This window comes from Alligator mississippiensis, chromosome 1, assembly GCF_030867095.1.
Source record: "Alligator mississippiensis isolate rAllMis1 chromosome 1, rAllMis1, whole genome shotgun sequence".
NCBI classification, from domain to species: Eukaryota; Metazoa; Chordata; order Crocodylia; family Alligatoridae; genus Alligator; species Alligator mississippiensis.
This window is the reverse complement of record NC_081824.1, coordinates 27,539,324-27,611,412: the sequence shown is the minus strand read 5'-3', so window position 1 is coordinate 27,611,412 and position 72,089 is coordinate 27,539,324. Positions and strand designations below refer to the sequence as shown.

General features: G+C 43.6%; 1 long non-coding RNA gene across 1 annotated transcript; it reads left to right on the top strand.

Annotated features, from left to right (window-relative positions):
- The first annotated feature begins 26,960 nt into the window (after window positions 1-26,960).
- LOC109284369 (uncharacterized) lies at window positions 26,961-65,464 on the top strand. The gene is made up of 3 exons (XR_002091807.2): window positions 26,961-27,151; window positions 49,865-50,383; window positions 63,016-65,464. It is a non-coding gene; the product is annotated as an uncharacterized LOC109284369 (long non-coding RNA).
- Window positions 65,465-72,089: the final 6,625 nt, after the last annotated feature.

Here is a 72,089-nt window from a genome sequence, read left to right as displayed (position 1 = left end):
AGGATGAGGGCACCCCACAGCTCAGGGGCCACTCAGCCCACTAGTAGCTTGTCCCCCAGCCATGGAAGAGGCGGGCAGGCCCAATAAAATAATTTTAAAAAATGGTCAGGCCTCTTGCCATAATGTGACAGAAAAATTGAAATGGTGCATTTCAATTAAAAACCTCCTTTTTTAATTTAGGGGGCATAAACCCTGAGGACTAAATCCCCATCACAGGTACAAGTGCCCCTTTATTCTGTATTCTATTCTCATTGTAGTTTTAATGCTTTCCTACACATTAACTGCATTGTGTAATTCCTGGGCATAAATATACTAATTTAGGCCCAAATCTTGCATTTGGATATGCTAGGGTCCTTGGCTTTGTGTACAATATACAAGCTTTTGCCTTCAATGCAACTGCACTAGCTGAGGGGGTCAACAATAACAAATGCAGTTGCAGACTTGAGGTCACAATCAGAAACATCTTAAAACTTTAGATGATTGTAGTCTCTAGGCACCGAGGTTAAATATTAAAATGTCAAAAACATCTTTTTATAGGTACGAGATAAGTGGGAATGTATAAAGTATGTATGAGCAATATTTGTGTAAGTTCTGGATGTATAAAATATTTGGCTTTAATACTGCTAACACATTTTGGAAAATGTGTTCCCAGCTCAACTATTTAACTTGATTTCATGAGTAATAAATGTTATTTTCTCCTATTAGTTTGCATTGCCTTTCTTTGCTTTTAAACTCTTACATGTTATTTAACACTGAAAAAGTCAATGAAATACTTTGCCTTATAGGCTTACAAAGAAATGTGAGGTTCTGTATTAAAAAATGCAGGTAGCTTTAAGGCCCTTCTTTAGATTCTTGTGGAAGAAATATCTGAGTATGGAGAAAGGTTGTTGCAGGATGTAATGTAGATGTATGGATGCCATTTATACATATTTTATACCATATTCCTTCATATTCCTGATATTGAGGAAAATGAGACCCAAAGTACATAAGCACAAGGCTAAATGAAATGGTTGCACACATAACATAGGCACTACAGTCTCAGATTTCAGAGGCAACAGATAGTAGATTTGCATTGGAAGACCCATTACTTCTGCAATGCTGCCGTCCCCTACTTTTTTCCTATTCCTAGCAGTACAAATCTTAGGTCTGCCAGTCTGTGGTTGGATGTAAAATTCTTCTTATGGTGTGTGTGTATTGGAGATGTGCAGTGTCAAAGAAGCAGCTCCATTTTTTATTTCCTTGTAGTCTGATAACCTTCAGTTATGTACAGAACATAAGAGAACAAGCCATCGAAATGCAAGCTCCTTTGCCAGTGTACTTCTACCATAACCTGAAGGGACCATCTAGAGGTAAGATAATATTTCAGTCTTTATGCCAGTTCTATCACTGGTCCATCTGCTGAGAATGCTAACTAGGGCCACAATCCTACCGACAATTATGCATTGACTGCGCCCATACACAGCTTTATTTAGGACTCAGGGATCTAGTTAGTCTCAAACATGGTGATTTCTGTGGTGTGAACAACTGTCAACTAGAAAATGTCCTCAGTTTAAAAAACACAACAAAAGGATCCACACCTGCACTGCAGACAGGTCACAAAAGACTTCTGCTTAATCTATAGTTGTGATTAAAAAATCAAAGATGTTTGATTATATAAGGAATGGGATGGTGAATTGTATGGAAAATAGTTAAAGTGATGCAGCCACATCTGGTATAGTAATGAAGGGTCTGAGAAACATCATAAAAATAGCAATTGAAAATATTGGGTTGTTTACCTTAAAAAGGAGTGAAATATGACTGCTTTCTTGTATGGAAAAGCAGATCAAATAATGAATGGCTTAGAAAAAATAGATCAGGAGCTTCTGTTCTTATGTTGCATAGCACAATAGCAAGAGGACTCAATGATATTGAAGGGTGGAATATTCCAAATGGATGAAAGAAATGACAAATTCACACAATGTGTAATTAAAATGTAGAATGTATCACTGCATGAAATAAAGGCCAAAGATTTAATTATATACAAGAAAAGGATTAGAATACTTATATTAGCATCATGTATATCCAGAGATATCATAAGTCTAACAGTTCAGAAGAGCTGGCTGTACTTTAAAGAAACTTTTCTGGAGATGCAGGAACAGACCATCCCGATGCGCAGGAAGACTAGCAAGTATGGCAGAAGACCAGCTTGGCTTAGCAGGGAACTCTTCAGTAAGCTAAAACACAAAAAGGAAGCTTATAAGAAGTGGAAACTTGTGCAAACAACTAGGGAGGAGTATAAGAGCATTGCTCGGGCATGCAGAGATGAAATCAGGAAGGTAAAAATGCAACTGGAGTTGCAGCTAGCAAGGGATGTGAAGGATAACAAAAAGGGTTTCTATAAGTATGTCAGCAGCAAGAGCAGGATCAGGTAAAGTGTGGGTCCTTTACTAGATGGGAGAGGCAACCTAATGACAAAGGATGCAGAAAAGGCTGAGGTACTCAATGTCTTCTTCACCTCAGTCTTCACAGGCAAGGTCAGCTCCCAAACTGTTGCACCTGGCAGCACAGTTTGGGGAGGAGGTGAATAGCTAACATACATGAAAAAACAGGGAGATCCAAGTTCAAGTCCCAGCTTTGGTGACTTGGGGTGAGTGAGCTCACAAGGAGAAAATCCTCTTTCAGTGGAAAGGGGCCATTGTGTTTTTACAAGAGAAGGCTGAAGGGGGGACCTGGTGACTGTCTATAAACTCACTAGGGGGGACCAGAAGGGCTTGGGGGAGACCTTGTTTCCCCTGGGATAACAAGGAATAATGGCCACAAGTTGTTGGAGAGTAGGTTTAGATTAGACCTCCGTAAGAACTACTTCACAGTTAGGGTGGCTAGGATCTGGAACCAAGGGAAGTGATGCTGGCTCCTACCCTGGGGGTCTTTAAGAAGCAGCTTGATGCCTACCTCACTGGGGTCAATTGAGCCCAGTTTTCCTCCTGCCCAGGAGGACTTGAAGATCTACAAGGTCCCTTCCGACCCTACTTCTATGATTCTATGAGGTTAGTGACTATTTAGAAAAGCTGGATGTGTCCAAGTTCATGGGGCCAGATAGGATGCACCTGAGGGTGCCAAGGGAGTTGGCCAATGTGATTGAAGAGCCACTGGCCATCATCTTTGAAAACTCATGGCAATTTGGAGATGTCCCAGAAGATTGGAAAAGAACAAATATAGTTCCCACCTTGAAGAAAGGGAAAACTGAGGATCCAGAATTCAGCCTCTGGAAAAATCATGAAGCAAGTCCTCAAGGAATCCATTTCTAAGTACTTGGAGAAGAAGTTGATTAAGAACAGTCAGCATGGATTCACCAAGGGTAAGTTAAGTCATGCCTGAACAATCTGATTGCCTTCTATGATGAGATGACTAGCTCTGTGGGGGCAGGGACAGCAGTGGACATGATTAGCTTTATTTCAGCAAGGCTTTTGATATGGTCTCTCACAACATTCTCGCAAGCAAGCTATGGAAATACAGGTTGGATGAGTAGACTGTAAGGTGGATAGAAAACTGTCTGGATCATGGGGTCAGAGGGTAGCAGTCATTGGCTTGATGTTTAGTTGGCAGCCAGTATGAAGTGGAGTGCCCCAGGGGTTGGTCCTGGGACCAATTTTTTTTTCAGTCTCTTAATCAATGACCTGGAAGATGTGATAGAGTGCACCTTCAGAAAGTTTGCAGATGTCACCAAGCTGGGGAAGGAGCGGGGTAGTAGGTACGCAGGAGGGTTAGGCTGAGACTCAGAGAGACCTTGGCAAATTGAAAGAATGGACCAAAATAAATTAGGTTCAATAAGGACAAGTGCAAAGTCCTGCCCTTAGGACAGAACAATCCCAAAATGTGCAGGCTTTGAACTGACTGGCTAAGCAGCAGCTGTGCAGAAAATGATCTGGGGGTTACAGTGGACAAGGAGCAATGGTCTCAAGTTACAACAAGGTAAGTTTAGGTAAGATATTAGGAAAACCTTCTCACTAGGAGGGTAGTAAAACACTGGAACGGGTTACCCAGAGAGGTTGTGGAATTTCTATCCTTGGAGTTTTTTAAGACCTGGGTAGACAAATCCTTGGCTGGGATGATCTAGTTGGGGGTAATTCTGCTTTGACTAGGGGGTTGGACTAGATGACCTCCTGAGGTCTCTTCCAACCCTAATTTTCTATGATTCTGTGATTTGGTGGAAGAGATATTGAACTTTAGGACTCAAGCCTATCTCTAATTATGCAGTACCAGGATGAAATGTAATGCATATAGGGAAGATTACCCCCAATTTAGCCACTGCAGTATTTTTACTGCTTCCTTAAAGCAGATATGCTCATATTCTATTTCTATCTGTAGCAAGGGCTAACTCCATTCATCTTCTTCACCAAAGCAGTCAAATACTCATCAGAAGGCAATAATCTCTGTTACTCACTATGCTGCATTAAAATTTGGCATAAATATTTATTATTGCTGCTCCTTTAATTAATATTTTTTATGGAGGATTAAATTTTTTCCAGAAGACATGAACACTTGACAGGAAATAGCCCTGAGGTAGACTTTAGTGTATAAATGATGATCCTAAGAGAATAACAAAGGTGCTGTTATGATATCAAGAAGTTGAGCAAACAAGGTGCTGGGTGGTCTGTATGTATGGAAGACTGGTACAATAAGGACTTGCACAAATACTCAAACATACAGTCATGAACACCAGATGGTCACCAGCTGGGAGACAAATCTCTCTATTTCTGAGAATATTCATCTCTTGTAAAATATCTTAATCACTATCAGCCTCTGTAAACTTTATTCTAAAGGTCTGATGTGCTGACTGAGTTTAGCACTGTACTTGTACTATGGCAATTATTAAGAATGTTATAGAGGCTGAGGTAAATTCAGTTTAAGCACAATTGGAAAGTTTTTCAAGGGTGATCAGTATACATATATTTATGTCTGTAACTATGAATGCAAAACAAACACAGAGAGATAAAATTCATCCCTGCTCCACACTCTGTATGCAGTGATATGATATGATACAAGTCTCTGAAACATTTGAATTTGATAATATTTTATCAGGGGTTATTCTATCCTTTCTTACCATGGAAAATTACTTAATACTTCCTTTACTTCTTAAATAACTCAGTGGCTAACAAGTTAGGAAAAACAAAGTAATCAAAAATTGGGTGGTGCAATCCCTAAAGTAAAATAAAGCCCACAATGGTGTATTAATAAGTCATGTGATGGAAACACTAAAGGTTAGTAATGTTTTTTAGAAATAGAGGGAAATTAGCTTGGTGAGACTTGTCTTGATGGCCAAAGAGATTTGAAACTGTATTCATTGTGGAAGTTTAGGAACAGCCAGATGGTATAAATTAACTAGATGACTTCATACAAGAAAGCAGATTTGGTGCCATTTCAGGTGAGGTCTAGCTTCATTAACTTCGTTGGGATTTGATCTGGTTTATACCAATGATAGTTTTGATTAAAACCAACCAAATATGAAAACGTGGAAGGATCTTATCTGATAATGAGGATGTGATCATGGGGCTGAAGTAGTAGCTGCAAGCTCCCAACCTTTCCCTATGCCATCCCAGCTAATATATACCATGAGCTTGATAATAGCCATGGAGGGATCAGGTTGCCTCTATTTAATTAAAATACCTTGAGCAATTGCAAACCACACAAGATGGAAAACAAAAGAGTGGAGTATATAAAATTATGGGCTCCATTACTTTCTCCAGGTCTGCTTATGGAGAGATTCTTGGTGGTACTTTTTATAGTGGTGTGAACAGGAGAGTACAGCCACCTCTCTGACCAAATCTCTTCATCCTTTAGACTCCAGAGAGGCTTCTGCACAGGCACTACTAACCATAGTCTGCCGGAGGTATGTGCTTTGTCTTTCCTTTATCCCTAACGGGAACATGCCTTGAGTGTGCCCTTCCTTGAGTGTGCCAAGAGTGTGCACTTTATGAGGCTTCTACCTTCAGGAGAACTCCTGTGAACAGATGATATCTATTCTGGCTTGTGCTGACAAGAAGGTGGGCCCCTTAAAAGCATAGGGCATCTTTACCCATGCTTGGGGGTGGGGGTGGGGGGGCGAAGCAGGGGAGCTTTAATTAGAGCAGCTCTCAGGAGCTGCTATAATTAATGTGCCTGCAGCGTTTCTTATATTCAGCATTCTGCACTTCAAAATGGTGGTGGGGGCACTTTAACGAGCTAAAGTGCTCCCGCTGCCATTTTGAAATGTGGGGATGCTAGATACATGACATGCTGAGGCTGCTGGAGCTGCTAATTAACATGCTACATCAGACTTGATTAATCGAGTCTACTCTGATGTGCTGTAATTATAGCACTTCAGAGCAGGAACCCGTAGATCCGCCACATTAATGACCACTTAATGCAGGCCTCAGTGCATCCACTGAGATCTAGGGGAGCATTAGGATGTTTAGAAGATTTTTATGAGTGGACTTCCAGTTTGGTTTTTTGCCTTGATGGAAGAATTAAGAGGAAAGACTATGAGGAAATCTCAGGACATGTCTCCCCCTTTGGACCTATTTTTTGAGATAGAGCAATTTGGACCCATAGAAGTGATATATGAGAAGCAAGATTCATTTCACTGTTTCAATACACTCTTGTTTAGGTCATGAGTGAACAGAGCTTGGGTGTTCTGCCATGGTTGGCAATATATATTTCATCATATCTTAGGGACCCCAGCTTAGAATATCTCTTTAAAGAGAGAGAAAAGATATTGCAGGTCAGGATGCAGATTTCTGGATAAAACTCTAAAAAAGGGAGTATTCACCACCACCAACTTTGTAGCTTTGAGTCATTCTTGTTTGCAAGAGTCCTTAGCTTGAAAACTATCTCAGTGGCTCAAAGGTAAAAAGTGTTTACTAACAAAGCATGGTCAGGCAGATAAAGCACTGTCTCAGTCTGGTTATGTCCTTGGACTAATTGCTTTTTAGTTATGACCATTACAAATGAATGCTAGACTCGAATTTGTCTACTCATAATGGATTTGAGCCATAGCCCTGTTGCAAATGGGAGTTGTACCTGAGTATGGACTTGTCCCTCAATGTAAAATGTTCCCAAACTGTTTTTTGTGGCCTCATACTAATGTTCTGCTTCTCATTTACATTTGCAAGCTTCAAAATATTTCCTTTACAAGTGTAAGTTGTAAAGGAAAATATAGTGCACTTTAGAAGTGGTTGTTTCCTGAGCCTCCACTCCCACTCCTTTCTGGCACCTCTAGGATTTTGTGTGTGTGTTTGTATGTTCCCCTTTGGAACAATCCATTGGGTAACACAAATTTCAGTGGTCAGCAGCAAGAGTGTGACATAAGTGAGTCAGGGGTGGTGTTTGTCTGCAAAAATTGTACTGATCATCCCTTGAGCAATGCAATCAGCACAATTTCAAAAGCTCTGCTGTCTCAGAGTTTGCACTCTTGTGTTACTAACTCTATTAAAATCATTAGGCAATTGGAGTTGAGGATGCCCAGCATCCCCATGGATTGGATCCTCATGGGGCCAACCTTGGTAAAATAGGGTCATTTTTAATCTTTAAAGTGTTTCAGGCCTCATGTTCTAACTCAGTCCATACTGTTCTAAGTTAAATTTAACTAAACAGAAAAAATCTACAAACCAGTATAACAACATATCATTCTTCTCTCTCTTTTCCTCCCTAGTCTTTTAGGGATAAATAAACATGAAGAAAGATAAAGTACCTGAAAAAATTGGTCCTTAATCTTATCCATGTAAATGGAAAATCCCATTTATTTAATTGGCAAAGAACTGGGCCTCAAATTTTAACCTGTGCAGTTATACTGAAGTATACCTACAGTTGAAATCCTTGCCAACCAATCAGATTGTTTCCTCAGGACAGGCTGCTTTGTAAAAGACTAGAATAACTAATGTGCTTTGCTTAGCACTGAGCTGCGGAGTTGACAATAAAATTCATTGCTCTCCTAGGCATCTAATCTCATACTTGAACAGCATTAAAAGAAGTCATTTAATTCTATCGTAATGTTCTAGCCCAAACCACATGGGATCTAGACACCACCGCTGTGAACAACACCTTGGTAATAACATCATAGTGAAGATTCCATGTTCGCAAAAAGCCATTAACTACTTAACAAACCAATAACGCTGAAAGGAATCCCTTAATCTTGCTGGCTCAAAGTTAACTCAAGATACAAAAAAAAAAAAAAGCTAAATAATTCTGTAATTTGTGCTTGCAAATTGCCTCTCTCTTTACAGACCATATACAACACCATGTGTTAGACAGATGTTGTACTGAATCTGATAAATTTGCAGATGGTACCAATGGTCTGTAGATCATCAGAAAATTCTTGGATTTATTTAACCAGATAGGTCCAAGTAATGTCTCTGAATATTCAGTAAGTGTAATTTAGAACTGATGCAACATATGTGATTTGAACAATAATATTCTGTCTTTGGGCCCAATATGTAGAATGTCAACAAGTAATAATTAGTTCATGTGTTTCATTTCAGATGTCTCATTAAGTTGTACTGATTAAATCCTATTTTCAACAACTTTTTTAATGGCACAGTTGACAAAGCAGTTTAAAAATATTGTAGCAAATCTTTGTTTTTGAAAGGCTAGTCTAATATCAGAGCTGTTTCTACTTTTGGGTATTTTATTTATTTTATAGTTGATGCGTCATTATACTTATATTTTAGAAATATGTGAACCCTAACACAAAAAAGATCCCTTTCCAGTTACCTTCTGGAAGATGACAGAGCAACACTTAAAGCTGCAATTGTCTAGGAACAAACTTTTATAAGAAATTTCTTACTATATTAATCAGTGGAGTGTCACTTTAAAATGCCTTTCAGCCTGAACTGTAGAAGGCAGTATAAGAAAGGCCAGCCTGATGGATTATGTCATGTATGGATTTGATTCATCTCCACATGGAGCAATTCTAACAAATTTTCCAGAATGTCTCAGTTTTGATTTAACACAAAACATGTGATAATAGTTAGCACATTTTAACATTGTTTTGAAGATTTTTTTCCCTTTGGTTATGCGAAGGTCAGCAAAAATACCTCGCTTTTATCAAATACCATATTTTACCATATTATTTCACATGCTTGGTGCAGCACAATGTGAAGAGTAATATAGGAGTATAAAGGCAGTTTTCCTGTTGTGTTATGCTTCTCATTTGGAAAGGGCAGTATACAACTGAATTCCTTGATCACACAAAGCTATTCTGGAAGAGCACTGATACAAAGTGGGATAAACACTGTGCATCTATCTATTGATAGTACTAAGATTGGAGCTCATCACAATCTTAAACATCTCACCACTATTACCCCTACTTCCGAGCTAGGAAGGTGAGGCACAGGATGACTAACACCAGATTCTCAAAGGTATTTAGGTGGCTTGTTCCCACTGGCATCCTATTAAGAAGATTTTGACATAGGCATAACTAGGGATATTAGAGCAGGGGAAGGTGCTGGGTACTGGGTGAGAAGAGGGGATGACTACCACTGGACTGTCTTACCTTCCTTCATGCTCTGCTTCTGCTAGTAATACTGCTGCTGTGGCAGTAACCCACTAGTAGCCCACTAATGAATTTTGAAATATCTTTTGAAGTTCTGGGCCTAAATGACTCACCCAAGCTAGAACAAGAGGTATATACCTGAATAGGGGACTGAATCCCAGTCTGACTTTCAAGCAGGTCCCATAGCCTCAGGACAGCCTTTCGGTGTTTGCATGTGCACATGTGCATGTGGCCAGCAATACAGTCAGGCACTGGGGGGAGAACAGTTACCCTAGCTGCCTGCAGGTAGGTCTATGGGGGGAAGGGAGCATACTGGAGGCAGTGGGAGCAGATTGAGGCCCCTGTGGTGAGGAAGAGAAAGAGGCAGGGTTGGCACCTAGCGCTGGAGGTGCTGCCCAGTTAGGGCAGTGCATGGGCCCTGGAGCCCAGGCCAGGGGTGGGAATGCATGGCCGCAGAGCCTGGCTAGGGGAGCTGGGGTGGCTCATCTGGAGGCCAGTGTGGGGGCTGGTTCTCTGCTGCTGTGTGCACTTCCAGGGTATGGGCATGGTGGGGGATGTGCCCCCCCCCGATATATGTGTAGAGTGGGGGTGGATGCAGGCTGCCTGCTACAGGGCCCAGGGCTCCCCATACTGCTGCCTTCCTGCTGAGGCCTCTGAGGCCCAGTGGGCAGGACCCAGCATGGGAGGTCAGAGTGGGGCTGGGAGGCTTCATGCTGCTGCCAGCACCGGGAACCCTGTATAAGCTGTGCCGCCATGGCAAGGTGCCCCTTGCCTACCTGCCAGCAGTGGGGGCCACAACTTTGCTCAGTTGCCACCATCTCACCCCCTACCCTACTGCTTTTGGGCAGACAGGGAGCATCTTACTATGGCAGCGTGGCTGGCATGGGGCTTCTGGTGGTGGTGGCAGCAAAACAGTCTCTACCCTCACATGCTGGGTCCCACCCACAGGTGCCCCTGAGGGGGAGGGCAGCAGGACAGGAACCCCTGAGGTCCACAGTGGGCATCCCTGTAACCTGCCCCATCCTCCACAGGTTCCACTTGGCTCTGCTTCAGCTGTGCCATCCATTGGGGGTAGTGTGGGGGACAGGGGATGGCATGTATCTTGCCTTTGATTTTTCAAAAAGGTGGTCCACCCTAGTGTGTGTGTGTGTTCATGTGCGTGTGCATGTGTGTCGAGGTAAAAGCTACCACAGCTCATACCACACTGCACCAGTGGTCCTCAATCTTTTGGCTCAAGACACCCCTCCATATGCTCAGGACTCCTCCCCTAGAAAATGCCAGTGCTTAGTTTTTGCTCATTTCTTTTACTGCAGAAAAATAGTACAGCAATTCTTCTATTGCAATGAATAAATGATGAATTCCTATATTAAATCTCTGAGTTTATTTTGTGAGTGATGTTTGCACACCTAACAGTGGTAACATTGCGTAGTGTTCCATGACACCCTTAATAGGATCCCAAAGCACCCCAGGGTGCCACCATACCCTTGTTCAGAATCACTGCTCCCTGAGGCATTATGACTTTTTCTAGTTCATCAGGCTTACTGAAACAACCAATCAGAGTGCTCTGCACAGACAGACACACAAGGTGGAGTGCTGCCATGACAGTGGGAACTGAGGGGCTGGAGCAGGGGGCAAGGCCAGCAGTTTCTTGGAGGCAGAGGGGACAGCAGGGTTGGATAGGGATGGTGGAGGGCTGCGACGACGGTGGGGACAGAGGGAATGGAGTGGCGGGGTTAGGCCAGAGGTTCTGGTCTCCCACCTCCCCCCTCGCCACCCTGCTCCTTGGAGGCAGATAGCAGGAGCGGAGCAGGGGGGCCCAGTGCCCCTGCTTTGGTGCATGGGGCCAGATGTGGGGGCTGAAGGGGGGGCACATGGGACTGGAGGCAGAGAGGTGGCACTGTGGGATGCTGGTGGCATTGTTCCATCCCCCCCCCCATCAATCCTGATGGGCAACAGTGGGGACGGACTGGGACATTGGAGTACCGCTATGATGGCAGAGACAGAGGGGATGGAGAGGAGAGGCAAGGTCAGTGGCCCTGACCTCGCCCCCCTCCCCGCTCCTTGGAGGTGGCAATGTGGGGTGCTGGCAGCACAGCACTGGCCTTGCCCCACTGCTCCGGCCTCACTGCTGCCTCTACCGGGCCCTGACAAACACTGGCAGGGAGGGGGAAGTGGCAGAGAGGAGCGGGGGAGGGAAGCGGAAGGGGACTAGGGGAACAGTGGCTGCACCTTGCCACCGCTACTGGGCCCTGAGAACAGCCAGGAGGGAGGGAGGGGAGCCAAGGTGGGGAAGGGGGAAGGGCACAGCTGGATGCGCAGCGTTGGCAGTGCGGGGTGCTGGGTGGCAACTTCAGCTGCTGCATGCAAATTCCCCCCTTCCCCTCAGCCTGGCTGGTGGTGGCACTGTGGGGTGGAGTGGCAAAGTGTAAGGGGAGGCGCATAGGGCTAGAGGCAGAGTGGCAGCAGCATGGGGCGGTGGGTGGTAGCGCTCCATCCCCATTTGCCGCCCACCCCCCAGTCATTCTTGACGGGCAATTAGTAGTATGTTATAGATTTGAGAAGAAATTCATGGTTCAAATAATTTTGAAGTTTGTGTTCAAAAATCTGAACTGTGTTAATTAATTGTGGCTGGTTACATATAGTGATGTGCAATTTCAGGACTTAGAAACAAACAAAGAAACAGTAGAAGGAAATCAGTGGGCAATAAATCTCTCAGGGATGGTAGCTGAAAAGAAGAAATATGGGCTCTTAAAATTTTTCAGTTATGTTTTTCTGGATGACATGGACTTTTCCTGAAACACAATTCCTAAAATACTTAGACTGCTGAAAATTTCTACTAGCAGGTACTAACTTTAATTTTCTCTAGTTACCCTCCTGTAAAGCAATTCTATTTACATGTAAGACCCTAACTGCATAGGGTGCAGTCAGATCCTCTACTAACTTTAATTGCTTTTGTGCTTGGACTCTGGCAGGGAATTGGAGAAGCACTGTCCTGGTATAAAAAACCCACCATGTTCCATGTAAAATATTAATTTATCTCCAAATGTATAAGCTTCAAATTTATGTTTCCATGAGCTTTTGTGTAGGTAAGAATCAAATGCTCATGTAAAATGAAATGCACTGTGGGTGTAAATACATCTGAGACAAATTCATTTTTATATTTGTGCAAATACTTATGGAACTTTGCTTGTAGTATTTTCTCATTTCTATATTTTCCTTACTGGATGAACAATTGGCTTGCATGTTGCTGCCTTTAACTTACCATTTGAGGCCAAATTATTTTTAGCAAGCATAAATCTTTTATGTAACTAAATTTTTTATTAGTCTAAATACAAAATATTTATGTTCCATTACATATTTACAACCCATTCATGAAAAAATAATGGTCATCTTAAAGCAGTAATTCCCTCAGAATTATTAAAAAAGAATGTTTCACAGTAGTTCGCTCTTTCCCACAGTGAATGAAGGCTCTTTCTTGTGTTGACTAGTCCTTCCAGTGCAGTTGGTGAGGAGGGCACACTTACTTGTCACCTCTGGAGACCTGCTTTCAAATCCTGGCTCAATCCAAAATGGATGCAGTGACGAATAAATCCAATCTGTTATTCTGAATACAAAATTACTTTTTTTCTGTCCTTCATCATAACTCAGGGAATAAAAAACAGTTATTAGCAAAACTTGCCATACTGTTGCTGTGAAACGTGTTTGTATTCTATGCAGTATTGAATTGGATCCCAGAGCCAAACTCATCTATGGAGTAATACTCATGAAATCATAGTCCTCGAGCCAGCAAAGCACATAAGCAAGAGTTTAGGTTTAAGCAGGGCAAGTAAGTAGTCCTATGACTTCAGTGGGACTATTTGCAAGTGTCAACTTAAATCTGTACTTCAGTGTTTTGCTGGATAAGGGATATAGTGGACAGTGAGCCACAGTGTCTAAATGTCTGATCTAAGCCAAATGAAGTCAATGGAAAGACTCTCAATAAATTCATCAGGCTTTGAATAAGGCCCAAATAATTAAGCATCCAGTGGAGCATAGCAGAGATGTCAAATGCATCACCTAGAAACAAAAATGGTACCAAAACTATATAAGCTGCCTTTATCTCATTTGCCCACAGGACAATTCTTCTTGACTGTTGCTATCCTGCCTTGTTACTTCTCCCATCCAGCCTACCAGATAATGAGATATTAAGTTAATTAATCTTAGTGGTCTCACTTTAGTTTTTTATTTACTGCATGAAAGGTACTCTTAGACTTTTCCCTTTTTTCCCTATTTTTGGGGATGTAGCTGGAAATGGGGGAGGCATGCCATACCTCCCCCCTCACTGCCACAATGTTTCTGCTTTTTTACTGTATACACCTATGCCTCTAATGAGCACTTTTATGGTTACATTTTCTAATAATCTTTTTGTAATTAATCTGAGAAATGTACTTCACCAAACAAATTGTTTTCTATTTAAAATTAGAGCCTCAGGACTGAAAACTAAAGAGATGTTTGTTGTTGGCTAGGATTGAGAAAGAAAGGTTGGCTTGAGTATATTCTGTGGCAAACTTCCCAAAATGTTTTTACATTTACAGAAAGGTTTTTCCCTATACTGATATTTCTGGTCTTCTTTGCATGCCATTGTAATAAAATATAAAATATTGTGCTGATACAATATATCAAGAGCATGCACATAAGGAAGTATTCAAAGTTTCACAGCAATATAATACTAGATGTTCTGTTAACTGAAGCGTTGGCAAAAAGCCCCTGAGAATTCACTTAATCAGACTGGAACTGGAACCACATAAACCATTCACCTGAGAGATTTGTAATAAAGGTATAATCCTTTCTCTCTGAATTCAGGAAAAAAAAGCTTCCAAGCTGCACTTATTTGGAGCCTGCTGCAAACACAGGAAGTTGAGTCACTATTGTTTCAAACTGGAAAACTAGAGGTCATGCCTTTGTGCTCTCAGTGGTATCCATATGATTTTGATTTTTGATAGTATACTAATGAGACTGGAAAAAAGGTCAGTGTTGTTTCTTTTGTGATAGGACAGTTTTTGCAAACTAAACATAATACCAAGAGGCCAAACTTATCCTGTTATGTTTCCAAGCAGATAAAAAAATCCCAAACCCTTTAGATTTCCTAATTTCCCTTAGACTGTTTGTATTTGCCAGTGCTCTAATAGAGTGGTATGGTTCATTAAAGGAGTATCAGGAATCAGGGCTACCCTATTTTCCTGTTACCTGGCCCCTTCAAGTAAAATGGCCAGGAAAGATATTGTCGACTTGGGCTTTGGGTGGTAAATCAGATCAAAACTTCCCGAGTAGGTTTCCACAAGAAGAAAAAAAAAAAGGAAAGGAAAGGAAAAACTGCTGTTTTCTAGCTATAGGAAACTTTGGGTTAGAAGCTGTGATTTCAAGGAACGGAGCATCAGGTCTGTCTGAAGTGTTCTACTCAAAATACTCTCCCTAGCTTACACCGACTGCATCCTGACGAGTGTGGCCTTGTGGTACGTGGTGTCGCAGACACATCTGCAGCACCATATACTGGATGTTTAGCTGTTCTCTGTGCTGCAAGGGAGCAGTGCGGGCTTTTGGTTTTTTTTTGACCTGTGCTACCTGTGCTAAGGATTATGAGCCAGCAGAAAAAACTTAGTAGGTGTGACCTTTAATAAACTCAGACTCAGGAAGGTAATGCTGCCATAAATATTCTGGGCTTTATGTTTTTGGAAGGCCATAGAGGGAAATGAGAGTAGGATGTGGTGTTCAGTAAACACTTAGAGAGAAAAGGAGCCTGACAGAAGACTGCTTCATTCAGTGTCCAAGTTTAAACCAATAAGACCTGTGTATCAGGAGCCTCTGCACAACACAATACAATAGTGCTGTAAACTCACCGTAGACTTTCAAAGCAATAAGAGCATAAATGTACACAGAAGATATCAGCTTTTACTGTGAGTACACAACAAGGATAGATTTGTTGTGACATAAGGTGATCTTCTATGTCATTTTTCAGATTAAATTTCTACTTCAAAAGAATAGAGAGAAACTTGAGGAGCTGGTTCAGACTGACATTTGGGCCTTAAGTAACTTTGAAATAAAGCCTATGCTGAGAAGTCAAGAGAAGCCCAAATTCAAAAAAATCCAACCAATGTAATATAATTACCTAATCTTAAAGCCTCCTATAGACCCACCCATCACCATTGCATTTCTTTGAAATTTCATTTTGAGAATCTCAGTTCCTTTCTTTGCTAGCATACCCCACAGAAGCCCCAGACTTCTAATGAGAGAAAGACATACATTATATTGGTGATACAGGTGCTAGCTGGGAAGAGAGGATTAACTAGGAGGAACCCACCTGGATTTCTTAACAATAAAAATGGAATGGATGCATATCTGGCAAAATACAAGTGCTTAGAGGCTATGCCAAAACTCAGAGATGCAAAACTCATGGCTGAGTAGCAAGGAAGATGAAATTCAGTCCTATGCAGACAGGAACAATATAAAGAACTTCTATGATGCTCTAAGGACAATCTACAGGCTGCAGCCATCAGGAACATCTCCAATACTGAGTGCTGATGGCACCACACTGCTCATTGATAAAGGAAAGTCATTATAGAGATGAGAAGAACATTTCAGCAATATCCTCAATCAACAATCATCTATTAGTGAAAAGGCAATTGATTGACTGCCCCAGGTAGACATGAACATATCACTTGCTGATCCTTTACCACTGACTGAGACTGAGAAAGCAATTAATTTGATGTCAAATGATAAAGCACCTGCCTGATGTCAAATGGTAAACCACCTGGAGCAGATGCTATACCAACAGAGGTCTACAAAGCCAGAGGTTTGCACATGTCACTGAACTCTTCCAGTCAATGTGGACTCGAGGTCCTATACTCCAGGAGTACAAAGATGCATCCATCATCCACTTGTACAAGCAGAAAGGCAATAGACAATCCTGCAACAAAAATTGTGGCATCTCCTTGCTGTCAATAGTAAGTAAAATCCCCACTTGAATTCTGTTGAATTGCCTTGTGCAACATATTGAACAAAGACTCTTGCTTGAGAGTCAGTATGGCTTCAAGAAAGGACACAGGACCATACACATGATGTTTGCAGCTCATCAACTTCAGGAGAAATGCTGGGAACAGAACTCCAACACATACATGACTTTTATTGATCTTACAAAAGCATTTGATACAGTCAGTTGGAAGGGTCTTTGGAAGATCATAGCAGAATTTGGTTGCCTGAAGAAATTTATCACAATGGTTCAGCAATTCCATGATGGCATGCTTGCTCATGTTGTGGATGATGGGGCCATGTTTTTCCTGACTTGCTGCTCACAAACAGGGATGAACTGGTGGAAAATGTAGTAGTGGATGGCACCTTGGGCAGCAGTGATCACAAGATGATTGAGTTGAGGATCCTGAGGAAAGGAAGGATGGAAAGTAGTAGAGTAAGGACCCTGGGACTTCAGAAAGGTAGATTTTGATTTATTCAGGGAACTCATAGGCAGGATCCCCTGGAAAGCCAGACTGAGGGGGAGAGGAGTCCAAGAGAGCTGGCTGTACTTTAAAGAAGCCTTACTGAAAGTGCAGGAACAAACCATCCTGATGAGAAGGAAGACTAACAAGTATAGCAGAAGAATAGTTTGGTTTAGCAAGGATCTCTTCAGTAAACTAAATCAGAAAAAGGAAGCTTATAAGTGGAAACTTGGACAAATAACTAGGGAAGAATATAAGAGCTTTGCTTGGGTATGAAGTCAGGAAGACTAATACACAATTGGAGTTGCAGCTAGCAAGGGTTATGAAGGATAACAAGAAGGGTTCCTACAAGTATGTCAGTAGCAAGAGAGGAATCAGGGAAAGTGTGGGTCCCTTACTGAATTGGGGAGGCAACCTTGTGATAGAGGATGCAGAAAAGGCTGAAGTGCTCAATGCCTTTTTTGTCTCAGTCTTCACAGGTAAGGTCAGCTCCAAAACTACTGTACCTGGCAGCACAATTTGGGGAGGAGATGAGCAGTCAACAGTAGCAAAGAACAGGTTAGGGACTAGTTAGAAAAGCTGCATATATACAAGTCCATAGGGTAGGATAGGATGCACCTAAGAGTGCTGAGGGAGTTGGCTGATGTGCAGAGCCACTGGCCATCATCTTTGAAATTGAAACATCTTTGAATTTGAAACATATTTAAGAAAGGGAAAAAAGACAATTCAGGGAACTACAGACTAGTCAGCCTCACCTCAGTCTCTGGAAAATCATGGAGAAGATCCTGAAGGAATACATTTCTAAGCACTTGGAGGAGAAAAAGGTGTTTAGGAACAGTCAGCATGGATTCACCAGGGGAAAGTCATGTCTGACTAACCTGATTGCCTTCAATGATTAGGTGACTGGCTCTGTGGATGGGAAGAGACTGGTACATGTGGTGTACCTTGATTTTAGAAAGGCTTTTGATATGATTTCCCACAATATTCTCGCAGGCAAGCTAAGGAAGTTTGGGCTGAATGAATGGACTGTAAGGTGGATAGAAAACTGCCTGGAGGATCAGGCTCAGAGTAGTAATCAATGGCTCAATGTGTAGTTGCCAACTTGTATCAAGTGAAGTGCAGCAGGGGTCGGTCCTGGGGCAGATTTTGTTCAATGTCTTCATCAATTACCTGGAAAATGGCATAGTGCACCCTCAGCAAATTTTCAGATGACACCAAGCTGAGGGGAGTAGTAGTTATGCTGCAGGGAAGGGCGAGGATTCAGAGTGACTTAGACAAATTGGAGGATTGGGCCAAAAGGAATCTCACGAGATCCAGCAAGGACAAGTGCAAAATCCTGCACTTAGGACAGGACAATCCCATGCACCGCTACAGGCTGGGGGTTGACTGGCTGGGCAGCAGCTCTGCAGAAAAGGACCTGGGACTTACTGTGGACAATAAGCTGAATATGAGCCATCAATGTGCCCTTGTTGCCAAGAAGGCTAATGGCTTGCTGGGCTGCATTGGTAGGTGTGTTGCCAGTAGGTCAAGAGAAGTGATTATTCCAGTCTATTAACCACTGGTGAGGTGACATCTGGAGTACTGTGTTCAGTATTGGGCCCACCCACTACAAAAATGATGTGGACAAACTGGAAAGAGTCCAGTAGAGGGCAACAAAAATGGTGAGGGGACTGGGGCACATGGCTTATGAGGAGAGGCTGAGGGACCTGGGTTTACTTAGTCTATTCAAGAGAAGACTGAGGGGGGATTTAATAGCAACCTTCAACTATCTGAAGAGGGGTTTGAAAGAGGATGGATCTGGACTGTTCTTAGTGGTGACAGATGACAGAACAAAGAGAAATGGTCTAAAGTTGCAGCAAGGGAAGTTTAGGTTAGATATTAGGAAGAATTTGTGCACTAGGAAGGTGGTGGAAACTCTACCCTTGGAGGTTTTCAAGACCTAGATAGACAAAGCTTTGGCTGGGATGATCTAGTTGGGAATGGTTGTGCTTTGAGCAGGGGTTGGACTAGAGGACCTCCTGAGGTCCCTTCCAACCCTAATTTTCTATGGTTTCTATCTGAACCATTCCCAGTCACCAATTAAGTCAAATAAGGCTGTGTGTTGGCCTCAGCTCTCTTTAGGATGATCTTCTGTGCCATATTTACAGATGTCTTTCATAACTGAGACACTGGGATTGATATCAGATACTGGATCGATGGAAAGCTCTTAATTTGGAGGAGACTACAGGTGAAGATGAAGTTACAGGAAGTGACTGTTCGTGATCTTCTGTTTGCTGATGACTGTCCCAGATCTGAGTCTGAGTCTGACACACAGCGATGTATGGACCATGTCTCTTCAGCTTGTGACAACTTTGGTCGCACAATCAGTGATGCACCATCCTGCACCAGGATAGCCTTACACAGAGCCTACCAGCACAGTGAATGGCCAGGCTCACCTACCTCGGCAGTACGCTGTCACATGCAGTTCACATCTATGATGAAACTGGTGCCAGAATTGCTAAAGCAAGTGTGGCCTTCAGCAGACTATGTGTAAATGTGTGGGGCACCAAGGCATCACTCAACAAATAAAACTGAAGGTCTACAAAGCCGCTGTGTTGCCAATCCTGATGTATGCATGCAAAACCTGGGTAGTGTACAGACGCCATGCTTTGAAGCTGACCCACTTTTGCATGGGCTGTCTATGGAAACTGATGAGAATAAGATGGCAAGACAAGGTCTCAGTCACTGCAGTTCTTACTTGAGCAGGCATTCCAAGCATTCACACTCTGTTAATGAAATCACAGATGAGATGGGCAGGCCATGTCACCAGGATGTTAGATGAGTGACTTCCAAAGAGGATCTTTTACTGTGAGTTAAAGGAGGGAAAGCACTTTCAGGGAAGCCAAAAGAAATCCTTCAAGGATTCCATCATGTTATCCTTGAAACATTTCAACGTTGACACAAAATCTTGAGAAGAAAGAAATGCTTCAAGGACTCCTTCAAGCTATCCTTGAAACTTTTCAATGTTGATCTGAAGTCTTGAGAAGATGTTGCTCATGATTGTTACACCTGGTGAGGCCCCATTCCTACTGGAGCTACCATCTATGAGTGGAGAAGAACTGTGGAGGCAGAGCAGAAGCACAAACAGCATAAATATTGCAACAGCAGCACATCTGCTGTGGATCAAACAGCCCAAAGTGGCACTCTTGCTCAGTGTGCCATAGAAAGTTCAAAGCATAAATTGGCCTGATCAGCCATTCGCATGTTCACAGGAACCAAAGCAACCAGTGATGTCATGGTCATCTTCGAGTATGAAGGATGAACAACAACAACAACAACAGGTTCTACATGATGAGTCGTAGTATTAAAGGATACCTTTTCTGGGAGCGCCTTCTTTCAAACTTTAATCCTGTATCCTGCTCTAAAATCAGCACTAAATTATTAATTATAACAGTTGAGATTTTCATTAAAGTAGTAAAAAGGTCTTATTGGTACAGAATTCATAAGGCTCTTTTCTTTAGAGACTATTATATGTTAGGTGAAAAGTCAGAGGAAGCTGTAAGAGCCTTCAGGGTAAATTTCTTTGGCATAACCCATTCATACCTGCTACTTCTAACTTCCCTTTTCAGATCAACTATGTGTATACAAACCTGATCATTATATTCTAATGGAAAGAGAGAGAGGGAGAGCTTAAAATTGCATTTTAAAAATTGTTTATTGAATTGTCTTCAAAAAACCATGCACTTAAGGAAATGAACATTGCCCTGTTTAAAACAGCTTGTGAAGATAAATAATCAAGCTATTTTCTAAAGGGCAGCACTGTTGCAGTCACAGTATCATTATGGTGGCTCTTTTTTTTTTTACAATACAGGTGTTTAAAGGCTTATAGTGTACATCTAAAAAGAATATTGACTTAACATAATGCACAATATTGTTATACCAAAAGGATTTTAATCCATTTAGAGGTAGTTATGTCTAATTATATATATATATGTTCAGTGTATTTTAAGGGCAATATTCTATTCTACCTATTAGACACCTAAATATGATTCCTTTTCTTCCTGCTTGAGTCCCTGAAAAACTTCAAAAGCAAAAGTAGGGGTCTTACCCCTCTTCCTCCTCTTTGCTGCTTTATAGTGGATTGAATCTTAGGGCTTAGATTTATTTATGTATTTGATTTGTATGCTCCCCTTCCCAACAGACACTCAGGGCAATTTACAATAGAAGAGAATAATGTATAAGAGAGGAAACATTTCTATAAAAGAGGGGAAAAAATAAAACAAAAGATGTCCTCAAACACATCCTTTGCGTCAGTGGGCAAGAACCATTTTAAAATGATCCATATAAATGGGACAGGACCAAGCTTCCTCAATCTCAGACTCTGACTACAGCAAAAGTGGTAGTTCCCAAGCCATGCCAGATATGGACAATTTTTTTTCTGCCAAAGTATGTACTAAATTCATCATAGAGAACTGAAAAAGACTCAGTTTCTAGGCAGGGACAATCCAAATTATTTAAATCATTCACCACATGGAACAGTCTTGCTGGACAATGATTTGAAAATGGAATGGCAATGGAGAAGAAAAGCTTCTTCAGTGCCACCACTGTCACACCACAGCTTTTAAAGAAACATCTATGCTGCAATCTGTCAGCTTCAGCTGACAGCATGTTACAAAAGTAGATGCCTTAATGGATTTTCAGGGACTTGAACAGAGTGAAATAGAATCCTACTTTGGTGTCTAAATCCAAATAAGTGCCTAATAGGTGAAATAGGATCTGGCTCTAGGACATTTCTGTTCTTTTGAACGTTTACATACATATAATGTTAAAATGATTGCAGTATTATTGAAATATAATGAATATTAACAAGGCCAAGAAAAGTTGGCAATGAGATGAATTTTTATTGAGAAGAATATTAACCAACAGTATGACCTATGTAAATGTATAAATTTTCCTTAAAAACTTGAGCAAGAGGAATACAATAGTTGCTTATTACTAAGTTGAATTTTATCACTGGAAGTTACAGAATATTTTGAAAATCTGGCCACTTAATTTAAGTTCTCAAATAGAAGGAGAACAATTCTTTCAAATAAAAAAATCTCCTTTTATTACTAATTTGGTTCTTTTTTTTCTTAATGATTACTGTCATTATAAATGATAAATGTTTCTGAGACCCTTTGACGTCCTTGAAATCTGAGTTGGAAATGAACAAATAATTGCTATGATATTCAGTAATAGTGAGAAAAGACTATTGTTAATTTAATAAATATAAGAAACAAAAAATCCCAAACAGTACTTAGCAAGAGGGGGTAAAATCCTGGCCCCACCAAAGCCAGTGGCAAAAATCTGGCTGGTTGCATTTTGCTTAAGATATCTTTCTGTGAGTTGCGAAATGCTTCCAACTTGTGTTGAAATAAATAGATTTTGATGCTGGTGATTGCTTTGCAGTGTTGGGCCCAAAGTTGTTAATTCTTTCTTGGAATTTGAAAACATTTAATTTGTATCATGCATATGCTTCAGATCTAGGCTGTGATCCAGTGAAACTTTTGAACACAGATACACCGTGGCCAATTTACGTTACTTTTCTTTGTCTTGTCACATTTTGTCTTTTCATTGAAGCCCTAATTTCTGAAGTCATCTGTGTAGGTAAGAATCTCTGTTGTATTTGTTTGAAAGACCTTTTTAGTTCTCATGGTTGCAGAGAAAAGCTGGAAAATTTGAACCTAGCTCAAGAACAATAATAATAATAATAACAATAATAATAACAATAATAATAATAATACCAACAATAACATCAATAATAATAATAATAATAATAATGCATTGCTTTTTAAAAAAACCTCAAGAATTCTTAAGCCAATTTATGGAGTTGGTAGTACTGTGCATGTACATTCAAGGAGGCATGTGGGTTGTTCTGTTTAAATCCTGTGTGACTACTGAGTGAGGGAGAAGTGTCAAAGTAAGCTGGGTTTACATTTCTGGGGCATTTGGAAGTCATTTACATTGTCTTTGCACCATGTGAGTAGGGGAAGGGACTGGAGCAGCATAGGAAATCTGCTCCTGTTAAAACAAAATCATAAACAGTACTAGTTGCCTAATTCTCTGTAAACTGCTGGTAGCAGAGGTTGGATGAAGACCATAAAAATTTTAAAAATATTTCTTAGTTGAAAACATAAGCTAATCTAATCTTTTGGTAGGAACAGATAAATCCAAGTAATTTAGCTATCATATTGGATATGTAATTATTGGCATCAGACTCTAGTTGTGTAATTCGATTAGGACTTTGCTTCCTGTGTCATCAGAATATTTGGTAATGAAGCTAAAAGATGGTCTTTGACTTCCTCCCATTATACAGAAGACAGGCAAGTCAACTTGTGATTAACTGTTTTTGTAGGAAATAGAAAAGGGTGCAGTTAATCGGCTCATATATCAATTAATCTTTTGTATTTTTCCTCTGATTTTATTTTTCTTCTTTTTTAGTTTTTTTGTGCTTTACTTCATTAATTTAAACCTGTTTACAACACTATAGTTTGCTGGTTTCCAGGTGTAATAAAACAATAAATAAGTAGCTGGTACTATGACTTTTGGTGGCGGGGGGAGGGGGTCAGAATTTTTTTTTGGACACATTTTCAGTGTACAAGTTGATATCTACATCAACATGTCTTGCAAGGCATTAGACCTGGCCAAATTAGAATTTCCTCAGCATGGGCAAATTATGTCTGGGCAAGTGGCAGCAGGGCATAGCCCCCATGACTCCCTCCACTGGGGCAGAGGCAGGCACAGACAGAGAATCCATGGGAGAAGCCCCCATGGCTGCCCTGCCTGGCTCTACCCCCTACCTGGCCTATCCTCCCAGAACTTAAGAAAATAAAAAAGGCCTGTACTCACCAGCTCTGGCAGCAATGATTGGGGCCTCTGAGGACTTGTGGCAGAGCCCCCCCCACATAGCAGTGGGCAGTGGGGGTCAGTGGGGATCACCCCCCCCGGCTTGGCACCCATGTGGCAGCTGTTGCATTGTGCAGGTGCAGAGTGGCTCAGCAGGATACCACGTGCTGTCTGGGTGGGAGAGGGGGGGTGGATTTCCTTCTTGAGCCGTGAGGTGGTGGAGGGGTAGGGCAGGAGGAAGCCAGGCACACCCTGCTGTGTCTGCAATCTCTGTTGGAGCCTTACACAGCATTAGCTAGCATACCACATGCTGACTATGGCCTGTGCTGTGTCAGAGAGGAGGAAGGGATCCTTGCTTAAGCAGTGAGTGGTGAGGGGGTGGCAGGAAGGGCCATGGGGAAGCGAAGTAGACCCTGCTGTGCCTGCAAGTTTCTGCCGGAGCTCTAGCCAGGGAGCAGTTGGGAGGGGCCAGCTCTGCTGTGGAGCAAGGAGGTCTGCTCATCCCAGAGAGCATGCCGGGATGCTGAGGGATTCTGATTTAACTTAAACCAGCTAGGGGTCTGGGACAGACATTGCATCAACTGGTTTGACTCAAATCAATTAAGCCTGATGCTACATTCAACCAGGTTTATCTCAAACTTGTTTCAGCCATTTTCAAACTGGTTTATGCGCACTGAACATTTGTTTTGTTACAGGTTTAAACCAATTTCTGATCACTTAAACCGGTTTATGTGAAATGTCTTTCCCTAGCCTAGGAGGCAGGTTGGTATGGTTAGTGGGAACAGTGAAGCCATATTATGTTCCAGTATATTCAGTTGGTATATGATTCCTCATAGACTGCTTCCAGCTGGCATAAGTCTGAGCAGACCTAAGCAGACCTAAGACTGCACAAAAGAGCCAAAATGTACCCAAGAGTACTCTGCATCTTCTTCTTTACATCTGTCTATAAATATAGGCTGTGTATTATTACCTAAGGCACTTAGGGAGATACAGTCATCCTTGGCAATCCCTCACAGTTGTGGATGATTATTTTCCATGCTTATCTTATCTGTGGGTCTGAAGATGGCTGATGAGGTCTATCTGAGATCAACAGACTCTGTTGTAGCTCAGGCACATGTTTCCTTGTGGTGTGGGTGGCTCTGGGTTCTTGATTTGGTCCACAATATGCTGTTTTAACTGCTCCAGCTTTTTTGTCTCCTGTTATCTTCATAAGGTTTCAAAGTACTGAGATCCTTGCAGCAGACTTCCTCCATTTGGGGCAGTCCTGGGCCATAGCTTCCCATGAGTTGATGTTGATGTTGCATTTTTTTCAAGTTCGCCTTGAGGACATCAATGAAGTACTTTCTCTGCCCTCCTCTTGAGCTTATGCCTTGACTGAGCTGGGAGAATAAAACTTGCATCAGGAATCTGGGGTTGGACATCCAGATGACATGGCTGGTCCAGTGAAGTTGATGTCAGATGATCACCTTGATGCTCATCTTGTTTGTTTGTGAGAGGATAATGTTGTTGCATCTGTCCTTCCCAGTGGATTTGAAAGATCATCTGCAAGCAGCATTGATGGTACTTCCACAGCAGTTTGAGATGTCTCCTGTACATTGTTCATGTCTCAGTTCCTTACAGTAAGATGGGGATCATGACTTCTTGATAAACCATGAGCTTAGTTTTGGATTTGATGTTATAATCTTTGGGCACCCATTTCCTTAGGCATCCAAAGTCTGCACTTGTATGTTTTAAGTGATGTTGAATTTCTTTGTTGCTGATAAATGATTGGTAGAACTGGCTTTGAGCTTAGTCTTAAAGCTGACAGCTTTATTTTGTTGCTGCTGACTTCCTGCCATCTGCTACATTTATGTATGCCGTGTCACAGACATGGAAAGAAACTCCTCCAGTATGGAGCTTTCACACATGTACAGTGAAATCACTATGACATTAGACTCTTCAGTTTAGAGATTGGTATGTAGTGCAATTTCTGTATCCCTAATTTAACTTTGGAACGGGAAGGAACTGACTGTTTGAAATTTCACAGATGCATCTAACAAAGAGCAGCTTGCTCAGCCCATTGGCCCCACTGCAGGCCATAACCTCTTATTGTAAGCAATGAGAATTTCTTTAAAACAAGACTGGACTAAGACATGGGGTGCCTGAAATCTGATTCTACGTGAAAAGCAAGTAAGTGGGTGGGGTCCAATTCTCAGCCATGATTATGGGCTTGTCAGGGAGGGAGGTGGTATAGACATACTTTAAACTTCTGAGGAGCTGTCATCTCTAGTTACTGGGTAGAACAGCTGCCCTATTCTGTGGCTGAATTTCTCCATCTATAAAACAGGTAAGGAAAGATCATTTCTGAAGCACTTCAGAGTGCTAAGGCTGAAAAATATTATATAGGAGGTGAATATTGTTAATATTTAAAGCTGTGGCTCCCTAGGTTTGAGCATACCTCTACTCAGTAACATAAACAGTACGAGCCCCATTATGTCATGTTACAGGTGGATCAAAAATGGCAGCTGCCACCACAGCCCTAGTCACCACTGTTGCTGAGGATGCAAAACTTTCTACTTACACCTTTGTCTACTTATTACTCATTAGAAAGTATTCCCGATTGGAGGAGATAGACACTAGAATCATTAAATGAGTTTTTATCATTTGGACCCTGTGAATTATTTTGTGGGAATTAATAAACTTGCTCCTAGCTCTCATGGCTTATTTACTAATATGTTTTACCTACGTCAGTTCAATGGACAGTTTTTTCACTGTGGAAAGCTGTGTGCAGTTTGCTGTATTGTCTAAATATATGTCAGTATAAACTACTGCTTGCAAATTCTTACAAATATCTGTGCTTCTGAAAGCCTGTCCCAAATATACTGCATGTGAAGTTTTATGATGCAGTAGCTAAAGGTATGTCGGTGTAAAACAATTATTACCCCATTGTTGATATACTTTGCCATAGCCATTTACTGATAGTTGAAGCAGAGAACCAAGAGAGTAGCAATTAAAATGACCCATCCTTGTAATTTAAAGCTTCCTGAGTAAGGAAGTGGAGGAGCATTATTGTCTCCAGATTTAGGTCTGCTGAAGACTTTCAGATTGTGAATGCAGGAACCTGAGGGAGGGTAGAAAATTTGAGTAAGCACATTACCACTTCCTCTGGAGGAGTTGGTTGCTGTTCCAGTGGTATTGCAGTCACTAAATGTCACAGTGGGTCCATCAGAGTATAACTCCGCAAGCTCATCTTTTTACGGTCTCTGACTCAGCTTTGTGAATTGCTGGTGTCCCTTTTTGAACGCAGTAGGAAATTCAGCTGTATAGTAAAGTGAGTATAAATAACTCTCCACCCTCTCTGCAACTGACACAAAACAGGATTTTTGGTCATTTACAACTATTGCATCATTGTGTTAAAAAAAATGGCTCTGAACAATTGTAAAAAATGTATTTTTTTTAATCCATGAAAACTTTCTGCAAGTACATGAAACAGGCTTGGTTTCTTAATCTACTCTCTTGTTTACCACAACTAAGCAGATCAATTTGTATATGTTTCAGTAAAGAGCATATAATTGTGATTTAGGATCAGTGTGGACAGCAGGGATATTTTCGGGTGCTTGGTACAGGTATTTGATAGACAGTTTACTCTGGAATTTTTTTTGCTGTGGCTTCTTGTAGGAAAATGTAAGATTGCATAATGTTAAGCATATTTTCTGATTCATAGTTTTATTTCAAACAATCCTTAGCAATATTTTGGTCATGACTAGGCCTCTGTCTTTACTACCATATTATGTGTTAATGGTGAATGGGTTTTCCTCTTCATTTGAAAGATAAAAGAGTGAGGTAGATGGTGTTGTCCTATGGGTGAGGATGTGGAGCTGGAATCATAAACCTCTGGTGAAATTCTACTCCATTTGGAGTGGAAAATCTCCTGCTGATTTCAGTGGATCAAGGATTACACTTCTGGGCATTATTTTCAACTCTGCTGTGTGATATTGAACAAACCATTTAATCTGTGGCTCAACTTTCCTGTCTGAAAAAGGGGGATGACCATTATTATATACCATTTAGATGTTTTAAGATCTATACATGAAAACCACAAAGCACTCTTCTTAAACAAACAAGCAAACAAAAAAGTCAGTGTTCTTTTGTGAACAAATCAACTAACTCCACCCCCTCTTCCCTCTCCCCCTCCAGCCCATGTCTCTATTTGTTTCACAGGAGGTATCTATATAAATGCTTGCATGGCACATGGAAGTTTGAACAAAGACATGACCAATGACACAGCTCCATTATTTCAGACAATATTGGTTTAGTATAAGAAAACAGAAACACTGTTTTTTTTCATGTTTGTTATTTTAAATGCAGATACACTTAAAGCTGGGGGAGTGAAAGGAAGTCTTGGAGTTTGGAATGCTTAGTATAGAAAAGAGAACAACCGTTTCATCTTTTTGCTCTATGCGCCTACCCTCCCACTCAGGGGTCTTACTGAATGCTGAAACAGTCATTTTTTCCAATATGTCAAATACATTAAGGACACTCCCTCCCTCCCTTCTCCCACCAGTGGCTCCCGCCTTTTGCTAATGGTAATTACAGGGAGCAGCCACTGAAAGTAATAAAATTAGGGAATGAAGACAATTTAGTTCAGTGGGTGTAGTCTCTTTAGTCCTTTTCTGTTTAATAATTCTCATTTGCTTTGTACATGCCCCTACCCTTTGAAGCAAGAAAGCACTAGCAGTCCCCATTGACCTCTGTGACATTATAAACTGAAACTGTAACACTCTTCACTCACAGTTTCTGTTTTAATCTGCCTACGTAACTGTGTGGGACAGACCGGAAGGAAGATATTACAGTGAACTTTTTTTATATTATACACTTTGTAATACCTCTGACTTAATTAATTAAGAAAATTATTTGCATAACTGAATAGGAAACCTAAGGCTGATGAAGTAGAGTGTATGATCTTGTGGCAGAAGAGTATGAGCATACTCCTAAAGCATAGGTATAGTCCCACTGAAGGCAGTGGGCATTTATGAGTGCTTTCACAGTCTTCAATGCAACTACTCACTTGTTTAAATGTCCGCACATGCTTATGCACTGTATAAGCATGTGCGGACATAATCCTTGAGAGATGATTAGAGCACATAATTGGCTAACAAGTCAGAACACATCAGCTGCTGCACTTTTTCCTTCTCTAACTATAGTGCACACAGCAATTTTCCCTTTTCACCTTACACTCTTTCCTCAGTCCCTGAGCAGTCTGAGCGATGCACACCTCCTTTAACCTTATTTCCGTTTCAACTCAGCAGGCACCACATCTTTTTCTTGGCTCCCAGTATCTCATCTAATCAGACACCATGCTTTTAAGCTGGCTCCCTGCATCTGCACTAGGTATTTTGTTAGACTATCAGGCAGAACTAAAAGCTTCCAGCTTTTCTACTTTCTCTTGTCTGCCAAATTGGCTTTCTTGGAGAAAGAGGGGAGGGGGAAAGCCCTGACTGTGAGTCATCTGTAACTTCAGTCCTTCCCTTACTCCTATAGAAGTGTTACTTGTATCTTTACTGTGCATGAAGATTCAATGCTTTGCCTTGCACAGCAAGAATTCCCAGACTCTTTGGTAATACCCTATACTTAAATAGCAGATGTGCCTTCCCGATGAAGTACAGGCAGTACAAAACAAAACAAAAAAGACTGTACACTATCTCACCAGAATGTATATATATAGCTTGTGTAGTTTATATCAGAAAGATGGTGCAACTGCAATTGCATGTGTAAAACAACTTCCTATGTTAGTAAGGTAGTCTGGTTAAGTAATTCTGAAGGAAAGTGTCACAAATTTCAGCTGCATTGATCTTTCACCTTTTGCTAGTGTATGGTTTGTTTTCATTATTATTGATAGCAGCAACAAATGATTCTGCATGAAACTGTTTATATACTTTACTGCATTGTGAATGGAACAGAACAGCTCAAGAAAGAAATTGGGGCATCGCTGTGCAGTCAATGAAAACTGTGCTTAATGAGTAGGTATAGTGAGAAAAACTAAATGGGATGCTAAGTTATATAGGGAAGGAGATGGACAATAATATTGAAAATGTTTCCTTGAGCTAGAGTGAGTCGTCTGACCCATTAGAAAACTGGGTTTAATTCCAATCATTGTGACTCTAAGGACATGTTCCCACATGCTAGGAGTGGGGACATGGCAGTTTCCCAGATGTGCACATTTAGGGCCATGCACTTGCAGTGGCAAAAAAAGTAATGGAACAAAATTGTCCAGGTACTTTTTGCCACTTTGGGGGAAACTGCCATTTCCCTGCTCCTGCCAGCTCCTCGTGTGCTGGAGGAGTTGGGTTGGAATTAGAGGAGGGGAGACACTGGCTGGCAGCCAGAGCATCTCCCAGGAGGATGGAGCCTCTGTATCTGATGGGCACGTGGTGTGTGCTATGCCGCTTTTTTTCACAGACTTTTTTTTTTTTTTGCTACCAGGGTTTTATGGGATTTTCATAAACTATCATTAAGGTCAAGAGTTTAGCTGGATTAAAACGACTGGGCCTATGTAGATAACAATATCCAAAGGTACATTAGTAAGCATGAAATATTTGCAAAGGTAGCAGATAATTTAATTTTCGGTGTTGACATATCAAATTATTTAAGCTAAAGCTTATATTGTCCACAATTCAAAGAATCCCCAGATGAAAGCAAGATGCAGCTCACAATTATACCAGAAAAAATCTGAAACTAGTTAGCGCACAAATATGGCATTACATGCAAATATGGGATTAAATACCATTTCATGTCATTTCACCTATGCCTCAGTTTTCCTGATATGCTTAGGATAATACAGTCCTATAGCACAATTTCAGATATATTGTCTTTTAGGCTTTCCTTTTGCCTTTTAGATAAACAAACAAACCAAAAAAGCAAATTCGCTAAATCAAATCTACTATAAACTATCCAAAGCTTATGGAACAATAGCACATCTAATGTTACGTGATTCCCTTAACCTCTGCTAGCCCTTCATTGTGGTTCATAATAAAGTTAACTTCAATGTGCTTATGTGGTTGGATAATAATATAGAACTATTCACCTAAATTAATCAGACGGCAAGGTGGATAGCACCTGATAAAACCACAAATATTACCACAAAGAAAGCAACTGTCATTTTCTATTTCCCTTTTTTGTTTTATTTCAGTTGGCAGTCATCACTATTTCCATTTTATGTGGCAGGATTATCTTTAGCAGCTTGTTTTTCTCTTGCATTATTTTTATAAAAGCATAATTTAACCTTCATTCCTGTGTCTTGAGTTTAGAACTGCAATTGATCCTTTTAGAATCAATGCTGCTCAAAAACGAATACATATCTGAATATATAAATTAATGGTATCACCTGTATTCTTTGTTCCCAAATGTATTATCTTGCATCAAAATATCCAACTTTGTGTTGGATTAGGACTTTTCAACTGCAGTACTGTTCTTCCCTTATAAGAATTACAATACTTAATATGTTTTAATTTTTGTTATCTCATCTGTGACTTTAATTAGACTCCTACACTCTGGGTGCGCCTACATGTGATAGTACATTGCCATAGTGACATACTCCCTCGTTATAGTGCATTGCTACGGCGATGTTGTGACCAAAAATAACTGCACGGCATGTATGGCGCAGTACAGGCTGTTAGTGTGCCATCTTTTAGTACTTCCAAAAGGAAGTACTAAATGACGGTGCAGTAACAATGGTGCCTTAGCAGCACGTGTAGACATGCCCTCTGTCAAATCGGCCCTGATTCATAACTTGAGCTACTTCATTGGAGTTAGTGAGCCTGATTCTTCTCTCTCAAACTCTTGGGTAAATGAGGAATATTTGACCTTAAACTCTCTGAAAGGGCTAACCCTGGCTTATCCAGCCTCCCACATGTGTTTAACATTTATCCTTTTTCCATTTATTTCTTACTTCTTAATGTCACACTTGTATTTCCATGTTTTGCTCTTTCTTTTCAGTCTGTTTTACCTAGTTTGTGAGTGCCTACATTTCTCTTCCATGCTTCATTTCACAAGGCTAGCAGTACACAGGATTAAAGTGTTTAGCTAGCTTCCTCATCATGCTGCAGTGCAGTTTTCTAAGGGCTCTCTGTCTGGCCTGATTCTTCTGTTCATCTCTCCATGCACTGCTGTCTCATATATATTGGTCCAACTGGATAAAGTTCATCCTTTTTAAATTCTTCTTTTTTTATCCTCCACTGTGATTTGTCCTCATGTTCCACTTATATTCAGCATTATGGGCTATACTAGAGGCATGATAACCCCATTGTAATTTACATTTGATTTTGTACACCAGCGGGTGCATCTACATGTGCACTTTACTGTGGAGTAGACTGATTTGCGCCCCAGTAAAGTGTCACTGTCTATGTGTGTGCCGGTATTAGGGTGCAGTATGTTAATTAACTCTGCTGTAAGATAGTACTGTCCCTGACAGTACTAAAATAAAAAATAATAATAAAAAAGGAATCAAACTATCATTTATACCAAAACAATGCCTGCTGGGAACCAGTCTTAGAACATCAGCTCCTGTCACAGAGATCACCAAACATCTGCCCAATAGCAAGACCTTCTAGTCTTACCAGCAGAACAGATTTTGTTAATATTCATTTTCAATACTAAGGTCCAGCTCAAGGTACATTCATCAGTTAAATCCTGAATAAACTCTGCTTTGAATTTTGATGAAGCTAGTTACTAATCCCTATAAGCCATGAAATTCCCTGCCTATAACTTCCTTTACAGTAACTTAAAGCATATTTTTGTTTCTCAGTGAAGTTATAAGTGATGAAACGATACTATAACTCCACCTTGCCCTCAGGACTAAGTTTTCAGTTTCCGATGTTTTTATTCAGAAAATTATAACGGAAATCTCCTGCCTTGAAGATGACCTAATATCCAAGCAAATCACATTACATATATTGTAGGTTTGGCCTCATTCAGGTTTTGACGGCTACTATTACTATATGAATCCTGTTATTTTATGCAATTTAAGAAACCCGCCCCCCGCAAAAACAGAAATTTATTCATATCAATGAAGTGGACATGTTTTAACATGCCCAGTGAATCACCCTTCTTCATAAGTCAGGCAAGTATTGCTTAGTGTAAAGCTTCAGCTTTTCCTGAAATCAAAATACCTTTCAAAGTGACTGGGAAACAAAACAAGGCTTGCACTTTGGGGGAATCCAGATGTTTGATTTCCAGTGACTCAACTCCCTCTCCAACATGCTTTTCTATTAAAAAGCTTTTTAAACTAATTGCGAGTTACTATTGCATGTGTGGGTAGAGAATCAGCTTTTAGCTCAACAGGAAAAATAAAGCAAATGCAAATCAGGGGAAGATATTTTTATTTTTAGTAAACAGGGGACCACAAACCATTCATTCAAAATGAGTGGAGTTTAAATTGTCTGAGTTACGGTTGGGAGCTTTAATACTGTTTCCTTGCTCTGAGGATTTGTTTGTTAACTTTAATGTGAATATTCCAGAAGGCAGTTTCCGAAAAAAGCAAGGTTTTTATCATCCTATTAAAAAGGGGGGTTTCAACATTTTATAGTTTAATTATAATTACCCTTTCTTTGCAACAAACAAGGAAAACACTTGCTTCCAGCAATATTTTAGCTTCAGGGAAAGTGATTATATAATCACAAAACTTTGTTTTTTGCTTATCTTTATTTACTAGTTAAACAAATTAAACTGCATTATTAGCAAAAATGCAATAGACTATATTTATCTTAGTGAAAAAATTCTACTAAAAAGAAATCAAGCTTTCATGAATTTGCTAAATAATACTCTGTTTTAAGAATATGATTAACCCATACATTATTTAGCTCTAATATGATCCTTATGCATAAGAATCAGGGAAAAATAGGGTTCAGGAGGGATCTCAAGTGGTCATGTAGTCTAACACTCTGCTCAAGGCAAAATCCTATTTGTCTAAATGTTTGTCTAACCTGCTTTTAAATTGCAATGATGGAGACTCCACAACCTCACTAGGTACCAGTAATCTGTTCCAGTATTTAACTGTGTTCCAGGTCAGAAAATTCTTGTTAATATCTAACCTAAAACTCCCTTGTTGCAATTTAAGCCCATTGGTTCTTGTTCTCTCCTTTCTACCTTTCCTGTTTCTCTTCCAGATCACATCAAACTTCACCAATCTCCTTCATCTTACTGAGATAGGAGGCATATAGAAAAAGTGCCATGAGGAAATCCTTGGGAGATTTCCCTTTTAAATTTGGGTATTCCTTCCTATCTTTTAACAGCTTTGTCTCATGTTTCTGTCAGGAAAAAGGCATTCATAAAAACTATATATGGTCTGCTCATACTGGGACCAGTTTACAGACCAGCAGGGAACCAGTACAATTAGTGGTGCACTGAAGTTATGCCACCATGGTAGCCTTTGCTGTTTTCAGATGCAGCTGACTGCGTGCCCTACAAAACTGCATTTGCATCCATGGTGAGGTTACTCCAACAGAGTAATGTGAAGGTGATCAGGACTTGGTTGACAGCAGCAAGGTCCAGATTTACAGAGATTAAAGGGTAGACACCTCATCATGTTGAAAGTGAAGAATGTAGCTCTCATCCTTGTTACGGTCGGCAGTCCTGAAACTCTACACATTTACCTGATTTTATGCCATTACTTTTAAGGGAGTTATTCCTGTTTTACCATAGTGTGAAAGATTAGGATGAGGTGTTGTGCATTTATTAGTCATGAAGACTACTCTGACTCTTAACCAATTTAACCATCAGCTGAGAGAATACAGATGATGTTTTATCTTTGCAAAGCTCCTTCCTGTGTTTTGCTCCTCCTGTTATCATTATTTTGGCTTAAATCTGAGCCAGTTACTCTTCATCTATCTGAGATCTTATTTTTCTCTCTTCCTTCCTTCCTCTTTTCCTATAAACATCACTGTACAAAAGCAAAAGAAACAAATGATGCATCTCATCTTCACTTTGAATTTTTTTTAAATGCTTCTCAGTTTAAGATGCTTCCACGGGCTGTTTTACAGTCACATTCTTTCTTCTTTTCTTTCTTTCTTTTGAAAAATGAATATCTTGAAGAACAGGCAAGCCATATCAATATAAAAGTATAGCTGCATTTCATTGTTTGGATATTTCAACAAATTGGTTGGGCGTTTTTGTTGGAAAATGTCAATTTTTCTAAAACAAAACCATTTAGTTTTAAAAGGGTTGGCTGGGATGGGTGTTCCAAGTGAACTAGAAAAGTTTTTGAAAATGTTAACACTCATCCCATTATTAGATTTTCAAGACTAAATATTCTTTGTCTCAATTTGAAATGACTTCCCATTTGGAAATGTTGAATATTTATTAAAAGAATGGTTAAAAATGATAATAAAAATGGAAATGACAGATTCTGAAATACTTCTAAAAAAACATTTTGAATGACCCAATCTCATTTTTCTTTCAGAAAAACAGTTTACAAACATTTTTGAAATTTCAACTTGTTGTTCTTTTTTAGGTTGGGACAAAACATTGAAATCTCAAAACCTCTCCTGGGACAAGAAAGTCTTTCCCAGCCAGATATAATATTCATTGCTGTTATTTCCTTGGGGAGAAAAGCATGCCTCTTCCACCCTTGCTTGGTTAAGGTGTTAGGGACTTTATTCATGAATTCCTGTGTTATAGCTATGTAGGAATAAGGTTAGATAGAAGGGCAGTTGAATCTACTATGAAGATTTCTTCCTTTCTCCAGAACAGATAATTTCTGCCCCTAAGCTTGGGAAATGAAGACTCATCATTCTTTTTCCCTTCTTCCCTGCTGCTCTTCACATATACTCTTCCTTTACAGAGATTATCACTGGTAAACTTAGTTACTCAGGACAGGTATTCTTGCCCCTTGTGAGGTGTTTCTTGGTTACATCAGGATTTCCCCTCTCCCCTCCCACCCCTTTTTGTGTATTCTTCTGCCCTTTTCAAGGCCCCTTTACATGGCTCACTGTATGTGTTTTTGCAGTCATTTTCTGCTGTGCTTATCTGATTTGGGTTCATTTTGAGCTATTTGTAGACAGCACAAAAAAGATCAGATTAAAATCAATGTAGACATTGTGTTCCCACACATGCCCTGTATTTCTAGGTATTAGAAATGGGAATGAGTCATCAGCAATATAGTTAAGTACTGACAAATGGTTGTCTGAAGCTCTGATAAGTAACATCTCTTTGACTTATTGCATACCTTCTGTCTCCACATACTGCTGGCATAAAGCTTAAAACAAAAGGACTCTTTTACTTGTTGCCTCAAAAAGGATAAAGTCTGTAGTCCTTGCTCAGGCATGCATTCTACTGAAGCCGGTGGGAGCTGTTGGGGCTGGATAATTGGCCTTCAAACTACATTTTGGGGTAGGAAAAATTAAGTTATCTTCTAACATGGCCCATAGGAGTGAAAAATTTTGAATGTTTTTGCTTTTCTCTCTAGTTGCATGATATTATTAAAGCCAGGTGCCTGGTATTGTTTCTTCTTTAGAACTCATGTTGTGCCTCATCTTCTAAATCATTCTGAGTGAACATATTTTTAGCCATTAAAACTGAACAATAAGACACAGAAATGTGACACTTGCAGTGGAACAGATAATAAAATATCACCTGAAGAAAACAGAAAGTGTTACTTTTATGCCTTCTTAGGACACACGACTTGGGGATTGGGGTAATTTACCTAAAAGGTCTTAGTTCAAATCTCTTTATATAGGTCATGTATAGTTTATAATAAAAACAGAAAGATAATATAATCCTATTTATGATTTTATGACTGATATATGATTTAATACTGAATTTTGCATTCAAAATTCTGTTGGGCATACAAGTTTGTTTAGAGAAAAGAAAACATTTTGTTTAAAAGTCAAATAATGAACCTTGAACATGTTCCTATTCAAGTCAATAGCAAATTTCTTATAGACTAAATTGAGAATAGGATAGGATGCTGTCATGAATGTCTAGCTAAGTGTTAAAGACTGCTAGTGACTGACCAGCAAAGAGGATTTTGCTGTGTAATTTGAGTGGCATCAGTGTGTGTGTGTGCATGCATGTGCATGTTGCGCACTTGTTGCAGAAATATTTTTGATCCATTTTCAGATACAGAAATTTTTATTTTTCCTTTATTTTTATAATATTTGTATGAGAAATTAGGAAGTGTTACTGGTGCTTTGAGTCAGGCACTGTTATAAGAGTAGGCAGCAAATTTGTAAACTCCTCCTTGCAGCTCTGCCAAAGCACCTCACTGCAACACCCTTGTTGTTCTAGCACTGGGATATTCTCAGACAAAACAGCAGACTATGCAATAGTTTTGATGTCAATACACAGGGATTAGGATGAGACCAAAAAGCTCTTTTCCCTTGCAACACAAGACAGCATTTGAATTGGGGCCATCAAAGGTAAAAATGCAGACCTTGAATCCTCCTCACTCGTGTGAGTTACCATAAATCTCATTGGTCTATTTGAGCACTCCCCATTAGGTGTGAGGCCTCCTCCCTTTACCTATTCCTGGGTAAAATTCTCCCATTTTTATTGTTTTTGGCAAGACACATTTCTTTGTCCTTCTATGACATATAGCAACAGGTATTTATATAGCATTAAAAATAATCTCCAAAACAAAATGCATCACTGAATACACTTCCCACCACAGAGAGGGGAAGGGAAAAAAAAAACTTGACAGATGTTAATCATGTTCCCCAATACGCTGCTGGAAAGGACTCAGATGCTATGATGATAAATGCAATATGAAGAAATTATATAGAGTAGAATAAGGAGTTGGCAGAATTCATCTACATGTATTGCATATTTTTAGAATCTTTCACTGGAATAGGAATTTGGAGGGCCTGAGAAAAGATCAGGGAAAAAATATCTATAAACATACGTGTGTTTTCTCTCCCCAAGCATCTTGTATAGGTTGTACTAGAGTAAGGCTGTGTTATTACTTCAAGGACTCTTTGTTTTGCATTTTTTAAACTTGATTAGTGATTGTTTTATAGACTCTCAGCCTGTGTAGCATACCATCCCCTGCATGTAATGTGCTTTGCTTCCCAACCATTCATATCCAGGATTCAGAAAATGGAAATGGTGAAATGAAATTGACCCTTGGGTACTAAAATAGTGTAAGTTGTAAATTCAGTCTCAAGAAATCTGGTTTTGGAACAATGCTCAGTGGATGCCTTAAATTTTAAAGGCTCTATTTTTTCATCTAGTGAAAACCTGCAAAGGGTCAGATGTTCTCATCATCTGCTGCAGCTTACATTTTCCTATTTGCTGCCTCCCTTCTTTATTTTTTCTCTTGGTACTGTTTTGTCTGAATAAAGTCCACATTTGGAGGGGAGTTTCCATGTATGAACCTCCCATTTTTCAGTGCTGTATTGCCTTTGCTTCTCAGCCTGAAGAAGGATGTTCTTTCTATATGGTCAAAGAGAAAAATGGTCAGCCATCAGAGAGTCAAGTGAGGACACATTACCTTTTCCCACACAGGCCCAATGAATATTTAACTAATTGTGAACAATGGAACAAAGAATGAAGAGATTTACGGAGTCCAATTTTAGAATAGTCTAGTAGGTAGACAGGAGTAGGCTTTAAGCCCTTAACAGCCACAATACTAATGACAAGTGATGTATCAATATTATGAAATTGTAGATAGTCATAATCTCCTGTATATCTACCTGCAGAAACCCACAAGTTATGTCTACACTGCATAATGCAGTGTTAGGCTATGAACAAGCTATTTGCATGCAAGAAAAAGTATGGCTGGATTAGTGTTGTAATCTAATTGAAGTAGACCTAGCTAAAATACCTCTGTGTAGCACTGCTGCCATACCCTTACCTTTTAGCCCAGGAAGGAGGACTCTCTTCTAGGAGATAGCAGTCCTTATTCTGGTTCTTGTCCCTGGGAAAACTTATGCAATTGAATTCTGGACCCTGCAGTTTAGGCATTTTATTGTAGAGTCCCACCAGAGGGGCATGACTTCTTTTTCTTTATTTGCTGGACTACAGAATTTAGGTTTTTTATCTGCTCTCTTTGGCTCCATGAGTATTACATTATTTTTTGCACAGGTGCAGAGAGAACCAGAAGGAATGCGGAATGCCCTCAGCTCAGTCTTGCCTGTACCCTATCTCCTGATACTTAAGCCACACTTTTGGGATGTGGAAGATATAGGTTTGAATCCTCTGAGACTGACTCACCCTGATCTCCCATTTTCTGGGTGACTGATCCAACCACTGCACCTTATGTAAATGGCAGGCGCCAGCCTGCCCCATCCCCACTCCCACTTAGGCACCTATCTTTAGGTGTGGGTGGGGCTTCAAACAGTGAATCCCAGTCCCATGAGTACACTTCTCTCTTCAGCATTTGCCATTGGATTACAATTCCTCCATTCATCAGGCTGAGTGTCACAAAACTCAATCCTAGCCACCTAACTGTCTCTGATAATAGTATACTTAGATAGCACTGACAATTAAAGTGAGTTTATGGACTGTGGGAATATGCAGTGCTGCACATCAGGGTGTATACAGATATTCAGGGAGTGTAGGGGGAGGTTAGATTGTATTAAATATGGCCACCCGATTTAACTTAGTTTGCCCGGGTGTTAGTTAGGTGGATCTAAATACAAACTGTACAGAAGTTCCTGGATGGTTAAATCAGTGTAAAAATGGCTGACCACCCTCAGCCCATAACTCCTCCCCTAAGTGAACCCCCCCCCAAAAAAAACAAACAAACAAACTAGCCAGACCATCAAACCCCCCATCCTCCAAGTAAATTGAAATGGGCAGAGGGGAGAGATGGGGGGAGGGTAAGTTTGCCAGGGGGAAGGGGGGGGCTAAAAATAGTCCATCATCCAAGGGGGTGGAGGGAAAGAACCCCACATCCCCTAAGCCTCCCTGTGGACCCCAGAAGTCCCCCCTACCTCCTCCCCCCCCCACAGATACTGTCTGATCCCCTGATCCCCTCAGTCTCTTCATGGACTCATTCTGCTCCCCATCCCCTCAGGAGACTCCTGATTCCCCCTGAACCTGCTTGCCCCCCCAAACCCCTCAACCCAAACCCCTGTTAACCCATCTCATCTCAACTTACCTTAGATCAGGTGACTATTTTTAACCAATCTAACCTCCCCCTAACCTTCCTGAATGTCTGTACCCAGCCCAAGTCTGTTTTGGATCTGACCCTTAGCCTTTCTGTGACATCGCTCCTTCTCCCCAACTTGCAAAATAGAAGAGCTCAAATACTGTAGTCACGTAGTATTTAAGTGGCAATCCCAACATGGATCAAAGGAGGCAAGAGTGCTCAAAAGCCCCCCCCCCCCCCGCCCGGCTCACCTAAAGCATCCAGGAATGGCTCAAAGCTAAGAAGGAGGCATACATTAAATGGAAGGAAGGGGCCATCACCAGGGAGGACTATACTTCCATTGCTCAGGATTGTAGGGGGGCTGTTAGGAAGGACAAGTTGGAGATGGAAATGGGACTAGCAACCCAGATCAAGGATAACAAGAAATCCTTTTTTAAATACATAGGGGGTAAAAAGAAGGTTCCAGGTAATGTGGGGCCTCTGCAGGACATGCTTGGAAATCTGGTGGTCTTATAGGTCTGTTAGTTTTACCTCAGTCCTGGGGAAGCTCTTTGAGAAAATTATCCAGGTGCACATGTACGAGGGCCCAGCAGGGGAGTGTATGCTTAGGGGCAACCAACATGGGTTCATTAGAGGCAGGTCCTGTCAGACCAACTTAGTGGCCTTCTATGACCAGGTCACAAAATCCTTGGATGCAGGTGTCATGGTGGATGTAGTCTTTCTGGACTTTAGGAAGGCCTTCAACACTGTCTCTTACCCCATTCTCATTAAAAAATTAGGAGATTGTGGTGTCAATACCTACACAGTCAGATGGGTCACCAATTGGCTGGAAGGCAGCACCCAGAGAGTGGTGGTGGGTCATTTTTGACCTGGAAGGATGTGGGCAGTGGGGTCCCCCAGGGCTCAGTCCTCAGGCCCGCACTGTTCAACATCTTCATCAGCGACTTGGACAAGGGGGTGAAAAGCACCTTGTTCAAATTTGCAGATGACAATAAGATGTGGGGAGAAGTGGGCACGTTAGAAGGGAAGGACAGGCTGCAATTGGATCTGGACAGGTTACAGGGGTGGGCGGATGAGAACAGGATGGGATTCAATACTGACAAGTGCAGGGTATTGCACCTAGGGAGAAAGAACCAGCAGCATACCTACAGGCTGGGGAACTCCCTTCTCATTAGTGCAGAGCCAGAAAAGGATCTTGGAGTCATTATAGACTCAAAGATGAACATGGGCCGCCAATGTGGGAACACAGTCAAGAAGGCTAACCACACCTTGTCATGCATCCACAGATGCATCACAAGCAGGTCCAAGGAGGTGATCCTCCCTCTCTATGCGACACTGGTCAGGCCGCAGTTGGAATACTGCGTCCAGTTCTGGGTGCCACACTTCAGGAGGGAAGTGGACAACTTGGAGAGGGTCCAGAGGAGGGCCACTCACATGATCAGGGGGCAACAGGGGAGACCCTACAAGGAGAGGCTATGAGACCTGAACCTGTTCAGCCTCCACAAGAGAAGGCTGAGAGGGGATCTGGTGGCTGTCTATAAACTGGCTAAGGGAGACCAGCAGGCAATGGGAGAGTCCTTGTTCCCCTGAGCACTACCGGGAGTAACAAGGAATAGCGGCCATAAGTTGATGGAGAGTAGATTCAGGCTTGATATCAGGAGGCACTACTTCATAGTCAGGGTGACTAGGATCTGGAACCAACTTCCAAGTGAAGTGTGCTTGCTTCTACCCTGGGGTCTTCAAAAGGAAGCTAGATAGACACTTTGTCGGGGTCATCTGACCCCAGCATTCTTTCCTGCCCATGGCAGGGGTCTGACCTGATGATCTGCTTAGGTCCCTTCTGACCCTACCAACTAGGTAGATAGAGCCATATTAGTTTTGGCCACAAAAATAAAATTGCATTTTTCCTTCTTTTGATAAGTATCTCCCCTCTGATATGTTAGTTAGCAAAATCCCAGGATTTTCTGGATGGTCTTTGCAGAAAGACACATGTATGAAGTGTTATTATATTCCAAGTATTACTTATTTTATTCACACCAATATACTTCAGTCCTGTAAGGAGAAGAGCAAATAATATGTAAGAGATTCTTCCTCTCCAAAATCTCAGCCAAACACGAATGTCCAGAGAGCAACTTTTTTTCAAGAGTTGACTTTAGTGACTAAACAGAGTGCAAAATCTCATGCTGTTTCCTCTCCAGACCCTTACATTACCCAAACTAGTAGCAACGCTGTGTGCCCTTCCAGGACTAAAAACTTACTCCCACATACTAAGAAAAAAGACATGGTAGACTCTGTGAATCAGTACCACTTGCTGTCAACTGCCATAACAGTAGTTTTGGAATAGTTGTCTAATGGATTAAATGAGAATTCCTTGTGGTGAATGAATCCCTTGTGTTTATAGAGATATTACAGGTCACTTGCTTCCTTTGATTATAATTTTGCTTCTAAGTGGAATTTGATGCTAGACTACTTGCCACTGCCTATCACCTGGACAAGGGAGATGAGATTGATGTCATATATCTTGACTTCAAAAAAGCCTTCGATCTGGTGTCCCATGATCGTCTCTTGGAGAAACTGGCCAACTGTCGCCTTGGGTCCCCCACGATCCACTGGCTGGAAAATTGGCTCCGGGGTCGGACCCAGAGGGTAGTAATTGATGGAAGTCACTCATCGTGGTGTCCTGTGACCAGTGGGGTCTCCCAGGGCTCTGTCCTTGGACCCATACTGTTCAACATCTTCATTAACGATGTGGACACTGGAGTCAGAAGCGGACTGGCCAAGTTCGCCGATGACACCAAACTTTGGGGCAAAGCATCCACGCCAGAAGACAGGCGGGTGATCCAGGCTGACCTGGACAGGCTCAGCAAGTGGGCGGATGAAAATCTGATGGTGTTCAATGCCGATAAATGCAAGGTTCTCCACCTTGGGAAGAAAAACCCGCAGCATCCTTATAGGCTCGGTAGTGCTATGTTGGTTAGCACTATGGAAGAAAGAGACTTGGGGGTCATCATTGACCACAAGATGAACATGAGCCTGCAATGCGATGCTGCGGCTAGTAAAGCGACCAAAACGCTGGCTTGCATCCATAGATGCTTCTCAAGCAAATCCCGGGACGTCATTCTCCCCCTGTACTCGGCCTTAGTGAGGCCGCAGCTGGAGTACTGCGTCCAGTTTTGGGCTCCACAATTCAAAAAGGATGTGGAGAAGCTTGAGAGAGTCCAGAGAAGAGCCACGCGCATGATCAGGGGTCAGGGAAGCAGACCCTACGATGACAGGCTGAGAGCCCTGGGGCTCTTTAGCCTGGAAAAGCGCAGGCTCAGGGGTGATCTGATGGCCACCTACAAGTTTATCAGGGGTGATCACCAGTATCTGGGGGAACGTTTGTTCACCAGAGCGCCCCAAGGGATGACGAGGACGAATGGTCACAAACTACTACAAGATCGTTTCAGGCTGGACATAAGGAAGAATTTCTTTACTGTCCGAGCCCCCAAGGTCTGGAACAGCCTGCCGCCGGAGGTTGTTCAAGCGCCTTCATTGAACACCTTCAAGATGAAACTGGATGCTTATCTTGCTGGGATCCTATGACCCCAGCTGACGTCCTGCCCTTTGGGCGGGGGGCTGGACTCGATGATCTTCCGAGGTCCCTTCCAGCCCTAATGTCTATGAAATCTATGAAATCTATGAAATCAAAACTGCTTCCATAAAAAGCTACAGCCCTGAGGGGTTCTTTCATGCTATTCTTTCTTTGAACAAAGAATTTTTGGATCATCACTGTGGGTGGACACCCCAACATACTGCTCTGTCTGTGATGCTAGTCTTTGATGCCCCGCTTATCTGGTTATTTCATCTTTAGTCACTCTTTCCATGATGTCCCTTATATATGTATCACCATCTAGTTCTTCATCTGTTATGCTGATATTGTCTTCTTATTCACGTCTGTACTTGGATATGAACAAGAAGTGGGCCAGCAATTAGTTTTTGAGCAAGACAACAAAAATGATTTAATTGGTCCATCAAATGTTGTGTTTGCCTAAATGAGTAACACTGTTCTGTAACGCATGTTATTGTAACCATTTCCTTTTCTGGTGCTTGCTAACTTCACCCATCTTGTTTTATCTAATATTGGATTGTAATCTGTTTTTCAAAAGTATCTTGCATACATTTGACAGTTGTAAAAGCAGCTGAAAAACACAAACCTTGGCATGCAAATTGTTGTTCTTGATTTGCTTCTTCCCCACTGTTTTTCACTGCAGAATCCAACAATGTTGTTTCTTTTTCTTCATCATTTTTCAAACATACTAAAACATCATCTACCTCATTTCTTCTAAGCCTATGGTCCCTAACCCATGACTTATGGGCATCATATTACCCACAAGGCATTTGGTATTACTCCCACAGGAAATTAAAAAATTAAAACTGAAGTTGACAAGGAGAACAAAATATGTCACCCACAGCATGCTACTGATTCACTATTGTTGTCTAACAGAGAGGGCCACTTCTTTAAGCTGGCTGTAGGATTTCACTCCTTTGCCATGGTCACCACAGTGAGGAAGTTGGCAGCCTCTGGATGGCATCTGAAGAATAAGGATGTTTTTCAATAAGAATGTAAATCCTGCTGGGCTGGTTGCTGCAAGGCTCACTCCCTCCCCCACCCCCGCATCCCCCACTATATTTATTCACATTCCACATACTTCTAAATAAAACACACACCTTGTTTGAGGAAAGCAAAATGAAGAAAAAAGATTAAAAATAGAGAACATGAGTGAGGGGCCAGCAGACTCTTACTTGTCATATAATCTTTACCCAGTCATGGCAGGGGGTGTATCTTATTCAGGGGGAGAGGGGCAGGGAAGTGACCCCTCAGCCTTATTCACCAATAGAGTTGGGGTTAACTTTCCTGCAGCCACCTCCAAATTGTATGTAGAACAGTGGTCTCCAACCTTTTTAACTAGGAGATCACCTTTGGCATTTAAAAGGCAACCCAAGATCTACTGTGTGCCACCACCACCATCCTTCCCTTCCCCCCCTGCCCAGCAGTTAAGTCTATAGGGAGGGAGAGGGGGCAGATCGAGGGAGAGGAAGAGAAAATTATTTGGGGGTATGCCTCCCTAACTGGCCGGGGCCCCACTCAACTTACCCTGCTCCTGCCTCTGTGGCACTGTCCCTCACTGTGGGGGCCTCTATCTAGCCCCTGCCCCCTTCCCTCCCCCATGGACTGACCTGCTGGGTTGGGGCATGCACATGCATGCACATGGGCACTCAGCCTCCCACCCCAGCCTCAGATCAACTCCAAGAGGCTCCAAGATCTACTGCAAGAGGCTCTGAGATCTACTGGTGGATTGAGATCCACTGGATCAGTATCGGGCAACTATTTCAGGTGGAGGGCTGCATACTGAGTTTTGGCATGCCATTGAAGGCAGCATGACAGGCAGCCAGGGCAGATAAATATTAATTTTCTAAATTTTTTAGGGGCCCCATGGGTCGGACAGAATGACCTGGTGACCATCCGGCCCGCAGGCCACATTTTGTCCACCCTTACACTGGCTGGTGACCACTGATGTAGGCTGACATTGTAAAAGGCTATTAGAGGGTTAACCAGCTGTTAGGGAGGCAGACATCTCATGCAGCAGCAGTAGGGGCTGACAAGGGAACTCTGCAGTACCAGAGTCTCCAGAACAAAAACAAGTTGTTTGGAGTTTCCTTGTTGAAGACACATGCCCTAATTTTCAGTCACTAAGTTCTGGGGAAGAGATGCATGTGGTATGCAAATAAATACAGGGCCTCCTTTAGTCATTCATTGTTATGGTTATTCCTCATACTGAGTCATTGCACACCCCTAGAAAAGGAGTTCTCAGTCCTGAGGTTAGGGATAAATGCAGCATTTTTTCAACCACTCTGACCTTATGTTGCTAAATGGCTAGTGGAGTCATTGGTAGATGTAGGGAAAGACTCTAAGGCATTCTATAGATTTTTTTAAAAAAAGATTAAAAACTATTACATTAGGGGACTGAAGAATGCTTATCGCTCAAAGACTATCAGCTCATGAAATATAGATCACAGCATCATTATACAGATGGATGACTCCAGATGTGAACAGTTCAAGATTCAAGGAAAGTTCTGATTTGGACGTGTACTTTCTGATATAGGTTCATGCCCAATTAATATGAGCTATTACTTGAATGTCTATATGTGAAATAGAGGATTGACTGATGTGTCTGTGTGGGCAGGAACATCTTCCTTCTGTACAGATGCTGGCATAGATAGAAATTGGCTGCATATAAAGTTTAAGCTAAATTCCTCTTTGAGAAAGAGTGAAGTATCTTTGTGGTATTATGTTTTAATGGAGGTGAGGCACTGTGGGTGTCTTTGCTTTGGCTCACTGAAATATTTCTGCATTAAGTGGTCACTACAAACATTAATTTTAACATTTTGAGTTACCCACACTGACCATGACATCTCTTATTTACATTTCCATAAATAAATATCTCATCCATATAATTCTCAAAGTATAAAATGACCAGATGATTCATGTTATTGTTCACAGGGGTAGAAAGCTTAGTATCCCTGGAGTAGAGTAGACTGAGAAAAATCTTTCTAACACATGAAAGCTGTTTCACCCTTACTGTGAAGAAGTTTTTCCTGGTATCTAACCTAAAACAGAGCATCTCCAATCCCTTGCTGCGTCCCCTTCATGAATTTGTAGGCAGCCACAAGATCACCTCTCAGCCTTCTCTTGAGTTGGTTGAAGAGGTCCAGGTCCCTCAGTCTCTCCTCATAGGGCTTGTCCTGTAAGCCCCTAACCATATGAGTGGCCCTCCTCTGGACCCTCTTGAGTCTATCAACATCCTTCTTGAAGTACAGCACTCAAAACTGGATGCAGTACTCCAACTGCGATCTGACCAATGCCGCATAGAGTGGAAGTATCACCTCCTTGGTTCTATTTGTCATGTATCTGCTGATGCATGATAAAGTGTGGTTAGCTTTGCTGATGATTTTGTCACACTGACGACTCGTGTCCACTATGACTATGAGATCCCTTTCTGCTTCTGTGCTGCTGAGAGGGTCCTTCTCAGCCAGTAGGTGTGCTGGATATTCTTACACCCTAGGTGCAGCACTCTGCACTTGTCCTTGTTCTACTGCATCCTATTGTGTACTGCCCTCTTTTCTAACCTGTCCAGGTCTGCCTGCAATCGTTCCCTACCCTCTGGAGTGTGCACCTCACCCCACAATTTAGTATCATCCGCAGACTTGGACAGAGTACGCTTCACACCCACATCCAAGTCACTGATGAAGATATTGCAGAGTACAGGTCCATGAACCGAACCCTGTGGGACCCCACTACCTACATCCTTCCAGGTCGATACTGACCTGTCTACTACCACTCTGGGTGCAACCGCTAAGCCAATTTGCCACCCACCGGACCATGTAAACATCTATGTCACAGCCTCTTAATTTATTTATGAGAATGAGATGAGATACTGTATTGAATGCCTTGGTAAAATCCAAGAAAATGACATCCACCGCTACTGCAGCATCTAAGCATTTTGTGACCCTGTCATAAAATGAAACCAGACTGGTCAGGCATGCTCTACCTGCTACAAATCCATGCTGGTTTCCCTGCTGCATTATTTTCCTTTCTGGATTCCCACAAATATGATCCTTGATAATCTTTTCAAAGACCTTACCAAGGATGGAGGTGAGACAGACTGGACTATAATTACTTGGATCCTCCTTCCTCCCTTTCTTGAAAATAGGGACCACACTGGCCCTTTTCCAGTCCTCCAGGACCTGACCTGAGCTCCACAAGCACTCAAACAGCCGTGCCAGTGGTTCTGCCATGACACTGGCTAATTCCTTCAGTACCCTCGGATGCAGCTCATCCAGGCCTGCTGACTTGAACACATCCAGTCCATCCAAGTGACTCTGCACCAAGTCAGCGTCAACAGTTGGTGGGCTGGTCTCCCTCTGATGCCCATCTAAGAACCCATTAGGAGACTTATCTTGACCCCTGTTCAGTAACACCGAGGCAAAAACTCATTGAATAGCTCAGCCTTGTCCCCCCTGTCTGTCACTAAGTGCTCCTTCTTGTTCAGTAGGGGTCCTATGCTGCCCTGCACCTTCCTTTTACTCCCTACATATCTAAAAACATATTTTTTGTTGTCTTTAATTTGTATTGCCATCCTCAGCTCTGTAGTTGCTTTGGCTTTTCTAACTGCCTCCCTGCAAGTGCAGGCCAAGTAGCTATACTCCTCTTTGGTAGTTTCCCTCTGCTTCCACCACCTATATGGCTTCTTTTTTGCCTTAGTCTCCCCTGGGTTTCCCTGTTTAGCCAAGGAAGTTTTTTGCCTCCTTTCCCACTTTTCCTTTGTATTAGGATAGTCTCCCTCTGTGCCCAAAGAATCACTTCCTTTAGGAACGACCACCCTTCCTGGACTTCCATCTTGCCAATACTCTTATCCTTCAGTGTGTCATTGACTAGGCTCCTAAGCACAGTAAAGTTAGCCTATGGTTGGTTGGCCATAACCACCAGCTGGCAGATCTAACAGCTGTCCATAGCGAAGCAGCATTCATTATGTACAGGGAAGGAATTTATGCTATTCTAATGGGCCAGAGGTTTAGCTGGTAAATTCAGCACAGCATAACAGACCCAAATGAAACTACACTGAGTTACACCTTCTGGGACACTGACACATGGCATACAAGTAACTTACCTATCCTATCCAAATTAATTTTAATTTTTAGATTCATTTTTAATTAATAGAATCTTTGTTTTTGTTTAAATAAGGGTTTATTTTTCACATGCTTGTCCACACAGATTCCATGCATGGCACACATGTGATCCAAGTGCATGAGACCATATTCTTTTAACTAGCAGGATACATTGTATCAATGCTAGCAACCCTCATGGCTCCCACAGTTAATGGTACAATGACCACAGCCATCATTTCTTTCTTTACTGCCTGTGGTATGATAGCAGTGATGCTATGTTCCTGCAACCCAAACTTTCCTTGACCTTTTTTACTCTGGCCCTTGTGTTTTTATTGTTATTTCCTAGCTCATCCTTCCACCTTTATTGTGTTTGTTTAACAAAAAAAGTTACAGATTGAAGGGGCGGGGCACCTGCAGTCTCTTATTTTGCCATCAAGGTAGACTCCAAGCTTCCTAGATTCAAGACCAGACTATTTTGTGACTCTTCTCCACTGAGTAGTCATTGGCAATTGTAATGCCTTATCATTGGCAATTGTAACACCTTATCTGCAGTTGGGTGCAGAAGGAGGGAGAGGAGGCTGACTGGGCACACGTGCAGGCTCTCAGCACATGTGTGCCCCCTGCAACATACCTGAGGTGGCAGAGGCTGAGAAGCAACAGCGGGGGCAGCAGCAGCAGCAGCTGACCCCCTCCCAAAGGTAAGTGGGGCAGGAGCCAGTGCAGCTGCAGAGGATCCGGAGGGGAAGCCCCCAGATCCTTCTTTGCTGAGCAGGGCAGGGAGCCACGTGTGAACAGAGTGCGCAAACAGGCGCGCTCTGTAAGGGTGTGCCAGCATTTGTGCTGGCGTTCACGCAGGCAGAAGCAGGCAGGGCAGCAAGAGAGTCTTCCTCAGGAGGGAGGAGTCTCCACCAACAAGGAGAGAGGTGAGAACTATCTGAGAGCCATGGTGACGACTCGCAGTGCTGCCAGGGGCCCTGCCCCAGTGGTGCTGCCCTTCAGGGGCTCCTCTGAGGCTTCCACACAGACAGGGCCCTTGGGGGCCCTGGCGACCACCTGCGCCCGAGCTGTGGGAGTGGCTGGGTGGGATCCCCAGGGGTGGGACTGAGGTCTAGTGACTCCCCCGCCTGCCCCTCTCGTGAGCGTCTTCAGGCTCTGGAGGGGCAGGTGGCAGAGCTCCAGGCTGAGGTGAGCATGCTGTGAGGAATCTGGGCAGTGGAGGATGAAATTGATATGTATTTCCATTCTCTGCAGGGACAGGAATCCACCGGAGAGACCCCGCGTGCACAGCGCCCAATTAATCGGTGGCAGCAGGTTCCTGTCAAGGCCAGGGCAGCTCATACAACTGCTGTGCCTGCTGCCCAGACACCCCTCAGGAACAGGTATGCAGCCCTGACCCCATGGAGGAGGAGGCAGAAGAACAGGTCCACAGAGAAATTGAAGCCGCTTGACCTACATCACTGGCTCAGAAGAGGCACATCCCGAGAAGGAGACACAAAGTTCTGGTCTTTGGGGACTCCATCCTGAGGGGAACCGATGGTCCAATCTGTCACTTGGAGCCCTGGTCACAGCAGGTCTGCTGCATGCCTGGCAAGGATTTGCAATGTCACAGAGACAATCCCTAAAATCATAAAGCCCTTTGACTACTACCCACTGGTTGTGGTCCATGTGAGTACAAATGATGCATGTAAGGGCAAGCCGGATAACACCAAGGCCTTGGGACACCAACTGAAGAAGGCAGGAGCCCAGGTGGTATTTTCCTCCATTCTCCCAGTAAGTAGATGGGGTAGGCATCATGAAGCCTGCATTGATGTGGTTAACCAGCGGCTTCGGAGCTGGTGCCATAAGGCAGGCTTCAGGTTTTTTGACAACGACCCATGTTTTTGTAAGAAGGGCGTGCTGGGGTGTGATGGACTTTACCTCTCCCCTAAGGGCAGATGTATACTTTCCTCTAGGTGGGTTGATCTCATATGACGGGCTTTAAACTAGCTTCACTGGGGGAAGGGGCCGTTTCAAGTGGACAGAATGCTTCACTAGCATGCAGGGTGACAAGAGGAAGGGAAGCCCAGGTAACCATCAATGTCCTGGGAGTAGGGGGCCACAACTGTCCTGGGAGTGGGAGGGAGGCATGTACACCCTCAGGAGGCCTCAGGTGCCTCTACACTAATGCTTGTAGTATGGGGAGTAAGCAGGAGGAACTATGCCTCCTAATTGTGAGTGAGTAAGAACCTAGACTTAGTAGGGCTAAGGGAAACCTGGTGGGACCCTACCTACGACTGGGCAGCGGGCATTCGGGAATACACCCTATATAGAAGAGACAGAACAGAGAGGAAAGGTGGGGGGGGGGGGGTTGTGCTCTGTGTCAAAGAGCACCTCACATCATCAAGGATTAGCTTTGGGTTAGAGGAGGGTCGGGCAGAGACACTATGGGTCAAACTACAAGGGGGGCATGACAAAAGGGACCTTACGGTGGGTGTCTACTACAGACTACCCAACCAGGGGGAAGGGCTGGACCAGGACTTCTCCAGTTAGCTTATGGAGGTGGTTAGGTCAAGGGATGTTATTGTCATGGGTGAACTAAACTACCCAGACATTTGCTGGGAGCAGCAGACAGCCAGGTCTGACTGTTTGCGTAGGTTCCTGGCTGTATTACAGGACCTTTACCTTACCCCTAGTGGGGCTGTGCACTTCCTGGATAATGTCTTTCTGGACCTGGTCCTGGCCATGGGGGATGACCTGGTGAGTGGGACTGCAGGTCCTTGACCACCTGGGCAATAGCGATCACCACCTGCTGGATTTCACTATCCACCGCAGGGTGTCAAGGGCTTACACCAAGGCTAAAGCCCTTGACTTCAGAAGGGCCAACTTCAATGAGCTTAGGAGACTAATGGGGGAGGTGCTTAGGGCCCAGAAGGTAGAGGAGATGGGAGTCCACAAGGGATGGTCATACCTTAAGGGGACGAGCCTCCAGGCCCAAAGGATAACAGTCCCTGAGAGAAGCAAGGCGGGTAAGAGTGCTCAGAAACCCCCTTGGCTCAGCAAGGGCATTCAGCAATGCCTGAGGACTAAAAGGGAGGTGTACAACCAGTGGGAGGGAAGAGCTATCACCAAGGAGGAGTACTCCTCCTTGGCCCGGGAGTGTAGGAGGGCTATTAGGAAGGCCAAGGCAGAGATGGCACTCAGGCTAGCATCCAGGATTAAGGACAACAAAAAGTCCTTTTTCAAGTACATTGGGAGCAAGAAGAGGGCACCAGGAAGTGTAGGACCCCTGCAAGACACAAATGGTAATCTTGTGGCCATGCCAGACAAGAAAGCTGATATTTTTAACAGTTTCTTTGCCTCTGTTTTCTTGAACAGGGACCGAGATATCTCACCTACCAGAGGTAGGGAAAATCTTGGGGATAGCTCTGTCAGGCCTTCAGTCAGCGCAGATATAGTTCGGGTTCTTCTGGAAGGGCTAGACATTTTAAAATCTGCAGGTCCAGATGCCCTTCCCCAAGGGTGTTGAGGGAGCTGGCAGGGGCCATCGCGGAGCCCTTGGCCCGGCTGTATGAGCATTCGTGGTCATCTGGCCAGGTGCCGAGGGGTTGGAAACTGGCTAATGTGGTCCCAATTTTCAAGAAAGGGAGGAAGGAGGACCCAAGTAATTATAGGCCTGTAAGCCTTATCTCGGTGCTCGGGAAGATCTTGGAGAGAATCATCAAGGAGCACATCTGTGGGGGGCCAGCAGGGGAGACCATGCTCAGGGGCAATCAGCATGGGTTCATCAAAGGCAGGTCCTGCCTGACCAACCCAATTGACTTTTATGACCAAGTAACTAAATCCTTGGATGATGATGTCACCATGGACATAGTCTTTCTCAACTTTAAGAAGGCCTTTGACATTGTCTCTCACCCCGTCCTCATCAATAAATTAAGCAACTGTGGCATTGATGCCTGCACAGTTGGATGGCTAAAAAAATTGGCTGATGGGGCGCACCCAGAGGCTAGTGGTGGATGTGTTGTACTCAACCTGGTGAGATGTGAGCAGTGGGGTACCCCAGAGCTCGGTCCTTGAGCCTGCACTGTTTAACATCTTCATCAGTGACTTGGACAAGGAGGTGGAAAGCACATTGTCCAAGTTTACTGATTACACTAAGATGTGGGGCGATGTAGACACACTTGAAGGGAGAGAGAGGCTGCAACTAGATTTAGACAGATTACAAAAGTGGGCAGATGAGAATAGGATGGGGTTCAACATAGACAAATGCAGGGTGCTGCACCTTGGGAGGAGGAGTCCACAGCATACACACAGACTGGGGAATTCCCTTCTTGAAAGCACAGAGGTGGAAAGCTGAACCTGAGCCGCCAATGCCAGCCCGCAGCCCACAGCCAGCAAGGCCAGCCATAACTTGTCATGCATCCAAAGGTGCATCTCAAGCCAGTCCAGAGAGGTGATACTCCCCCTCTATGCGACTTTGGTCAGGCCGCAGTTGGAGTACTGCATCCAGTTCTGGGTGCCGCACTTCAAAAGGGATGTGGCCAGCCTGGAGAGGGTTCAGAGGAGAGCCACCTGCTTGGTGTGAAAGCAGCAGGACAGGCCCTATGAGGAGAGACTGAGGGACCTGAACATGTTCAGCCTTGGCAAGAGGAGGCTGAGGGGGGACCTGGTGGCTGCCTACAAGCTCATCAAGGGAGATCAACAGCAAACAGGTAGAGCCCTTTTCTCCCCAGCACCACCTGGGGTGACAAGGAACAATGGTAATGAGCTGATGGAGAATAGGTTTAGATTAGAGATCAGAAGGCAATAGTTTACAGTTAGGGTGGCCAAAATCTGGAACTAACTTCCCAGGGAAGTGGTCCTTGCCCCTACCTTGCACATATTCAAGAGGAGGTTGGATGATCACCTGTCTGGGGTCTTGTGAACCCGGCATTCATTCCTGCCTGTGGCAGGGGGTCAGGCTAGATGATCTGTTCAGGTCCCTCCTGACCCTAGCTACTATGATACTATCTGCCTGGGAGATGATCACATAAAAGGGACTAAATAAAATTATAGGTTGAAAGGGACCTCAGGAGGTTATCTAGACCAGCCCCCTGTTCAAAGCAGGATTGTCCCCAACTATATCATCCTAGCCAAGGCTTTGTCTAGCTTGGTCTTAAAAACCTCTGAGGATGGAGATTCCACAGCCTCTCTGGGTAACCTGTTCCAGTGCTTTTCTACCCTCCTAGTGAAAAAAGTTTTTCCTAATATCTAACCCAAACTTCCCTTGCTGCAACTTGGGACCATTGCACCTTGTTCTGTCATCTGCCACCACTGAGAATAGTCTAGCTCTATCCACTTTATAACCACCCTCCAGGTAGTTGAAAGCTGCTATTAAATCCCCTCTGAGTAGGTGCATCTACATGTGCACTTTAATGAGCAGTACCTATTTTACTGTGCATTAAAGCATCATATAAAAATCTATGTGATTATGCTAATGAAAGTAAAATAGGCTGCTGCATATTAAGCGTCACTTAAAAACCATGAGCATTTGTTACTGTGCAGTAAGACAGCCTAATGCATATTTATTTAGTATTGGAGGTAATACATTTAATGTGCATTAGAAAAAGGACTTTAATGCACTTGTAGTCTTCCCTTCTCTAGACTAAATAAGCCCAGTTGCCTCAGCTTCTCCTCATAAGTCATATGCCCCAGCTCCCTAATAATTTTCATTGCCCTCCACTGGATGCTTTCCAATTTGTATACATCCTTTCTGTAGTGGGGGTAGGAGGGCAGCAAAACTGGATGCAGTACTCCAGATGTGGCCTCACTAGTGACAAACAGAGGTGAATAATCACTGCCTTCAATCTACTGGTAATGCTCCTTTTAATACAGCCCAGTATGCCCTTAGCCTTCTTGGAAACAAGGGCACACTGTTAGCTCATATTCAGCTTATTGTCCACTGTAACCCCCCAGTCTTTTTCTGCAGAGCTGTTGTTTAGCTGGTCACTCCCTTCTCTGTACTGCTGCATGGGATTGTTTTGTCCTAAGTGAAGGACTTTTCATTTGTCCTGACTGAACCTCTTGAGATTTCTTTTGGTCCAATCCTCCAATTTCTCAAAGTGTCTCTGAATCCTAGCCCTACTCTTTAGTGTATCTACAAATCTCCCCAGTTTGGTGTCATCTGCAAACTTGCTGAGGGTGCACTCCATCCCATCTTCCAGGTCATTGATGAAGATATTAAACAAAACTGGCACCTGGGACATTTCACTTGAGACTAGCTGACAGCTAGATATCAAGCCATGAATTTCTACCCATTGTGGCTGATAATCCTGCCAGTTTTCTATCCACCTTACAGTCCACTCATCCAGCCCACACTTCCTTAGCCTGTTTGCAAGAATATTGTGAAAGACTGTGTCAAAAGCTTTGCTAATGTCAAGGCATATCAAATCCACTTGTCTCCCCGCATCCACAGAGCCAGTCATATCATCATAAAAGGCAGTCAGGTTGGTTAGACATGTCTTGCCCTTTGTGAATGCTTGCTGGCTTTTCCTAATCACCTTGTTCTCCTCCAAGTGCTTAGAAATGGGTTCCTTGAGGACCTGCTTCATTATTTTTCCAGGGACTGAGGTGAAACAGTCTGTAGTTCCCTGGATCCTCCTCTTTCGCTTTCTTCAAGATGGGCAGTATATTTGCCCTTTTCTAGTCTTCTGGGACCTCTCCCAATTGCCATGACTTTTCAAAGATAATGGCCAGAGTCTCTGCAATCCCATCTACCAACTCCCTCGGCACCCTTGCATGCATTGCATCTGGCCCCATGGGCATGTACACATCCAACTTTTCTAAATAGTCCCTAACCTGTTCTTTCACCATGGAGGGCTGCTCAGCCCCTCCCTAAACTTTGCTGACTAGTGCAGTAGTCTGGGAGCTGACCTTGCCTATGAAGACAGAGCTGAAAAGGGCGTTGAGTACTTCAGCCTTTTCTGCATCACTTGCCACGTGATTGCCTCCCCCATTCAGTAAGGGACCCATACCTTCCCTGACCTTCCTCTTGGTGCTGTCATACTTGTAGAAACTCCTCTCGTTACTCTTCACATTCCTTGTTAGCTGAAATTCCATTTGCACTTTGGTGTTTCTGATTTCATTCCTGCATGCCTCAGCAGTACTCTTATAATCGTCCCTAGTCTTTTGTCCAAGTTTCCACTTCTTGTAAGCTTCCTTTTTGTGTTTTAGCTTATTGAAAATTTCCCTGCTGAGCCAAGCTGATCTTCTGCTATACTTGCTAGTCTTCCTCCATTTTGGGATGGTCTGTTCTTCCTCAGTATGTTTTTTTGTTTTTTTTGTGTGTGTGTGTGTTTTGTTTTTTTTTAATATAACTAGCTTTCCTGGACTCCTTCCCCCCCCCCCCCTTCGATTAGCCTCCCAGGGGATCCTAACCATCAGTTCCCTGAGTGAGTAAAAGTCTGCTTTTCTATAGTCCAGGGTCCTTACTGTGTTGCTCTCCTTCCTTCCTTTCCTCAGGATCCTGAACTCAATCACCTCATGGCCGCAGCTGCCCAAGTTGCCATCCACTTCTTCATTCCCTACCAATTCTTCCCTGTTTGTGAGCAACAGATAAAGAACAGAATGGTCCCTAGTTGGCCTCTCTGACACCTACATCAGGAAGTTGTCCCCAGCATGTTCCAAAAACTTTTTGGATTGCCTGTGCACTGCTGTATTGCCCTCCCAGCAGATGTCAGGGTAACTGAAGTCCTCCATAAGAACCAGGGCCTCTGACTGGGAAACTTCTGCTAGCTGTTCGAAGAAAGCTTCATCCACCTGATCCTACTTGTCTGGTGGCCTATAGCAGACACAACATCATCTCTGTTGCTCTTCCCTCTGACCCTAACAAGAGACTTTCAACAGGCCTATTTCCATACTGGAGCTCTGAGCAATCATACACAGCTCTTTTACACAAAGTGCAACTCCTCCTCTTCTTCTCCTCTGCCTGTCCTTCCTAAAAAGTTTATTACATGTCCATGACTCCAGTACTCCACTTAGATAGGCTGTCCCACAAACTATCTGTTATTCCAGCCACATCATAATTCTGTGACTGTGTGAGGATTTCCAATTCTTCCAGCTTGTTATTGAGGCTCTGCATTCATGTACAGGCACCTGAGGTAACTAGGCAATTGCCCTACTTTTTTCAGGAAGAATGAGAAGGGCTCCCCTGTTGCCCATTTCTGCTTGTGCTTTCTTCGGGTCACCTGCTTCCACACTTACTTCAGGCCTTTGGTCTCCATCCCCTGGTAAACCTAGTTTAAAGCCCTCCTCACCAGGTTAGTAAACCTGTCTGCAAAGATGCTATTCACTCTCTTTGTTAGGTGGATCCAAATTCTTCCCAGCAATCCTTCTTCTTCGAACAAAATGTCTTCTTCGAACAACATGGTCAAAGAAGCCAAATCCCTGCTGGTGACAGCATCTGTGCAGCCATACATTGATCTTCAGGATGCTCTTTCTCCTGGACCCTTCCCTTTAATCATAAAGATTAAGGAGAACTCCACAGGAGCCCCTGTCCCATTCACCCTTGCACCCAGAGCCCTATAGTCACTTTTGATCTACTGAGGGTCACCCCTGGCAGTATTATTATTCTCCTTATGGATGAACAGCATGGGGTAATAGTCAAAGAGCAGGATGAGTCTCAGTAATCGTTCCATGATATCCCAAGTTCCAGGCTCCAGGCAAGGAGCAGACCTCCTGAGACAACAGGCCAGGCTGCCAGATGGAGTCTCTAATCACCACCACCATCCATCACTTCATCTTTTTGGCAGTGGTCTCGATCCTTTCAACCTTGGAGTTGCCTGGCCTGACCTGTTCAACTAAAGCACCATGTTTCTCCTCTTCTGTTCCTAGGGCTCCATATCTGTTGTTTAGGCAAACTGCTGCAGGTGAAGATGAAGAGTTCTGGTTACTGCCAGAGGTCACAATCTTCCAACTTCCACATTCCTGAGAGTCTACATCCTCTTCCTTCTTTCTCTCATGCTGCCTCTGGAAGTCCCTTCCTCCACAATTCTGGAGGTCTCCTCCTGCACCTAACTGATGATCTCCTCATGGCGGAGGATGCTTCACAGCCTTGCCATCTCCTCCTGTAGCTCTCTTGCCTGCTTCATGAGGGACACCGCCAGGAGGCAGCACTCAGAGAGCAGGTACTCTCTCCCACCTGGCTGTCACTGGAAGGAACCTGTAAACTGTAGTTTCTACAGTGCCAAACCAGGACCTCGGTGGAAGCCTACCTGGACAGAACCTCACAGGTGCTAGCAGAGGAAGAGCTGGCAGTGTCAGTGGTCTGGCATTGCAACATCCTCCAGGCATTTCTCTGGGTCTCTTAATCCACCACCTCTTTCTCCCTGCCCCTCTTTCCAAGCAGATCTTCCCTAGAAAACACCCCTGCAAACTGGCCTGCTCACTGCTCCTTGGTCCCAAAAGTTTCTCTTTTCCCTGATAACCTGCTTCCACTCACCAAGCTTACAGTGCAGAAAGGTGTGAGAGAGTTTCTGTGCAAAATCCCTAGCAAACTTCCCCTCACTCTGGACTCTAGTTAAATAAGGGACTTAAGTATTTGTCTAACTGTGGTGGTTTGTCCAAATACACTAAATATATGTAGGTTAGTTACTTTTAATTTAAGAAAGAACTTACCTTAAAGGTTCCTTTTCAAAGAGGGGGGTGGCAAACTGACTTGTGAACTGGCCTGTGAACTGCTTGCAAACTGCCCTGTTTGCTTCCCCTGTTTACTTGCTTCCTGGTCACTTGGGGAGCCTTCTTTTATAACCCCCCTGGTGCTGCCCCTTGGTTATGGTTGTTGTCAGACACAGGCAGCAACCATACAGCAATCACTCAACTATCAGCACACCCAGCTGCCCAGACCATATGTTCAAACACACAGCCTACCAAACAAACACTCAGCAAGCTAAACACACAGGGCACAGGCAGAAGTGAAGCTCACCACTAGAACAGAGAATACTTTGCAGGAAGTGTTATGAGTTACAATGACCCCATGGACCAAACAGAAGTTAACTATTGGTTCCAGGGTGGAGGAGAATCTAGCTTCCAGCTGTGAGCCTGCAGCCAGTTTCCCCTAGCAATGGCCCCTCCTCCCTGCAAAGCTGCAAAGTTTTCAGAATGAGAGGGTGGCAGGGAGCCAAGGGAGATCATTCTAGGGGTTTCCCAGCCAGAGCTGGAGTGGGCTGGGTGAAGTGAAGGCCCCCCCTCCCCACCTCAGGGGGGTTCCAAAACACTTGCCCCACTCTCCAGTGGGGGCTGAAAAAAACCCAGACTGAACTCCCTCCACTCCCTTTCCCCGCTCTCATTCTGAAAACAATTTGAGGCCTGGAGGCAGCACAGACAGAAGTTACAGAAGATGCTCTGTTTTGAAATGGTTTTATCTAACCTCATGCAATGTGAGTTCAGATTTTCACTCAATCAGCCATTTTTAAAGCAGTCTGCAGCTGTGAATTTGTGTTTGGTTACAGTTATAGATCACTTTCTGTGGCCAGATCTGGTGAAAATTGTCACTTCTGTCTGTGCCCACAGGAGCCCTGGCTTTCCTAGAACAGGATCTGATGCCTGTTGCCTGGGTCCTCTTCCTCTTCCCCTTCTTCCTCTTGCTCCCAATGAACTGCTCACAAACTTCCCTTTTTGCTCTCAGTGATTGCTCTCTGAAATTATGTTAGTTCTTTCAGCCTTTCCTCATAAGTCATGTTTCTCAAACACATCATTTTTGTTGGTTTCTGCTGGACTCTTTCTAATTTGCCCACATCTTATTTGAAGTGAGAGGGTCAAAATTGGACACAGTACTCCAGGTGAGGCCTGTTCTGATATGCTTTGACTCTGATTCTAGGGTTGAGCAAGGTGGTTAAGATATTAAATTATATTATTATGTTTTTGGGGTGCATGGGATTTATCCATATAGGTAAATCAGTAGTGAAAATTGCTGAGCTGTGTTTGTCTATGTCTGTTTGTATATTTTTTGTTGACGGTTTTTCAGTTGGAATTGCCATTCTTACATCCCTGCAATGGGCTATGGGTTCTTATTGCAGCTACCAAATGGAAACAAAAAGAATAAATCATTCTTTAAACAGAGGAAGTTAGCCAGGGGCCTGTATTATTATCGAATTACGTTATGTTTCTGGTCTGAATCTTCAAAGTCTTTGGCTTGAGCTATTTCTGGGACTGTCTCTCCTTCTATAACTAGTGATCACTAATCTTACTTTTTTTCTGAACAAAATGCACACATTATTTCTTTTGAGTTATGTTTCTCAGAATAAATAAATAAATAAAAAACTTTTAAAAAGAGCATGTGGGGAAGGAGAAGGGAAGAGAAACCTGAGATTTAACATTAAAACATTAAAAAAGTCAACATTAGTGATAAGTTCTATGGCTCTTGGATAAAGTGGCAATGTCCCTAATATGAGACTTGAGAACAAAATTCAAACCATCAGAGGCATAGCATCCATTACCATCTGTGAATCTGATCCCTAGCATTTTACTAATAAACAAGGAGTCAATTTCTGTCCTCCTTTACCCAGATAAAACCCCAATGGTTGATGTGGAACAGAATGAGGCTGCCATTCTAAATAGATTCAGTTTAATGTGCTGAACCACTGCTCCTTCATGGCACCCATTCTGTGTTTAAGTCTCCTTTCCACTGTTCATATCCTGAAAAGTACAGAGATGCATCAGATATGTTAGGCTTTATTTATTTATCCCTTATAACTTATTAATGATACCCAACATGTGTAGATGTCATTTAGACTCCTGTTTTTATCCTTCATATTTTGAAATTATGTAATGAAATCTCATCAGGCTCACTACTTAGGCAGTTTCTGTTCTGGGTTTGCTTTGCTCCCAGAAAGCCAATGGGGTTCTGTCATTAACTCACTTCAACAGAATCATGTTCTAGATAATAATTGTCATCCAATTCTCTGTTTCTCCCTACAGCCTCTTTCATGACAGTATTTACTCTTTTGTCAGGCACAGCTTTTTATTCAGTGCTTAACCATTACTTCATGTACCACCACTGCCCCCAATAGCCCCAGGATAGTGTGACTATTTTTAATTACATTATGTATGAAACCTCAAAAGAGTTTCTGAATATAAGAGATGTGTATTCTTAACATGAAGAACTTCAGAGAAACAGAGCAGATACTAAACCTCTTAAAAATCCATATACTGCAGTTTCTATGGCAGCAGACATGACCCAATTAACATTGTCATATTTAAAACCTGTGGACCAAACTTCTGCTCTGTTATACCCATGTAATCCAAATGACATTCCTAAATTTTCAAGCCGAGTTTAAATAAGTGACTCTATTTTCTGAACATCAACAGCTCTCAGGGACTTGAATAGCGCTTCTGAAAATCAGGCCAACTTCCTTGGGTTCTTAAATATAGATTTGATGACCTGATTTTCAGATCTGCTGAACACAACCAAATATCAGTCAATGGAAGCTGCAAGTGCTTATTGACTTTAAATATCAGGCCATTAGCTACCTAAAATTAGACAGCTTAATTTGAAAATATTGGCCAAAATCCCCAGCAGGCTGCATGGAGATGACCAAATGTAGAAATAAATCTGCAGAGTTTGTTCAACTTATTGATGCTTGGGGTTGTTTTATGGACTGGTATATAGGCCCCAGTGATGTTGGTGGGCTTTAACAACATCTATGTCCTTCATATCAGAGCAAGAAACAGACCTACTAGGCTAAGCACAGACGTTCAAAAAGCCTGAACCTGATTCAATTCAATCTGTGCAGGTTAGTCTAACCTGTGTGACTGAACTGGCAAACAAGTGCATAGAGATTCACTTCTGATTTTGGAAATGCAGCCACATGCCTGCAGAGGCTCAGGTCAGAAGCTGGGGGTGCTACAGTGAGTCCTCAGCTGGAGGGAAGCTGAGCTGAGGGGGGACATAGTAGACCCTGCCAGGCATTTCACACCTCCACCCTCACTGCTTGAGTGGCAGGGGGTGTGGCCAGCCCTGGCAGCAGCCTGAACCAAATGGGGGGTTCACTTCAGGCTCCTGCTAGGGCTGGCCATCTTGCCCACTGCTTGAGCATTGAGTGGGGCAAAATGCCTGATGGAGGCTGCTGTGCCCCTGCCTGGAAGACCCTGGCCAGGGGGAAGGGTCTTCTAGGCAGGGACAGGGGAAATTAAGCCTCCCTCCATCTCCCCATTTGCTTCAGGCTGCTGCTGGGGCTGGCCATGCCCTCTGCTGCTTGAGTGGTGAGGTGGGGGGGGGGAATGCCTGACAGAGCCTGCTATACCCCATCCAGGCAGACCGGATGGGGGAGTAAACCACCTCTCTGCCTCCTTTGCCTTAGGGGGCCATGCTGAGCTGGCGTTTGGCCACACCGCCTGCCCATGCTCCAGCTGGAGAGCAGAGGGGTGAGGCCAGCCCTGCGCTCTGCAGCAGACAGCCCAGCCCATGGCTGCAAAGCATGCTGGGGAACTCTGATTTTACTTAAACCAGGAAGGGGTCTGGGACAGAAGTTCTGTAAACCAGTTTGATCCAAATCAGTTAAGTCTGGTACTACATTCAATGAGGTTTATCTTAAACCAGTTTTGGCCATTTTGAAACTGGTTTCATAGAATCATAGAAAGTTAGGGTTGGAAGGGAGCTTAGGAGGTCATCTAGTCCAACCCCCTGCTCAAGGCAGGATCATCCCCAACTAGATCATCCCAGCCAAAGCATTGTCTAGCCGGATATTAAAAACCACCAAGGATGAAGAGTCCACCACCTCTCTAGGTAACCTGTTTCAGTGTTTTAGTACCCTCCTAGTGAAAACATTCTTCCTAATGTCTAGCCTAAACTTCCCTCCTGAAAGTTGAGACCATTGCTCCTTGTTCTGTCATCTGCCACCACTGAGAACAGTCCAGCTCCATCCTCTTTCATACCTCCCTTCAGGTAGTTGAAGGCTGCTATTGAATCCCCTCTCAGTTGCCTCTTTGCTAGACTAAATAAGCCCAGTTCCCTCAGTCTGTCCTCATATGTCATATGCCCCTCCCCTTCACCATTTTTGTTGCCTTCAGTTGGACTTTCTCTAATTTGTACACATCCTTTTTGTAGTGGGGTGCCCAAAACGGAACACAGTACTCCAGATATGACCTCACCACTGGTGAATACAGGGAAATAATCACTTCTCTTGACCTGCTGGCAACACTCCTACCTTCTTTGCACCAAAGGCACACTGTTGGCTCATATTCAGCTTGTTGTCCACTGTAACCCCCAGGCCCTTTTGCAGAGCTGCTGCTCAGCCAGTTGGTCCCCAGCCTGTGCACTCAACTTCTATTCTGTTACAGGTTTAAACTAGTTTCTGATCACTTAAACCAGTTTATGTGTAACTTCTGCCCCTAGAGATTTCCTTTTAACCTTTTATTTAATGCTAATGTGCAATAACATTTTGTTTCAGAGAGCAATGACACATCATGTACCAGGACAGATATGAATACTGACATCAGTGGAGAGAGATCTTTGTTCATCTGCTCTGAAAACAAGTATCTTTTTTTTTTATCCTATTGCTGGAAAAACAATTCTGTGCTCCATTACATCCATAGTATATGAGGGAATGGATTTGGCTTGGAAGTCAAAACCAAGTTTCCACATGTTGCTCCAAAAGTTGAAAAGACAGAATAAGTTAAGAGTCCATCCCAAGTCTATGCATGAATCCCAAATGGTTTATCTATGGTTTCAATCCCAGATGTCTGGAGCCTGTCTGGCAAAACTGAGTTGTCACCAGGATGAAAGAACTGGTAAGGGGAATGGTTAATTTCGTTCTCCCTCCAACCCCGACTTAAGGAACAGAATGAAAAATAAGTATATTAAGGCTTTGTTTTCTCTGAATGTTATTCTTCTTTTCTCTGAAGACAAAAAAACACTGCACTCTCATTCTTTTTTGTAGGAATAAAGGCCGGACTTTGGGTTCCAGCTCAAAAATGTCACCCTTTTTCCTTAGTATTTCAGAATACTTATTTTATCCCTCATGATTATTTCATTCTATTGCTGAAAGTGACAGAGCTCAAAGTTGGAAAAATCTTTTTCATTAACATTTTTATTTTATGTAAGGTGTTTCACCTGGGGGGAAACAACCCGCAACATGCTTACAGGCTCGGCAGTACTACACTTACTAGCACCATAATAAAAGAGACCTGGGGGTCTTGATAGACCACAGAACACACATGAGCCACCAATGTGATGCCATAGCCAGCAAAGCGAACAAAACACTGGCATGCATCTACCAATGCATCTCAAACAAGACTAAGGATGTCATCCTCCCACTTTATACAGCCTTGGTGAGACCACAGCTGGAGTACTGCATCCAGTCTGGCCACCGCACTTGAGGAAGGATGTGAAAAGGCTTGAGAGAGTCCAAAGGAGGGCTACACGTATGGTTAGAGGTATGGAGACTAGGCTATAGGATGAGGGGCATGGACATGGGTCTGTTCAGCCTGAAGAAGAGAAGACTCAGAGGGGACCTGGTGGCAGCCTATAAGTATATAAGAGGCAAACATCATGGACTGTGAAAACCATTCACCAGGGCTCCCCAGGGGACAATTAGGACTAATGGTCATAAATTGCCAGAAGACCATTTTAGATTAGAAATAAGGAAAAAGTTCTTTACAACTTGAGTGTCCAGGGTCTGGAATAGAGTCCCCCCAGAAGTGGTACAATCACCTACTCTGGCTATCTTCAAAAAGTTTGGATGCTCACCTTGTTGGGGTCATCTGACCCCAACAGTCTTTCCTGCCCAAGCACAGGAGGGCTGGATCTGATGATCTTGAGATGTCCCTTCCAGCCCCTAATATCTATGAATCTATGAATGCCACTTAGTTGTTATTTTGTTGGACTGTGCTCTCCTAAAGATTGTAAGTGTGGCATTTTTCACTCTAGCATCCAGCTAAATTGTTAGCAAAATTTTAAAATATAAAAGAGAAAGGTGAGACTGGGATGTTTTTACATAACCTCTGCAAGATTAAATATTTTTATGGCCCTTTTCCTGCTTAAAAAAAAATTTAAATCCAATTTGAAGTTTGTTTTTTTTTATTAGTGTTAATGCATGAAGATGGTTGCTGTCACCATTTTAAGACAGCTCTCTATGCGGTCCAAACTGGTATGATGTTCATTCAGTTTTGCTTTTACTATTTTGGACTTTGGCAGCCTGGAGGTCACATTCAGTATCAAGCAATACAGAAGAGATATCTATATTGTTCATAATGCTAAGCAATGGTCCTTTTTGCATGCTGTATTATGTATTCCTTAACATAGTGTAGTGAGGGTGGTCGCAGAGAAGATATATATGACATTAGAGACTGTTCATGTTTTAAGAATTCTACGACTTGACATCAAGTTTATTTTTTAAATATTATTAGAATCAAAATAGATGTTACCCAAAATTAGGGGTTGATCCAAAGGCTTTGTTATAATTTGGAACATTTTTCATTGACTTCATTGGTCTATGGAGTAAGCATTAGGTGGCCATGTAAATTAGAGATAGGACGTAAGTTTGATATACACCTGACAGGAATCTGCATTTTGCTTATGGAATATTATGTATGACTTATTTACTTGTTTCATCTTGTGTTTTTTGTTACTTGAGCTCCTGGGGTTTTCTTTTCTACATACATTTACTGGAGGGAGGACTATGATAAATGGACTAATTTCCATACTATGTACCTGTATCTGGCACAGGAGACAGATTACCTGATGAGGCTAATCAAGGGAGCCATCTAACAGAGAGGTCTGGAAAAAGGAAGGTTCTTTTAACTGTAATTTTATAGAGTGGTAGAACACTAAATGCACAGGTCAAGAGACTTGAAGTTCTGTGTGAAGTGAAAAAAGAAATAAATTAAGTCTTTACATGATTCTGACCAAATAACATATTCTCAAGAGTGGGGAGGAAGCTGAAGCAACTGTATAGGTAATTCCAGTGTTTTATATAGGTCTGTGTGCTTCAGATGTTATAAAAGAATAAGTTGTTCTTGCAGAGAGAATGAAAAATTCTTCTGAAAATCTTTTGGCAAAATCTCAGTCTGGTTTACCTGCCATGTGTCCTCAAAGAGGTAAATTGTAAATAAGAAAACTCACAAGCTCACTAGTACAAGCCCCAGCAGCCTAATGACTAAGGCACTGGCCTCCTAAACTAGGGATTGTGTGCTCAAGTCCCACCTGGGGTGAAATGTGCTTTCAGCTTCCCTCTTTCAGGGGAAGTCGTCTCATACTTCCTGAGGAAATCAAGTTAATCAACTAGTTACCTCAGGTGCCTCTTACACAAATGCACTGAGCCTGGTTAACTAGCAAGAAGAATTGGAAGTCATGGCACTATGATGTAATTAGAATAACAGAGACTTGGTGGAATAGCTTGCATGATTGGTACATTGTCATGGATGCATGCAAAATGTTGGGGAGGAGGTGCACTTTATGTAGAAGAGCCATATGATTGCATATAGCTTCAGTATGGAAGTGGAGAAAGGCCTTTTGAAAGTCTCTGGGTTAAGGTTAGATGGGAGAGCAGACCAGGAGGAAATGGTGGATAACACTTTCTTCAAACAGCTAGTCCAAGTTTCCACCTGGCTGAGGTCATATGCCCCCAGCAGTCTTTCCTGCCCAGGGCAGGAGGTCATACTTGATGATCTACTGAGGTCCCTTCTGATCCTTACAACTATGAAACTATAAGGTTGGAGATCTAGGAAAGAGCATACTTATCAGCCTGATCTGGTAGATGTATTCAGTCCATGCCTTACATACAGTGATAGCGTTAGATTCAGCCCCCAAAGCAAAAACAGAGGCACTTTCATTCAAATGTGGTGTGGAAGGGACTGTGGTACCCATGTCTTTTATAATAAATTAGACAGTAAAGCACATAACCAGGAAGTGGGAGACTTGGGTTATCGGCCTACCTCAGCCTGAGGGGATTTCAACCACATTTCCCATGGAGAGTAGACAAGGTTGCCACAGAAGGGAGCATATACCTTTCTCCTCTTGAAGCCAGGCCACACTTGAAGGAGGGAACACAGCCTGTTCCTATGGCATGAAGATAGTCAGGGTTTAAGGCATTCAGCTGGGAGGACATTCAGCATTGCTAGGTTTTGGTTGTTTCTTTCATCAGTACTGATGTAATCTATATTAAATGGACACAGGATGAAGAATAGAAATAACCCTGAGAGTTTACAACCATGAATCACACATGAATACTGAAGGGCAAACATGATTTCATAGATTTCATAGACATTAGAGGCTGGAAGGGACCTCAAGAGATCATTGAGTCCAGCCCTAAATAAGTGCCCTAACCACCAATGAGATGCAGAGCCCAGATGCAGTGTCTTGCAAACACTACAGTATATCCTGTTTGAGAGGTTGTATGCCCAGGACATATCTACATGAGATACTTCTTTACTGTGTATTAGACTATTCTAATGCACAGTAAAGACTCACTGTCTATATGTGCTTAACCCTAATTGTGTAATAAATTAGGCTAATCGATGGTTTGCTAATACCAAGAAATACAGGTACTAGATTAACTGCACATCAGCTACTGCAGAGCAGTGCACATGTAGACACTGACCAGGAGCAAATCTGTTCCCAGCCAGCCACCCCAGCAGGGAGCTAGCCTTTTGCTTGTGGCAGAGCCATGTGGCTGGGAGTTTCTCTAGCCTCATGGCAAAGATGTCTCCGTAGCTGGCCCAGGTTGGTCTCCAGATCCCTGGGGCCTGTGCCAGGCACTGGACCCCTCTGCTGTGGGCACAGACTGGCTGTAGCAGTACTGAAGACCATGGCTCTGCCCCTTGGGACCCATGCCTCCATCTGCCTTGCCCCCAGACACTGTACTCCTCTACTGTTGGCACATGGTAAGCCCAAACACCACCCAGAGTCCCTGCCTGAGCCTCTGAGGTCTGGCAGCACCTGTGATGGCAGAGTCCCCAACACTGAAGACATCACTATGGGGTCCCAACTGGATTGAGCAAGAGATTAATGACCTCAGAGCATTCTGGAACCATGCCTCACGGTGGCCTGCATACGGAAGCATCAGTGGTCTGGACAACAGTGCTGCATCAAGGTCAAGTACCTGTAGGATCAGTGTGTATCTGTGTCAGGGACCACAACTGCCAGTCTGGAGCTGCCTGTAGGACCATGCCCTCCATGCAGTAACTGAACCATATCTTGGCTGCGAGGGTAAGGGCCACCATGTGTACTTGAGTACAGGTGGGCTGCCAGAGTCTGTGCTGTGGGCCAGTGCTGATGAGGAATATCTGGGGAATGGCCCCTCAAGGCACCAGCAGCAGAACCTAGCACTCTCCCCACTGTCAGCTTCAGATGGCAGTGCAAGCAGCCTGTGCCAAGACATCCCCTACCAACTCCATGTACGCACCCCAAGCAGGGAGGCTAGGACAGGCATGACCCCAATGATAAGTAGCTCCAGCTCCTCCACAGAGGGGGCCACTGCCCAGACAGCCAGGTGCTGTGACTCCATGCCCTGCAGGCAGCTGGACCACTTTGTTGCCACCAGAGACTGAGTCAGACCATTGGGACCATTGGTGATGAGGGCCATTGGCACGGGTGGGGAAGGGGATGTTGTGGCCACCTATGCACACACCAGCTCAACTGTCCACCCTTTGGGCTACACACCCCTGGGCTGAGTTCCCCCCACTGGGCACTGGCATTCCTCCCCTCAGCACATAGGGAAGTGGGAAGTAGGACTTCCTTGAGTGGCCAGCACCCTTCCAGCTAGACAGCCAGGGCCCTGTTACATGCAGAGAAACATGTTGACAGCAGCAGTGATCTTCTCCTTGGCCATGGGTCAGGGACTTATAGTGTAGGTGGCAGCACACATTGCAGGGAAGCATGGGCTCACTTGGGACACTGTTGAAATTCATGGCTTCATACTAGATTCTCAGCTGTGCATGAGGCATTTTGGTGACCAGGAGCAGTAGTGTGTAATGGGTCAGACACCCCTTGGTGCATTTAAATAGCTCATTGCAGTGTGTTCAGGGGACTCTGACCAGGGGCATGGTTGGGGTCCTGGCCCTAGGGGGGTGGGGGAGGCGGAGGCAGGAGTATCACCAACTCTGTGTCCCAGTCCCTTGCCCTCCAAACCTGGGCTTTGTGTCCCTGGTGACACTGAAGCAAACTGCATGGTAGGAGCAGGGGGTGAGCTGGTCTGGAGTTGCCATGGCAGCTGCTGGCAGGAGCCAGCCCTGGTACAACTTGGGGAGGCCAGAGCAAAGGAAGGCTGCCTGCCACAAGTGGGAAGTGGCTAGCCTGTTCCTGTGGAGGGAACAGGGATGGAGGGCTTGATCAGTGGCCACCTGTGTCAGGGCCCATTTGTCCAACTTCCATGGTCCTGGGGCCCCTGTGTGCACATGACCCCTGATCTGAGGCCAGGCAGTGCACAGCCCCTCAGTACAGTGCATATTATCTCTGAAATAGTTCAAACTTTCACAAAGAGATTCTCTGTCCTTGATCTGCAGATCCAGCAGCTACGTGCAGGGGAGAAACACCAGTCACTGGTGGGGATGTGCAAAGACAGAGCCACCAATAGCTGGTGCCCTCTGCATGCATTGCCTTTGTCAGTGGAGGATATAAGACTGGATCCTGCTGCTGGAGCTGCTGGTCACAGCACAGACGACTGGGTCATGGACCTGGTGAATCCAGGACCTGGAGCAGGAGAGGGACCCAGAGGACCACGCCTTCCAGGAAAGGCTCCTTGCCATTGAGGAGAAGCAGGCTGCCCTCCTCATTAGGATACACAAGGCCTAGGAGCAGCTGGACCAAGCAGTGCAGGCCAATGAGGGAGGCTGTACAGGCTGTACAGGAGGGATAGGACAGGAAGGAAAGGGGGGGTGTGGCACTCTACGTCAAGGAGAAATACACATCCTCAACAAGTAGCACGGGGTCAGAGGAGGGGCACACTGAAGTGCTCTGGGTTAGAATACAAGGAAGTCAAGGAGAAAGGGACTTAACAGTGGGGGTCTACTACAGACCACCGAACCAAGGGGAAGAGCTAGACCTGGAATTGTTAAGTCAGCTCACGGAGGTAGCTAGGTCAAAGGATGTGGCCATCATAGGTGACCTGAAATTTCCAGACATCTGCTTGGAAGAACAGTCAGCCAGGTCTGACCACTCATGTAGGTTCTTAGCTGAGATACAGGACCTCCATCTAACCCAGGAGATGCACAACCCCACCAGGGGAGATGCCTTGTTGGACCTGGTTCTGGCCACGGGCAATGACCTAGTGAGGGGTCTGTGGGTGCTTGACCACCTGGGCGACAGTGATCATCACCTGCTGCAATTCATCATCCAGCGCAAGGTGGCAAAGGCTTGCAGCAAGGCAGCAGGCCTGGACTTCAGGAGGGCGGACTTCAATGAGGTAAGGAGAATAGTCAGGGAGGTATTGAGGTCCCAGAGGGGAGAGGAGTCAGGTGTCCAAGAAGAGTGGTCATTCCTTAAGGAGACAATTCTTCAAGCCCAAAGGGAGGTAATCTCAACATGGATCAAAGGGGGCAAGAGGTTGCAAAAGCTCCCATGGCTCACCAAAAGCATACGGGAACGTCTCCTAACTAAAAAGGAGGTGTACACCTAATGGAAGGGAGGGGCCATCACCAGGGAGGACTATACTTCAGCTGCTCAGGGCTGCAGAGGGGTGGTCAGGAACGCCAAGGCAGAGATGGAATTGGGACTAGCTACCCAGATCAAGGACAACAAGAAGTAATTTTTTAAATACATAGCGGGAAAAAAGAAGGTACCGGGTAACGTGGGGCCTCTGCAAGACATGCTAGGAAATCTGGTCATTGCAAAAGAGAACAAAGCTAATCTATTTAACAATTTCTTTGCCTCCATTTTTCTGAGCAGGGATGGGGTCACCACCCCCCCCGGGACCCCCGTAGATTCCAGGGGAGGTGCACCCAGGCCTAGGGTCAGTGAGGACCTAGTCAGGGAACTTCTGGAGGGACTGGATGTATTTAAATCAGCTGGTCCTGATCATCTCCACCCCAGAGTGCTGAGGGAATTAGCAGAGGTCATTGTGGGACCTCTGGCACAGCTTTATGAGCACTCATGGTGCTCTGACGAGGTGCCAGAGGACTGGAAAAGGGCCAATGTGGTTCCCAGTTTCAAAAAAGGAAGGAAGGAGGACCCAGGGAACTATAGGCCAGTTAGTCTTACCTCCATCCTGGGTAAGCTTTTTGAGAGAATTATCCCGGAGCATGTCCGTGAGGGGCCAGGAGGGGAGGTTATGCTTAGGGGCAACCAACATGGGTTCATTAGAGGTAGGTCCTGTCAGACCAACCTGGTGGCCTTCTATGACCAGGTCACAAAATCCTTAGATGCAGGGGTAGCAGTGGATGTAGTCTTTCTGGACTTTAGGAAGGCCTTCGACACTGTCTCTCACCCCATTCTCATTAAAAAAATAGGGGACTGTGGTGTCAACACCTACACAGTCAAATGTGTCACTAACTGGCTGGAGGGCCACACCCAGAGAGCGGTGGTGGATGGGCCATTTTCAACCTGGAGGGATGTGGGCAGTGGGGTCCCCCAGGTCTCGGTCCTCAGGCCTGCAGTGTTCAACATCTTCATCAGCAACTTGGACAAGGGTGTAAAAAGCACCCTGTTCAAATTTGCAGAGAACACTAAGATGTGGGGAGAAGTGGGCACACTAGAAGGGAGGAATAGGCTGCAATTGGACCTAGACAGGTTACAGGGGCGGGCGAATGAGAACAGGATGGGTTTCAACACTGACAAATGCAAGTTACTGCACCTGGGGAGGAAGAACTGGCAGTGTGGGGACGCGGTCAGGAAGGCCAACCGTACCCTGTCATGCATCCACAGGTGCATCTCAAGCAGGTCCAAGGAGATGATCCTCCCCCTCTAGGCGACACTGGTCAGGCTGCATTTGGAGTATTGCGTCCAGTTCTGGGTGCCGCACTTCAGGAGGACAACATGGAGAGGGTTCAGAGGAGGGCCACTCACATTATCAGGGGGCAGCAGGGCAGGCCCTACGAGGAGGGTCTAAGGGACCTGAACCTGTTCAGCCTCCACAAGAGAAGGCTGAGGGGGGATCTAGTGGCCATTTACAAACTAGTCAGAGGGGACCAGCAGGCATTGGGGGAGTCCCTGTTCCCTCGAGCACTACCAGGAGTGACAAGAAATAACGGTCACAAGCTGGCAGAGGGTAGATTCAGGCTAGACATCAGGAGTCACTACTTCACCGTCAGGGCAGCTAGGATCTGGAATCAACTTCTAAGAGAAGTGGTGCTGGCTCCTACCTTGGGGGTCTTCAAGAGGAGGCTGGAAGAACACCTTGCTGGGGTCATTTGATCCCAGTGCTCTTTCCTGCCATGGCAAGGGGTCGGACTTGATGATCTGCTCAGGTCCCTTCTGACCCTACAGACTATGAAACTATGACTGCTGGGTGCTGGACACTATCCTGGCCCCAACAATCAGCTTCATGCCACCCAGTGCCTAGCCCTTGGCCCTGGCCCCACCTGGGCCCTG